Source organism: Vipera ursinii, assembly GCF_947247035.1.
Source record: "Vipera ursinii genome assembly, chromosome: 1".
In the NCBI taxonomy this organism is placed as follows: domain Eukaryota; kingdom Metazoa; phylum Chordata; class Lepidosauria; order Squamata; family Viperidae; genus Vipera; species Vipera ursinii.
In genome coordinates this window covers 9,094,943-9,166,410 of record NC_139512.1, presented here as the reverse complement: position 1 = coordinate 9,166,410, position 71,468 = coordinate 9,094,943, and the positions used below count along the sequence as shown (strand labels likewise).

Below are 71,468 nucleotides of genomic sequence, written 5' to 3'. Positions count from 1 at the left end.
CTCCTTGATGAGTTTCCATCTGTTGCTTCTTCTCCTGCCTTCAGGTACTTTGGAGAATAGCTTGGCTCCCTCTTCTTTGGGGAAGCCCCTGAGATATTGGAAGACTGCTATCATGTCCCCCCTCATCCTTCTCTTCATTAAACTGGACATACCCAATTCCAGCAACCATTCTTCATATGTTTTAGCCTACAATCCCCTAAGCTTGAACAATGTCCGAGAGAGAGAAAAAAACAATGTGTATATTTTCTGCATATATGTCCTTCTACCTTAATGATCCCAAATAATTTTTATTTAAGAGAAATTTAAGAGAGCTGTTTCATAATATGCCTCCAGCCATCATAACTGCGATTTGCAAGGGGTTTTGCTGGTTTTCAGCAAAAAAAAAATGGCCATTGAAATGAATGGATTTGCTTAACAACTGCTGTTTTTGCTTAATGACTGCCGCGAAAATGACCAGAAAATTACTTCCAGTCATGTGGGTGCCTTGATGTATGACCATCATGACTTACGACTGGATTTCTCATACTCACAACTCAAGGACGACTTGTACCTATTTGTCCAAGATTAGTTAAAAGCAACCCATTACAGGTAGTCCTCGACTTACAACAGTTCATTTAATGACCGTTCTAAGTTACAACGGCACTGAAAAAAGTGTGACCATTTTTCATACTTATGACCGTTGCAGCGTCCCCACCCATGGTCATGGGATTTACATTCGGATATTTGACAACTGATTCATATTTATGACAGTCACAGTGTCCTGAGGTCATGTGATCCTCTTCTGCGACCTTCTGACAAGCAAAAGTCAATGGGGAAGCCAGATTCACTTAACAACGATGTTACTAATGTAACAACCGCAGTGATTCACTTAACAAGTGTGGCAAGAAAATTCGTAAAATGGTGCAAAACCCATTTGACAAATCTGTCATTTCACAACATAAACTTTGGGCTCAATTGTGGTCGTAAGTCGAGGACTACCTGTCCTTTCTGAAAAGACCCTCAGTCATCAGTCAAAGGCCACGTTTGCACAATCTACTAAACCACAGATAATAGTTCAGTGCATTTATCCAACTGCCTAGGTTCCCACAACACAGGGAACCACCCTGGCTAGGCGGATACAACACAACTGAACCACAGATTAGTCAACCATGTTTGGGACTACAAAATTGCGTAAATTAAGCTGAGCTGTGCCCCTGATAGTGTTTTGTTGGGCTGCCATGACGCACGCTGAACTTGGTGACTAAAGCCACCGACTTTGGTAAGTTTCATAAGACGTGAATCATGAACAGATTAAACAGGGTGGTTCCACATGATCCGTTAAGGCAGAGGTCCCCAACCTTTGGGGCACCAGGGACCGGTTCCGTGGAGAGAGGTTTTTTTCACGGACTGGAGAGTGTGTGGTTTTGTGTGCTGCCTGCATCTTGCGCATGGGCCTTTGCTTGTTTGTGCAGACCGGTTGCTGGCATGCACTGGTCCACAGCCCTGGGGGTTTGGGGACCCCTGTGTTAAGGCACCCAGAGCATTATGCGGATGTTAATAGAGGTAGTCCTCAAATTGCAACAGTTCATTTAGCGACCGTTCGAAGTTACAACGGCACTGAAAAAAGCAAGATGACCATTTTTCACACCACCTTCGCAGCATCCCCGCGTTCACATGATCAAAATTCAGATGCTTGGCAACTGACTCATATTTATGACGGTTGCTGTGCCCCAGGGATCATGCGATCCCCTTTAGCCACCTTCTGAAAAGCAAAATCAAGGAGGAAGCCAGCTTCTTGTAACAACCGGGTTACTAACTTAACAACTGTGGCGAGAAAAGTTGAAAAACGGGGCCAAATTCACTTAACAGCTGTCTCGCTTAACAACAGAAATGTTGGGCTCAATTGGGGTCGTAAGTCGAGGACCTCCAGCTGCATGGATATCCCTGCAGCAAATCTGAAAGACCGGCTGCTGAGATGCAATAACAGACGGGGCCTTTCTCCGTGAGGTAGACATCACGGGCTAATTCATTTGGGGTTGACTAAGCTGGAGCTGGATTCCTGGACTTAATTAGGGATATCAGATTTCCCGAAAAGACACCAATGGGGACAATCCCTCAAAAAAAAAAACCAGTCAGAGAGATTGCAGGGGCATCTGGAAAGTGTCTTCTCTCTACATGGAACAATAAAAGGGGGAGGGAATCTGTTTCACCAAGCAGAGAATGGAGAGTTTGATAGGTGTCCTCAAATATTTATTTGCTCATCAAATTTCTAGGCCTAACCTTGACTATTTTAAGATGGGTGGACATGCTGGCTGGGGTATTCTGGGATTTGAAGTCCACCCATCTTAGAAATGGCTAAGATTGGGAAACATTGTTCTGGGCCCATAGGAAGGTGGACTTCATGCAAACCTCTGGAGAACCTGTTCCAGGGGTAGAGAACAAGACTTCCCCTTTGGATGCTCCTAGATAAGGTAAAGGTAAAGGTTCCCCCGCACATGCGTGCTAGTCGTTTCCGACTCTAGGGGCCGGTGCTCATCTCCGTTTCAAAGCCGAAGAGCCAGCGCTTGTCCGAGGACGTCTCCGTGGTCATGTGGCCGACATGACTAGACACCAAAGGCGCACGGAACGCTGTTACCTTCCCACCGGAGTGGTCCCTATTTTTCTACTTGCATTTTTACATGCTTTCGAACTGCTAGGTTGGCAGAAGCTGGGATGCGTAACAGGCGCTCACTCTGTTACGCGGCACTCGGGATTCGACCCGCCAACCTGCCGACCTTCTGATCGACAAGCTCAGCGTCCTAACACACTGAGCCACCGCGTCCCGTGCTCCTAGATAAGATGACTTAATTTACAGGACCAGAAGAGAGACAAGTTAGGTCAGAAGGTCTACTTACACAGAAACCCTATCGATCCATTTAACAACGGTGGCAAGAAAAGTCGCAAAAGAGGGCAAAACTCACTTAACCACTGTCTCACTTAGCAACAAAAATTCGGGGCTCGGTTGTCGCTTTAAGTACTGGAAAAAGTCTGTCCGTGTGGTTGCTAGGGATGGAAAACAACTCCAGGGCACGGAATCCATCAATCAAAAATTTGGAGATTGGAGAGCAGGTGACGGACAGCTCTTCCGTGAAAGCTTGCCAGCCAGTGAAAATAAAAATTATCCAGGTTTACGTGTTGGGCTCATCGATGGCTTGCTAACCCCGATTGGTTTATTGACCTACCAGGATCTGCATTAACCACAGAATGCTAAGTTTTATTTGCATTTTTTTAAAAAAAAAACAAACCAGTGGTCAGGTCCAGCCCAGTTCCCCTGCCTTGACAGATCTCCCAAAGAAGTTTCCAGAGTTGCAAGATTTTATTTTTATTTATTTTAATTCCATTTATATCCCACCCTTCTCCGAAGACTCAGGGCGGGCTTACAAGCTTAGCAGTAGCCTTCATTCTATGTATATGCCTGCTTATTAGGGCTTTCACACACACACCCCCAAGCGGCATTATTACAAAGTCAGCTTAATGGCCCCCAACAATCTGGGTCCTCATTTTACCTACCTGGAAGGATGGAAGGCTGAGTCAACCTTGAGCCTGGTGGGACTCGAACCTGCACTAATTGCAGGCAGCTGGTGTTACTTAAGGAGGCATTAGCCCACTGCTCCACCAAGGCTTGAATCTGAACTTTCCTCCCCAAAAGCACGTCCACCTTCTCTATTCGTGGGATCAGAGGACGACGGGTGGACGTGCTTTTGGGGGGGAAAGTTCAGATCCATCCCCTGATGTGCTTGTTTTTTGTTTTTCTTTTTTTCAGCAGACCCGGAAAAAGTAATTATGAGACTGTTCTGCTTGCTTCCTGGGCGTACAAGTAACGCCATTTCCCCCGTTTGGTAGGAATCCGCAGAGGGGCCTCCCTCATCCTCCTGTTTTCGCCTTCCTGGCAGCCTGGCTTAATTAGATTTTAAAAAAAAAAACAAGAGCAAAACTGCTGTCGTGCAAACAAACCTCAGAATGTTGGAAGGCGGTGGAGTTTTCTCTCCTGGCAAAGGGTTTTTTTTTCTTAGTTTTTTTTGTTTGTTTGTGCGTGCATGTGTATGTGTGTGTGTGTAGAGGAGACTGCAGAGGTGAGGGATCCTTGGTGCTCTCTGAGCTTCCTTGTTTTCTTGCAGATGTTGCATGACCCAAACTAGGTAACCTCATCAGTGTTAGACATGAAAATGTCTGCAAACAACCAAGCTCAGAGAACACCAAGGGCCCCTCGTTTCAACACTGAACGGCAAATATTCTCCTTTATTGGGACTGCAAAGGTTTTCAACCCGACAGGTGGAACCAGGCAGGCCAGGGGGGTCCGGCCTCTGATGCTCTGCCAGTGACTGGCTATGTTAACATGTAAACAGGCCTTTCCGGGCAGCCTGGAACCATCCCAGGGTTGCTTAAAGAAAAACAGAGAAAATCCAAGCTGCTTGACTGGAAGAGAGCTCTGTTCCTGGGCTTCTGTTTCTACAGGGGCAGCTGAGATCTTATCTAAAATTAGAATAATAATAATAATAATAAAGTTGGAAGGGACCTTGGAGGTCATCTAGTCCAACCCCCTGCTCAGGCAGGAAACCCTATACCATTTCGGACAAATGGCTCTCCAGTCTCTTCTTAAAAACCTCCAGTGTTGGAGCATTCACCACTTCTGGAGGCAGGTTGTTCCACTGGTTAATTGTTCTCACTGTCAGGAAGTTTCTCCTTAGTTCTAGGTTGCTTCTCTCCTTGGTTAGTTTCCATCCGTTGCTTCTTGTCCTGCCTTCGGGCGCTTTGGAGAATAGCTTGACTCCGTCTTCTTTGGGGCAGCCCCTGAGATCCTGGAAGACTGCTATCATGTCACCCCTCACTCTTCTCTTCGTTAAACTACACATACCCAATTCCAGCAACTGTTTCCTTATATGTTTTAGCCTCCAGTCTTCTGATCCTCTTTGTTGCTCTTCTCTGTACTCTTTCCAGAGTCTCAACATCTTTTGTACATCGTGGTGACCAAAACTGGATGCAGGATTCCAAGTGTGGCCTTACCAAGGCATTGTCAAGTGGTATTAATACTTCACGTGATTATTCCAGCTTGGAGTAATTGGAGAAACATTATGGGCTGGAAACTTGTGTTTGAGAAAGAGCCCAAAGCTGAACTTTGCCCTGAAGGAGAATGGCCCTATATCACGTACTGCAACTTTATTTTACCCTGCCACAGATCTAAAGCCTAGCAATAGCTCTGCCCCATAATTTCCTGAGTATTCTCCCTTCTATTTTTAATTTTAAACTGGGGCTGCTATCACACCAATCTTTGAGGAGAGGGGAACATCCAGAAGGTTTCATTCCAGGAACCACTAATGGCTAATGTCTTTAGGAAACCACCGCAAGAGAAATCTCCTTTCGCCTGATTTTTAATTGCCCTTGCCTCGTTACCATTCTCCCTCGGGAAGGGTAGAGAAACAGTCCCAGAGCATGACGTCCAACAGGGAAGCCAAAGCTTAACAGGGCTTGCAATGCAAAGGTTAGCAGGGGAAAAGTCTGCATGCGGCAGCCGAGTCATAAAAGGAAAAATGCAGGAAGAGGAGAAGAGGAGGGGGAGGAGGAGGAGGAGGAGGAAAGGGGGGAGGAGAAGGAGGTGAGGGAGAAAGAGGAGGAGAAAAAGGAAGACAAAAAGAAGGGGAAGAGAAGGAAGAGGAGGGGGAGGGGAAGGGGAGGAAAAAGAAGAGAGGAAGAGCTAGTGGTCCAGGGGAACTTCCCAGGAGTGCACAAGTCCCTGGATTCACACCGGTCACCATCAGTTCTAACGGGAGAAAGAGAAGGAAGTCACAGCAGGAGGAAGATATTTCTCCAGCCGAGTGGTCAGTTGAGCAGAAAACATTGGTATTTCAAAAAGGACAAGAGGGAAACCTGTTTTTTTTCTGGAATCACCACCTTTGTCTCCTGCAAGAAGCCCGCTAGACCCCTGGCATATCTGTGGCTAGCAGGTTCCACCATGTTTTTCTGAAACACCTTTGCTTTGTTTGATGCTTGGGATGTGTCTCGCTAGGCCTCATCGCTCTCCTGGAGGACCGACAGTCCTGTTCTGGAGGAGGATGTGGCCAATAAGAAAAACTAAGGCCAAATCAACCAATGGACAATTAAGGGCTGCTGGTCAGTGACATGGACCAGGAGGGAGGGGAAGGCCAGGCAGGAATCCATCGGTCGCCGCCCTGAATTTACCCCAGATAAAAACAGGGCAAGAGCAGCAAGTTTGCTCACCAAAATAGGATCTTTTAGTATCGACAACACAATGTTAAACCCAATGTGAGGACCGGAGGGAAGTATATTCACTTGGCTTCAAGGAAGATCTCCATAGGGATCTATAATTTCAGCCGATCAAAGGTGAGAGTCACAGACTTCCATTTTGATTGAGTCCAGGCCAAAGTCTGAAAGGCCAGTGCTCCCATTTCAAACATTAGTTGGACATTACAAATATATTGGAAATTAGAGCTAGTTTGGTCTGGTGACTAAGGCACCAGGCTAGAAAATGGCAGACAGTTCTAGTCCTTCCTTAGACATGGAGGTCAGCTGGATAACTTTGGCCCAATCACTAGACGGTGAGTTCTACACCTTCCTTAGGCATGAAAATTGGCTGGGTGACTTTGGGTGAATCACCAGATGGTGGTGAGTTCTAGTCCCTCCTCAGGCATGAAAGTTGGCTGGATGACTTTGGGCCAATCACCAGGAGACTGTGAGTTCTAGTCCTGCCTTAGGCACGGAAAGCCAGTTGGGTGACTTTGGGCCAATCACCAAGAGGTGGTGAGTTCTAGTCCTGTCTTAGGCACGAAAGCCAGCTGGGTGACTTTTGAGCCAATCGCTAGGAGACGATGAATTCTAGTCCTGCCTTAGGCGTGAAAGCCAGCTGAATGACTGTACCATCATTCTCTCTCAACCTATCTCATCTCAAAGGGCTGTTATAGGGAAAATCGGTTATTTTTACTACCTTATTTATAAAAATAATAAAAGATGGGATGTAAATAATAAAACAAACATTAAATCATTGCTATCTGAATCATCAGGGAGCAATTTGTAGGAAAGGAAATGTTTCCAGGTCAGATATGCCTTCCTTATGCAGACCCTTGGGGAGAAAATTGGAAATGAGGCACATTGTCTCAAGCACACTTACCCCTGTGTGTTTGTGAACAGACCATACCAAGGCAAAACAGCTGGAGTTTAAACGGGTCTTTCCCTCTCTTGCCACGAGAGTTTAATTTCATACCAAAATGAAAGAGAATTATTTAGGCTACAACCCAAATGTGGCTCAAGCAATCTTTATTTTGTGTTTATTATTTTTTAAATCATTTTAAGATTTTCTTTTTTTTTAATACAGGTAACTTAAATGAGGTGATAAAACAAGTTATGTGTTTTCCCCTCGCACCCCCTCCCCCACATTCTTTCAAATCACACATACAGGAGGATCTTTATTATTATTATTTAAATAATGCTTCTGGGATTCATTTTTGCCGCTAGCTAAATGTTCAGCAGTGGGGCAAAAAAAAAAAAAGCTGACACCCCCCCCCCAGGTGACAAGTGGGGAAAAAATGGATGAATTGGGGAGGGGCAAGAAGTATATATATATATTCACACACCATACAAAAAAGTAGTACATTTAAATACACACTTAAAAAAAACATTTTAAAAACTTTTTTTTAAAAAAAATCCCGCTACAGCATCACATACAAAGGAAATTTCACATCTAGGGGAAAGAAAAGAGGAAGTGTAACGACACAATTTGACCAGAGGGGGGGGGGCGGTTGCCCACTTCCCTTAGTTGGCAAGAAAATTCCAAGAAGGGATGCAAATTTTGCGTGACCTCGGAGGGTGGGGAAGGTGAAATGCTGTGCAATTGTCTTAAAATACAAGCAAAAGATGAGATGAAGGGGCTACCCTGGATCTGTGCTAAACACAAGGTTGGGGCGACTAGCGTAGAGAAATATAAATGAGAGTTATTTGGAAGCAACAACCTGACACCATCTTGCAGGCACCCCAAAATTTGTTCTCACAATCTTATTTGGATGAACTGTCCCCAACACTTTAATCACCCAAATGTCTTGGATCTATCCAGATGTGTTGCTGCACCTCTCATTGGAGCAGCTGGCCAGCACATTTGGAGAATAACATGTGACTTTCCATTGTCTACAGCAGCGTTTCCCAACCTTAGGAACTTGAAGATGCATGGACTTCAACTCCCAGAATTCCCCAGCCAGCATAGCTGGCTGGGGAATTCTGGGAGTTGAAGTCCATGCATTTTCAAGGTTAGGAAACGCTGGTCTACAGGACCTTAGTTTTCCTTTTGAGAAGTTTCTGGAATTATCATTAATCTACAAAGGAGAGAAGGCCCTGTCGGTCCTGTCTTCAACCTGACTTCTAACCATAAAATGCTGCAAAAATCGTAGCCAAATTCCAATGCAAAGTTTGACTCCTTCTACCTTCTACCTATTTCCCCCCACCCCCACAAATCTGAAAACCAAATTTAATTAAACTTTTGATAAACTTCTTAAGATAGCCAGAAGAGTTGACTAGTCTCTAATCACAAATCTCCATATTTCATAGATGGTGGAAAGCAAAAAGTAACGGACACAGAACAGCCCATAGTTGGAAGAGGCAAGAGTGTTTCCCAGCTAAAAAAATGTTGTGTACATTTTTCCTCCAAAAGGGGAAAACGGAGAATATCCCAGCTTCAACTTCCCAAGAGGACCCCTTTTTTTGAGAATGCCTCTCTTGCTTTCAGTGGCGCCTTAAGGCACCAACCGCTGGAAAATTTATCATTTCAAGACCAGGCGCAAATTTGGCACAAACTAAAGAGACGAGAGGGAAGATAGTGGATTACGGTAATTAATAAGAAAGCGTCTCTCTCTCTCAAAAAAAAATAATAATAATTTGCTTCACAGATTTGTTCTGGCTTTGATTAGCCTTTTTTTAAAAGTGGTGGTGGTGGAATTAACATTGGGTACTTAGTAGTGTTACAAACTTCTAGGCCAAGGATGCAAGTAGCTATGGATGGAGAAGTGGATTTCTCTCCTGTACTCCAACATTGCTCCAGTCACCTGAACTATGGAAAAGGTTTGCATAAAGAGATGAGAAATGGTGGATCAGCAAGAGTAAAATGATAAAAGGAGAGGGATCCCTGCCTGGTTTATTTTATTTTTTCCCCCAGTGTGGTGTTTCCCATGTTTTAATGCCTGCAAAATCCACTTGGACAACTTAATGAAAACTCAAAATGAAACAGAAGGCTGAAAAAAAGGGGGGGGGGAAGGACACTTTCCAGCTCTTGACAAAAATGTTCGTTGGAAAACGAGTCCTTATCTTTCTCTTCAGTTTGGATCGATGGGTGGGTAAAAAGGTAAAGGTTCCCCCGCACATGCGTGCTAGTCGTTTCTGACTCTAGGGGCCGGTGCTCATCTCCGTTTCAAAGCTGAAGAGCCAGCGCTTGTCCGAGGACGTCTCCGTGGTCATGTGGCGGGCATGACTAGATGCCAGAGGCGCACGGAACGCTGTTACCTTCCCACCGTAGTGGTCCCTATTTTTCTACTTGCATTTTTACGTGCTTTCGAACTGCTAGGTTGGCAGAAGCTGGGACGAGTAACAGGCGCTCACTCTGTTACGCGGCACTCGGGATTTGACCCGCCAAACTGCCGACTTTCTGATCGACAAGCTCAGCGTCCTAACCCACTGAGCCACCACGTCCCTTTCGATGGGTGGGAGGGTGGACCAAAAAGGGCCTTGAATAGATGCTTAAAGGAAGAGATGGAAAACTTGTATTTGTTTCATCCCTGATCAATTGTGAAAAATGCAATCCAGCATCTTGAGAGGGGCACGTCACCCATCCATGCCGGTCACAAAGCAAGTCAGGAATTGCCTATTTACTCTTAGAGAGACCTACACCAAAGTTATTGTGACTTTCTCTTCTCATAAGCCTAGTTTATTGTAGGTTGGGGAACCTCATTGGTTGGGGACCTCAAAAGAAATTCATGCGAAATGTGGTTGTCAAAAATGACTTGCCAAAGATCCAGCTATGAGTCATCATTCTATTCTATTTTCAGGCAGAACTGTGAATTCTTTTATAAACATGTGTTTATATTCACATCATGACCCAGAGATGCTTAGGCAAGAACCCTCCATGATAGGTTTTCATAGAAATGGACTTGTCAGATTAAATCCTTATTTCAAAAGTTGGATCTATGGACGATCCCAAGTTATTCTCCACACAGTCTTTTCTTTGAAACTCAAACATCACACATATACACACACATATACACAAACGTACTTGTGGTTGCTAGGTCTGCGAAGGAAGGATGGGAACTAATTTCTACTGCCTATGAAAAATTATTGGCTCAGATCATCAATGTCAATCAGCAACAACAACAAAAACCCTAGCATTTAAGTTTCCAGAGATTACTTTTGTGTCCATTAATTAAAAATAAAAAAAAACACACACAAATTAAAACAAAAATTGGATGAGAACAAGGACTTGGTCTCTGTAACCAGAGAGTGTAGTTTGGACTCCTGTGCATGTATATGCCTTGGCAAAATGGCCTCTGAGAATGGACAGAAAGCCTGGGTCTTTTCATGGAGGATCAAGGATGCAGGCCATTTTGAGGAGCTAAAAAAAAAAAGCATTGAAAACTCAGCAGCTACTCAACATGGATGAGGTAAACACGAAAGGGGAACGGGTGAGAATTCTGCCACAGGCAGAACCAAGGGGCCAAAATATTAGGGTTGATTTTTGTGTGCAGTTGGCAAAAACAACAACAACAACCAGAAATATGACAAAACGGCTTTCTAGCTGTCCAAAGGGGATCTAGAATGGTAGGTTTTAAATCTTAATTCTCCCCAGCCTAGCTCGTAACATACTTTGTTGGCTCTTTAATAAAAAAAAAATAACAGGCAAGATCAGATCCCCTTACGTTTAATGCACAGAATTTTTTTTGAAAACCCCCCCTGCATATCTCACATTCATGTTGTACAATGTGAAGAGGAAGCCCTCAAACTGAGAGCATGCAATATTTCTTTACCCTGCGTCCCCCACTCCATATCCCCTTACTCCTCCATTGTTTGAAAATCACCTCCAAAAGTCTCCTGCCCCCCCCCCCACCTGCACGAGTCACACCTCTTTAAGGTGCCCGTGACAGAAAACATCCTTGGAAGTGAATAGGGGAGAGATCAGTAGGGTCTTAAAAAGAGGAGATCGGACAGATCAAGAATAATTCAGAAATGCTACATATCCAGGAAGGGAAAGAAACACACACAAGATAGACATGTGCACACACACAAGCATACACCCTTTCTTTCTTTTTTTTTTGACCCACCCACCCTCCACCGGGGCCCTCCCTTAGTCTGAAGAATGCACAGCGCTTCCCGTTACACAAAAATCACCCAAATAAAAAATAATAATAATAATTATTATTTTTTTTTTTTTAAAAAAAGGAGGAAGCGTTCGGAGACAACCCTGCCCCCAGTTTCAAACACACACCCTTTTGTCAATGCTCGGGTGGGGAGGAAGCAGCTTTTCAGCCCACGCAAACCTTGGGGTTGGTTTGCCCCTTCCTCTTTGGCCCTCCGATCCCCAACGATAAAATAAAATTAGGAAGTCAGAAGGTTAAACTTTTCGTCTCTTTCTCTCTCTCTCTCTCTCCATTCAATCCAGGAGTGGTCCGGCTTTTCCTGAACACGTTTTTTTTTTGCTAAGGCAGCCATTGAAGATTCTTCTTTCCGAAATCAAAGGAAGCCCTCCCTAAGAAATGTGTTTGCCATTTTGCTTTCCAAATTGTCTCTCGCTCGCCTGCTTTTGCCCCCCCAAGCTGTTTCAGTTCTTAAAATAAAAGCAGAACAGTTTTTTTTTTTTGAAAATAGAAAATACTGTTCCAAGGCTGGACTGATCCACTTCGGTGCAGCTGAAGACGAGGTCCACGCAACGCAATCCACAGCCATCCAGTCTTGTGTTAGAATCAAGCACCCAAAATCTTTGCTCTCATGGACCAAAAAAAAATTTGTATTATTATTATTATTATTACTAAATGGTCTTTCAATTCTTTTTTTTTCCTCAACACTCCCTTGCCCCACACCCTGCCCACCCCAAAAGATGCCATTTTCCCCTACCCAAGGTTTGTTATTTTTTTATGCTACGACAAATTCGGATTTCATGTCCGCTTTGACTTCGGGTTTCCAAACCGAATCTTCGAAGTCTAGATCAAGGCTGCCTTCGCTTGAAACGCTGCTGTTGCTGCTGGTGCGGCCGGATTTTCGATTGGGCAGCCAGTGGTAAGGAGCCCGGGCGTCTCTCCGTGCCTTCCGGCGCAGCCGTTTTTGCTGCATCAAAAGCTGCAGGCGTTCCACTTTGCAACGGGTGGCGCGATTCTCCGTCTGACGCAAGCGGTCGCCTAAAAACGGAGGAACACAAAGAAATGAAGGTTTTTAATGGAAGAGTCAAGATGGAATCAGATCACTCATTCAGCGGTGAAAAAGTGGGTTTTATATTGGGCTCCTGGATACAGATCCACTCCCAAGGATGTTTTTTCACAAAGCAACGGGACTTTCTTGTTTTTTTCTTTGAAGACGTTTCGCTTCTCGTCCAAGAAGCTTTTTCAGCTCTGACTGTATAAATCAGGGGTCTTCAAACTTGGCCCTTTTATGACTTGTGGACTTCAACTCCCAGAATTCCTCAGCCAGGCACACTGGCTGAGGAATTCTGGGAGTTGAAGTCCACAAGTCATAAAAGAGCCACGTTTGAAGACCCCTGGTATAAATCCTCCCATTCCCCACCATCCGGTCAAGACCTAAAGAAGCTTCTTGGGTGAGAACCAAAATGTCTTCAAAGAAACACAATAAGGTCCGGTTGCCTCATGAAAAAGCGTCTTTGGGATAACTATAACCTGGATGACTGACAATCTCCATAGACCAGGGGTCTTCAAACCTGGCCCTTTTATGACTTGTGGACTTCAGGTCCCAGAATTCCCCAGTCAGCATGCCTGGCTTAGGAATTCTGGGAGTTGAAGTCCACAAGTCATAAAAGGGCCAAGTTTGAAGACCCCTGCCATAGACATACAGATCCACTGTTCCTTTTATCTTGTACCAAGCGCACTGACAAGCAATTAATTGACTAGTCCTTCTCCAAGTCCAGTTAGTCTTTGACTTATAACCATTTGTTTAGTGACTGTTCAAAATTACAATGGCTCTTTGGTTTACGACTTGATCCTCATACGTACGACTATTTAAACTCCCCCCCCCCACGGTCACAATTCGGGTGTTTGGCAACCAGCATGTATTTTTATGAGAGTTGCAGCATCCTGTAGTGTGAGTGTGTGAAAGAGAGAGAGAGAGAGAGGGAGAGAGAGAGAGAGAGAGAGAGAGAATGAATCGCTATTTGGGACCTTCTCAGCTGACTTCTGACAAAGTTAATGGGGGAAGCCAGATTTGATTAACGACCGTGTGATTCATTTAACAGCTGTGGCGAAAAAAAAGGTTGTTAACAAAAATGGATGTGACTCACTTAAAGAGTTGCTTTGCTTAGCCATGGAAATTCTGGTTCCAACTATGGTCTTAAGCCGAGGACTAACTGTATGTGTCATCAAGGCAGCGTCAACTCCTAGCTAGATCTGATCCAGGGTGACTTGTTCCCAGTCTTGTCTTTCTGATGCATTCACCCACACTGAACCAAGTTCACTGACCATTATGCAACAAAGAAATGCAACACAACACTCTTTAATTTCTGCCATCCCCCCACATTGCCCAAGGAACAGAAACCACACACAGAAAACTAAAAAAAAAAAAAACTTTTTATTTTGCAAGCCTTCAGGCCTTCTTTTTTCCTATACACCAGGTGTGTGTCCTTTGGAGGGGAGGGGACACAAAATACTTCCCATCAGTGCTGAATTGTTGTTCTTGCAACAACTCAGCGATGTAGGTTAGCTGTGGGCTTTATCTTCAGCTAAGCCTCCCTTTGACGCACTGACGATGTTAGCTAATTTGGCTGAGGTATCGGTGTAAGCCTTGCCATGTGCAAGTAGGCGGCTGTATAAATTTTCTAAATAAATAAATTTCACCTTCTCCTTCCGACAAGCAAGTTGGGGAAGTTAGATCAGCTTAGCCACTGTGTGATTCACTTAACAACTGCAGTGATCTGCTTAACAACCTTTACAAAAAGCGACACGGTGTGACTCCCTTAACTGCCTTGCTTAGTCACAGCCAATTGTGGTTGCAAGTTGAGGAGCACATGCGTCAGCTGCTGAAGGAGAGCTACAAAAGTGAATTTTTGCTTTCGGCTCCCCTTTCCAGGTTCATAGGCCTATCTTGGCTGACCACTTCCCTCCTGGATATATTGGACAAACTAAGTTAAAATCAGGCCACTTTCTTTCCCAAGGGCCCGGGTCTGCCATATGAGATCCCCTTCCATGCCCTTAAAGACCTCTCAGCCCCAGGAGGGGCTTTATCTAGGTCGCTGTCTCCATGGCAACAGAGTCAAGATAACAATGGCGCTGGGCATCTTCCTGGCCTTTTCCCAGGTTTAGATGGCTTCCCCCTTTTAAACATAACCAAAGTCGCTCTGCTCCCAGCTTCCAAGACAGAGAATGCTTTCTGGAAAGAAAATTCATCTTCTTCGTCTTCGCTACTCGCTTTAGCAGCCGGTGGGTGGGTGAACAATTGAACGTTTACACAAATGAGACAAAAGAAAGTGGAAACCACTCAAACAATACTTGGCCTGAAATTCTGCCATTACAGGTAGTCTTCGACTTACAACAGTTTAGTGCCAATTACAATGCCACTAAAAAAAAAGTGACTCCTGGCTGGTTTTTTACACTTAAGACCGCTGCAGCAACACCATGGTCACGTGATCAAAAAAACAAGACGCTTGGCAACTGACTCATAGTTATGACGGTTGCAGTGCCCCGGGGTCATGTGATCCCCTTTTACGACCTTCTGACAAGCAAAGCCAATGGGGAAGCCAGATTCACTTAACAGCCGTGTTGCACACTGAACAACTGTAATGACTCGCGTTAACGATTGTGGTAAGAAAGGGTTGTAAGACGGGGCAAAACCCAACAGAGAAACATTGGGCCCAGTTATGGTCGTAAGTCAAGGACTACCTGCATTTAAACCTCAGTTTTTGCTTAAGAGCTGAAACCTGAAATCACAATTCCTTTTATTCTACCATTATTTAAACTTTTCATTTCCTACCCCAGAGCGACAATGAGAAAGTCATGTCAAAATAGGCGTCTCTAATGGGGCCCTGGAATCAAGGAAAAGGAGAAAACACGCATGTGAGAGAAAGGCCACGCTAGGCCAGCTTTGCCAGGCCCCAAAGTAGTCAAGCATGTGAAGAATTTAGCTGATCTCATGCCCTGAAGTGCAGAAGGTGACAGGCAAGATAGAAGCTGGAGGCGGCATTTATTTTGGAGGAATTCGCCCGAAGAGACCACAAGTGTGCAAACGCCCCTGGAGAGAAATACTTGAGTAGGTGGACAGGCTGATCAATCTGGTGGGGTGTGTGGGGGTGATGGTGGAAGAGAAGAGGGGATTCATTTTCTTCACCGGACATTTTAATTGGAGCGTTCCCCCAGTCAGTTTTACGGCGCACAGGAGGATTTGAACTGGGATCTCCTCAATCTTAACCTGGCCCTGTCATGCAGTGTTCCCAAACTGGGCCACTGTGAGGGGAGGGGAGACTTCAACTCCCAGAATTCTCAGCCACGGCCCATCTGACCAAGGAATTCTGGGAGTTGAAGTCCAAGCATCTGGGAGTTATAATAGTCAGGTTGGGAAAAGCTGTTGCAACCCCAGGCATTGGGAAACCGAGACAACGCTACCGGTCCTTTTTGCTTTGCACAATGAGTAGAGTAACGGCGATATTCAAATAACCAGACTACAAGTGCCCCTGAACTACGATTCCCATCATGCTTTTGAACACTAAAGTAAGGGCCTCCACGCGCAGGTAAGCCGAACGGCACTCAGATCGAAATCAATCGGTTGAACTGAATTGAATTCAATTCAAATCTTTATTATAGTCAGAGGTCAGCGTAAAGCTGAGCCAATGGATAGAAACCATCCCAAAACAAAGGGGCGGGGGGGGCATCCTATTCTATCTATCTATCTATCTATCTATCTATCTATCTATCTATCTATCTATCTATCTATCTATCTATCTATTTATTTGGTTTATATACCGCCCTATTCCCAAAGGACTCAGGGCGGTTTACAAGGCAAAATTGAAAAACAATCCAATATAAAATTAAAATAAATTAAATTAAGTCTAGCCACGAAAATTAAATCACAATTTAAAAACATTAAACCCCTCAGTCCAGACCAGACAGCTCAAAGAGCCAGGGTTTTTAGGTCCCGGCGAAATGAACGAAGGTCGGGGGGGGGGCAGTCCGGAGTTCCGTTGGCAGTTGATTCCATAGGGAATCAACTATGAGAGAAGCCGATTCTCCTCTCAGCTAGAAGTAATTCTGACCAGCTAAGATTCTCAGAACCGCTAGGAAACCTTCCCACCAGTCTTCCTGCAGATACATCTCCCCCCACCCCGCAAACAACCTCCCACCACGGGGCCAGACCCATCTCTTTGCCAAATCACTTTGCACAGCCATTCCAAGCATTTTCTTTACCCTCTGCTCTCTCAAGGGTGCCGGAAAGCGTTCCAGGCCTTCTCACACCACTGAGTGCAATCTTTTCCTCTTTTCTTCCGAAGACCCTTTCCCATCCCTGAGCTTGCAAAGCAAATGGAGTAAGTAACACAGATTCTGGTGTGTTCTGCCTATTCCTCTCTCCTTCCTCCCCTGCAATCTTGCAGGATTTGGGGCGCCCATCCAAAGAGCCTGCATTCTTGTAAATGCTCTCGCCAGAGGCCTAATTTAACAACCTCATCACTTAGCGGCAGAAGTTCTGCTGCCAATCGTGGCCGTAAGTCAAGGACTACCTATAGTTGGTTGAAGCAGAACGGGGGAATATTCCTCTCATTTTGCACACACAGTACCTCCCCCCCCCCAAAAAAAAAACTCTCTGGATTTGGGATTCCCCAAAGCCTCCATATTGCTGCAGTGCTTAGCCTGATGAAAATAACCACAACTTTGAGCATCTCACATGAAAGTGAATCCTCAGGAAGGGAGGTAGGTGGAGGGCATTTGCCCTCTAGTTATTCCCTAATTATATTCAATACAACAGGGAGGAGGGGGAAATAAATGCAGGACTGGGATGAAAGTTGACTATATTGGAGGGAGGGAGGGAGGGAGGGAGGGAGGGAGGAAGGTCCGGATATCAACAACTCAGGGGGTCACAATTTCCTCTCTTACCAAGTAAATATCTAATTGGGAAATGATAACTTTCCCCTGTTTGAAAGCAACCCGGGCTGATGACCGGCAGTGAACCCCTTCTTTTTGGCAATCAAAATGATTTCAGATCGACTGAAGGGCACCGCACTCTGCTTATGCTCAGAGATGGCCTCTTTCCTCACGCTTAACTTCCCCTCTGCAGGCCAGAAGCCATGCTCCCATCTATACCAATAAACAGGCCAAAAGAAGGTTTTAAAAAACAAAGAATAAGAAAGGGGTCTTTTGTCTCAATTCAGGGGTGTCAAACTCAATTTCATTGACCATTGGGGTTGCCCTCGGGGGGGCCGGGTGGGTATGGCCAGGGTGGGCGTGGCCTACTGGGTGGGCGTGGCTAGAGTGCGTATGGCCTACTGGGTGGGCATGGCCAGCTCTACATCGTTGGCATTAAGGGTGCCTATGGGGGCCTGGGCAGGAGTGGGACAGATCTGAGGGTCTCTGGCAGAAGGAGGGTCTCTGGGCCAGGGCCAAGGCAGTGGGGGCCGTTCCCTCACTGTTTCCAGGATGGCTTCGCGGGCCACGTGAAACCACTTCGCGGGCCGGATCTGGCCCCCGGGCCTTGTGTTTGACATGTCTGCCTTAATTTGTGTCTATGAAAAATGCAGATTCGCCCCAAGGGCTGTCACCCACACCCACCCCCACACCCCCACGGCACAATATAATGGAGCAGGTACAGAGCCCCCCCACCGCTTCCCCAGAACTGGTTTGTCCATTTTTCCCACTTGGCTGTAGACAACTGCCCAAACAGTTTGTGTGTGTGTGTGTGTGTGTGTGTGTGTGACTGTGTGTGTATTAACAAAGTGCTCAATGCAGCATTTGTGATTTCAAAATCTCCTTTCTCCAGTTCCTCCCTTGCTTCCTTCCGTTCCTTCCCCATTCATTCTGGGGCCTTTTGTTGGGGAAAAGAAAAGAAAAATACGCAGGTGTGTGTGTGTGTGTGTGTGTGTGTGTGTGTGTGTGTATGTATGTGCACCAGTGTTGCTTTGGGAGGGCGTGGGACAGATAGGAACAGCAAAGGAAGCACAACCGCACTTCCTTTGCAGCACCCTTTTAAAATGTGGTTCCCCCCCCTTCTAGTTGCAACCGTTTGCTTTTGGGTTTCAGGCAGGTGGCATCTGGGAGCTAGGCCACCTCGCTTGTTGATTTTTGCTTTTATTTTTTTAAAAAAACTGCCATGTCAAGGAGCGCCTCAGTGGTTGCCAACCTCCCAGGTGTTGGGGTGACGTCGTAGCTCATCCGGCGTGCGTGTGCAGAGTCGTCTTTGGTGCATGAGAAGGGAAAGGGGGAGGTGGGGAAAGGAAGGCTGTGAATTCCCAGAAAATGGGGGGAGGGAGGGAGGAAGAGAGGAGGAAGTGGAGGCTGCCGGTTCCTTGGGGCGGCCTTGAAAGGCAGACAGACAGCCTCCTCTGTGACAGAGTTCGTAGGCTGGAGTGACCCTGCCAGGGGAACAGCAGAGCAGAGAAACGGACGACACTAAGCCAGGCTCTGACGCAAGCAGTCAGAGGCTCCGGCCTTCGCTGGTTCCCGCTGGTTGCTCAAGCAGGCAGGCAGTTGGGAGGGGATCTCTCCCTTCCCTTGACAAAGGGTGAGCCAGGGCAGATAGCCTTAGATGCCAGCAGAGTTTTGCAATGTCCAGCCCACAGCCAGACTCATGGGGGGCAAAGGAAGGCCCACTGCGGGTTTCTCACCCAACCCCTTCTTGCTTTGGGTGAAGGAGCCGGAGACACATTCCTTTTCTGAACAAAGATTTAAGAGCTCAGCGTCCATTTCTCACCTCTTGAATTCAGCCATAATACAGATAGTCCTCGACTTACAATTGGGACCAGAATTTCCATGGCTAAGCAAGTCTGACGTTAAGTGAACCCTGCTTGATTTTTATGATCTTTGTTGCCCTGTTTGTTAAGCAAATCACTGCAAGTGCTGAGTGAACCGCATGGTTATTACGCAATTCCGGCTTCCCCGATTGACTCGTGCTTATTGGAAGCTGGTTGGGAAAGTCACAAATGGCGACCACATGACACCCCCCCCCCCCAGTGCTGCAACTGCCACAAATACATGTCGGTTGCCAAGCAGACAAATTTTGATAATCTGACGGCGGGGATTTTGCAACTGTTGTAAGTCTGAGGACTGGTCATATCACTTTTTTCAGTTGTAATTTTGAACGTTTGTTAAATGAATGGTTGCAAGTCAAGGACTATCTGTAGTGTTAAGCACTTTAAGATGGGTGGACCAACACCCAGAATTCTTCAGCCAGACTCGTTTGCTGACTGGGGAATTCTGGGAATTGAAGTCTTAAAGTGGCCCAGAGGTTGAGACGTTAAGTCAAGTTCACTGGTCTCTCTGTTATGGTTCATCCTTGCTGGGTCGCTTTTCTAATGTCAGAAAATATTTTTCTTGCTTTGGATAACTACCCAACACCATGCAGCCAAAATGGCTGCAAAACGGTAATGGAGAAGGCCCTTACAAAGCCAAAGAAGAGAGGAATTAACCTATCCTCCAAAGCGCCTGAAGGCAGGAGAAGAAGCAACAGATGGAAACTAATCAAGGAGAGAAGCAACCTAGAACTAAGGAGAAACTTCCTGATAGTGAGAAAAATCAACCAGTGGGTGCTCCATCACTGGAAGAGACCGGACAGCCATTTGTCTGAAATGGTGTCCAGCTTGAGCAGGGGGGGTTAGACTAGAAGACCTCCAAGGTCCCTTCCAAATCTGTTATTCTGAGACCCCTGTGCTTTCTGTCATTTTTAGTCTGAGAAAAAATAAGAATCTACAACCCAAAGCCAAGAACAGGAAGCAAGGAAAGGTCTGCAACTCACTCCCCTTCTCTTTCCTCAAAGTCCTTTCTGGCCCCAGGAGAAAATTTATTTTATTTATTTATTAAATTTTTATACCACCCTTCTCCCGAAGGGCTCAGGGCAGTGTACAGGGCAATAAAGAGCTCTTATTGCTCTTTCCCATTCTGCTACATAATTTTTGGCTTCTGCCCCAGAAAAGAGGCTGGTTGTCTTTATCTAAAATGTTCTTATTTCAGCTTTGCTACTATGGAGCAGAGAAACTTGCCCATCGGGGCCTCCTCCTCCCAATTACAGAATAAAAAGTTCTCCTCAACCTAGTTTCTCTCTCCTGCAAACATTTACAAATGTAGACTCCAGCGATTAGCATAGTTGAAAAGATATTCGGAATCATGCAACGCTATATTTGTTCTTCTTCTGACACGCCACAGATGCTAAAGTTGGATTCTGGAAAAGCCAGGGAGGTTTTGAAACCTGATGCTGGAGAAAGACTCCGGAGAATACAGCCAGGAATCAGATCATCAAACAAATCCATTCAGAATTCACACTCGGAGGCACAAATGACCATGCTCAAATTAGTCTACTATACACGATGCAAAGACCAACGGACCAATAAAGGCCAATAAGAGTCAAAACCAACTTGATGGCACATAATGAATCCATAGCGTGGTGGGCTAAGGAATTTCAAGCTGCCAAGGTTGAGAAATTCTGTGTTCAGAGCACTCAAACTTATGAATTGTCCACTTTGGGTTTTTCAAACCAAGTAGACCCCAAACCTGAATTCTAGGGCTGACAGTAGCTATTGAGATGGATTTAGAAGTGGAAATATTTTGAAGTCACTAATTTCTCCAACTTAAAGTCCTCTAGGTCAGGGGTCCTCAACCTTGGCCACTTTAGGACTTGTGGACTTCAATTCCCAGAATTCCTCAGCCAGCTTTGCTGTGGCAAAAGGTTGAAGACCCCTGCTCTAGATAGCCTGGGATTACAATTCCCATACTTTCTTTCAAACTCAGCCTCTAACATCAAGGAACCTTAAAGGAGATTTGAATTGCAGAAGCATTAACGACCCTGCCTGTTTCAAACAAATCTGTCTTTATTGTCACTTACTTGCCTCTCTATTCCCAAACTCACGCCATGTCAAGCAAAATAAAAAATGAAAGCCATATTCCACTTTCCAGTGGAAAAGATGCCCACAAACACACAGGAGGAGGAGGAGGAGGAGAGGTACAAATGGGGAAAGGACTGTTTTCACACATACAAACACAGCGCTCATTGAACAGTGGTGAAGAAAGAGTGGGAATCAAATTGCAGACTTTAATCCAGCTATCATTTCTCCACTAAGCAACAGGCAGTCTATTTACATATGCAAATTCAAAGTTGATAAAATAGTAATTAAAAAGTCTTGAGGGAAGACAAATTTAAGGTCTCCTGGGCAGGCAATGAGTTAATGCCTTCTATTAGCAAAAGCAAATAGATAATCTATTGTTCCATTATGCTTCAGGGTGCCAGTGACCTAGACCTTATTAATCCTGATAAACAGTTAGTAAAGGAGGTTAATGGATGGAATTACCTTAGATAGTTGCAAAAAATTCAGAGGCAGAGCTCAAGGGTGGCTCTAAACCAGCATACTGGCTGGGGAATTCTGGGATTTGAAGTTCACTTATCTTGAAAGGTTGCTGAGGTTGAGAAACACTGCTCTAAACCAGCGTTTATTTACTGTCCGAGTTCACGTCACACGTAAGTCACATTTAATTCCTGACTACAAGAACATATCCTAGCAGATATTTTTTAGCAGTGATCTAGAAGAAGAATTTTTTTTTTCCATTCCTCCACAGGAAATCTAGTTTTGAATTTCCTGGTGGCCTCCTTTCCCAAGAAATAATCAACCCAGGCTGTGATTTTGGACTTCAGCCAAGGCCAATGAGATAAACAGGAGGAAGTGTGGGGCTGTTCTTGAAGGAAAGGAAATGTAGGTCTGATTTCACAGGTCCTTTGTTGCACTTTGGGCTGGAGTGGATTATGGGCTGGAGGTTTTGCACACACCTGCAGGAAAGAGCTGACATTTGGGGCAGGGACCAAAGCAAGACACTCTGACACGTATGCCTGACACGTATGCCAGAACACCCACCAAGCAAACAAACATAAAAACACCTATACTTAAAAGCGACAAACCAATAAAATTTCATCAGTCAAGATGACACTCAAACAGTGTTTCTCAATCTCAGAACGTGGGAGATGTCTGGACTTCAACTCCCAGAATTCCTCAGTCAACATGCTGGAATTTGGGGAGTTGACATCCAGACACCTTCAAGTTGCCAAGGTTGAGAAACATTACACAAAAGGCTAGACGAGGCAATCCAGAAAACCAAGACCACGAGGCCAAGACCACAAACTATCCTACCTCACAGGGTTGTATACTGCCACACATACTCGTGAGAGGAAGAAAGTTAATTGCACGTTTGAGAAAAAGACTCGGTTGTGAGAACCATAACATGCAGAGGCGGTTGTTATTTTCCAGGAAGGGAACTGATGTCACACATGTCCAGGAATTCTGAGAATAAGGTCATATCTCTGGAAAAATTAATCATTAAGTCCACATAGCTCTCATTTTTTGAGCTACAGCTGAAAAAGGGCCTGAAATACAATACCCCCATATTATTTACAATATTCCACTATTGGATAGACAGGCATCCTGTTTGCTCATTTCAGGTAGAGCAGGCGGTCTTCAAACTTGGTTCTTTTATGACATGTGGACTTCAACTCCCAGAATTCCTCAGCCAGCGTGCCTGGCTGAAGAATTCTGGGAGTTGAAGTCCACAAGTCATAAAAGGGCCACGTTTGAAGACCCCTGAGATAAGAGCGTGCCTACTGCTTGCTATCATTCTCACAAATGTTCATCATGGCTAAGGCATTCAGCCACTTCCTCATGAATGTATCATGGTGACAGCAAGCTATGGTTTATTGAGTCCCTTCTTTCTTCCTTCAGGGCATCCTGCAACTCTGGTAATGACTGGCACTTCCTGGCCTTTTTTAGATTTCCCAAAAACAAACCAACCAACAAGAACAAATACCCACCCATCCATAAACTTCTTTGGCATTCAGTAAAACAGCAGAAATCAGCAAAAAAAAAAAAAATTACATCAGGAGTAAGACTGGTCTGTACAGGGAAAGCCCTCTTTTTCTGCCTTTCAGGCAATTTTTCTGGATGAGTAACAACAAATCATACCAATTCTACCCTGCCTGAGGAATTTAACATACGAATCCAATTAAATCATTCAGGAAAGTTCACTGCAACTTGAAGTTTCTTTGGCAGCCTATTCATCTCAATTGCCCCATGTCACAATGCTGGAAATCCGAACACAAGGGCAAATAGCAAACACAAATAGCCAAAAATTTCCAACTTAAATCATCATTTCTCCAAACCAGTTTTCCCCAGACTCTTTTTTTCAACCTTACAGGGACCAAGTTCACCCACCCCCTTTGAGAAAGTTCCAGATTGTTCATCCAGCCCCATTTATTACACGTAAATAAGTTAACAGCAACTACTTTAATGGTGCTGCAAATAACAATGCTGCTAATCCTCAATTTATGACCACAATTGGGATACCAGAACTCTGGTCAATGTGAGGCAGACGTTAAGTGGGTCACGCCCCATTTTACAATCTTTTCTTAACCACAGTTGTTAAGATAATCTGGCTTCTCCCACTGATTTGGCTGGGAAGGTTTAATCTTAATTCTAAGCCACCCAGGGTCGCTTTTAAGGGTGAGATGAGTGACATATAAATTTAAAAAAATAAATGGGGATCACATGACCTGGGGCTGCTGCAACCGTTCTAAATAGATGCTGGTGGCTAAAATGCCTGAATCTTGATCACAGGATGTCGTGACAGTTGTTAAGTAGGTCACTTTTTTGAGTGCCATCGTAACTCGGAACGGTCGCTAAATGGTCGTAAGTTGAGGAGTACTTTAATACTGTAACAAAAACAATCCTGGATATTCCACAGACGCTGCTCTAAACTCTTGCAAAATTAGGACAGTCCCACCCCCAAAACAATAACTGATGCTGCCCAGTGGTGGGATTCGGCTGGTTCGCACCACTTCGCCAGAGCCGGTAGCTAAGTTTTTGTTTGCCACAGGCCCAGAACGGACTTCCGGAAGTGGCATCCCTCACAAAGAACCGGCTGTTCAGGTATTTGAATCCCACCACCGATCCTGCCCCATTTTTGCACATGCCCCTCCCAAGAATAAGCCCCGCCTCCAAGCTCCACCCACCCTAAACACTTTCTGTTCTGCTTAATGACCAGTCTTTACCTCCCTGGATGACTGAGAAAGAGAGGGAAGGGAGAAACAAAGGGGAGGGGGGAAGGGGGAGACCCCAAAATCAAGGTTTGTGGACTCACCAGGGGGCTTGCAAGTGGCTGCTTGGCTCGGGCACTGGACCCCCAAGTGCAAGGGCTGGTTAGCAGCAGCTGCCGTTCTTTCTGAGGTAGTGTGGTTGTTGAGATCCAGGGAAGGGGTGGACAAGGAGCACTGAGTCTGGCACCGCAGCTGGGTCAGCGACTGAGGCATGCCCTGGTAGTGCCGCGTGGCACTCAGGAGGTCGTTGAGGATCTGCAGGATGGTGCCGATGTCTCGGCGCGGCCTCCCGCTGCTGTCTTGGCAGTTGGGGTGCAAAGTGCCTGCAGGATGGAAGGAGAAGCAGCAAAGGTTGTAGCAGCGCATCAAATCTATGGCGGCAGGGGGCGGGGAGGGAACCAGCAGTATTGGTTTATTATAGCAGGGGTCTTCAAACTTGGCCCTTTTTGTGACTTGTGGACTTCAACTCCCAGAATTCCTCAGCCAGCATGCCTGGCTGAGGAATTCTGGGAGTTGGTCCACAAGTCATAAAAGGGCCAAGTTTGAAGACCCCTGGTTTACAGCAGTGTTTTTCAACCTTAGGCACTTTAAGATGTGTGGACCTCAACTCCCAGAATTCCCCAGCCTGAAGTCCACACATCTTAAAGTGGCTAAGGTTGAAAAACACTGCTATATATTGCAGTGAAGACTTTTTCAAAATGTTTCATCTCTGGTGGCTTTTCTAACAAGCCAAGTTGCTAGTCCTGCTGGGGAAGGATCAGCAAACTTTCTTCTCTCTTAAGGGGCCAGATCCTGCCCCTCCTTCATGTCTGTAGGCACAGCTGCCAGGTCTATGGGCCAAGGAACATGGCAGGCCTTGGGCAGGGTCAACCCTCCAGCAAGGAATCTGCTGATAGGCTGCTTGCATTCAAGAGGCCCCTTGCCCTGGTTGCTCAACTGAGTCTCGGGCTTGATGTCACTCTCCGCCCTCTCCCCCCCCCCCCCCCCGATTTGGCCGACCAGCTTTAATTTACTCACCTCCCGGTCGAAGTTATTATTCAACTTTTTTGTAATAGAAAGCAACACATGCCATTTTTTTTCCTTCTTTAAGCCAAATACTACTTTCACTTACAGCAGAGTTTTTTTTCTATAGAAGGTTTCTTTTAAAAAAAAACGGGGGGGGGGGGAGAACAATTTTGAAGTCTCCATTTATCATGGATGGACTGCTGAGCGTTTGGGGCTAATGATAACAGCGGCATCTTTTGCAAGCTGAACAGGTCTCCAGCCATCAAGAGACAATGAGTCCCACAGGCTGGGGGTGAAAAGCAAAAACTCATTTAGCTTAAATAAGGACAAACCTGTCAGATGCAGCCGCCGTATTTCCTGGGAGAATATAAACCTAGGCAAGCATTGGAAATTTCATTGGTTTCTTTTAACTGATCCAGTGTTTCTCACCCTTGGCGACTTTAAGATGGGTGGACTTCAACTCCCAGAATTCCACAGCCAGAGCCCCTGTGGGACTCTGAAGCTTGCATGTATTAACCATATTTCCTCTTATGGGGGAAGACAAGACAAATGGAACACAGACATACCAGAAAACGTTCCCGAAAATACCCCAGGGGCGTGGTTGACAAAGCTTTCGATCACAGCGCCATGTTTGCGGGTCCGAGAGGCCTGTGTGGGGCTGGTGCTGGGCGAACTTTTACTTCTTGAGGCGCAGTCTACCTGCAAAAGCCAAAGAACAGATGCTAAGCAGGGACAAGGATGGGCTGGAGACTCGTGAGAACCTTTTTCAGACATGAGGTCATGATCACAAAAAATCTGAAGCCAGCTTTCCTGCTCTCTCAAATGAAAACAGGGATAGAAGATTGGATGCCTTACTTTGAGGCAGCTAGAAAAACAGAACAGAAAACCTGAAGCTCTAAGCCAGGGGCGGGGGTGTCTTCAAACTTGGCCCTTTTATGACTTGTGGACTTCAACTCCCAGAATTCCTCAGCCAGCGTGCCTGGCTGAGGAATTCTGGGAGTTGAAGTCCACAAGTCATAAAAAGGCCAAGTTTGAAGATTCCTGCTCTGAGCCTCTTCTTTGGACAAAGGTTTACGGCGGGCTTGTGATGTTCATCCTTAAAGACAAGTCCGCCCTGAGTCACCTGGAGAGTAGCCTAATTTTGCCGTTCCTTGCCAGAAAGACATTTCTATACGCAAAGGTTTGTTTTTCCTTCTCCCTCCGGACTGATTTTCCTCTGTACATGGAAGGTCTCAAAAGTTCAATTCCCAAACTCTCATTGAAAAAGCAGTGTCATTGGATACGAGATAGGCGGCAAATAAATTTTGTAAAAAAATAATAATAATGGGGAAGTGTCTTTTCTGCCTATAGCAGGGGTAGGCAACCTCGGCTCTCTTATGACTCATGGACTTCAACTCCCAGAATTCCTGAGTCAGCATGGCTCAGCTTGGAAACCTCTCCCTTTCCCCTCAGCATAGCTGACTCAGGAATTCTGGGAGTTGAAGTCCATGAGTCATAAAAGAGCCGAGGTTGCCTACCCCTGGCCTATAGGCTTGGAGAGTTACAACCATCAAATCACTGGAAATTTTTAAGAAGAGACTGGACAATTACCTGTCTTGGGACAGTATAGGCTCTCTTGCTGGAGCAGGGGGCTGGACTAGAAGACCTCCAAGGTCCCTTCCAGCTCTATTCTATTCTAAATTGGCCAACCCAACCCAACCCAATTTGGTGGTGCCTTCCCGATACCTTGGGACAGCATTTCCCAGAATTCTCAGGCAGCCCTCTAAAATGGCTGACTGACTGAGGAATTCTGGGAACCGCAGTTCTAACACACCAGGTTCGAGTTTTGAGACTTAGCTAAGCATACAGTTAATAGACCAAGCTGAATAATACACACGATATACACAACTGACAAAGAGCAATGCCCAGCTATGAATCTGCCTGGATCTATAGGAGGGAGATTATGTCATTAAAAAAATTGTGTGTCAAAAAATCTGGATTACAAGGTGAACCAGAAAACGTTTGTAAGAATAGCCCAAATAAAAAGCTGAAGCTTACGGTGAGCTGAAATACAGGGAGTGAAGGAAGCTTGCTGCCCAGAATCACTTGGTAGTGAGGTGGGCAGCATATAAATTTTTAAAATAATAATAATAAAGCTGCTCCAACTTTCTCCTTGAGATAAAAAATCTGACAAATACAGGAAGACTCTCCCTAATTCCTTCCTAGTTCCTTCTCTCAGGCATCCCCTGCTCTGCCCTGCAGCCACTAAGGATAAAAAAATAATAACGCTGAGCCTTTTTAAAAAATCCAAAAATCTCAAATGTCCATAGCAGAAATCTCCCCAGTGCATGTAGGTATGATTTTTTTTTTATTTGCGGGAGAGTGGAAGGAGACCTAATGACCAATTCCACCCGTTGCAAGGATCTGTTTTATTATTTTTACAAATAATTCAAGGTGACAAACATATCCAACGCACACCTTCCTCTCCCTATTTTCCCAACAACAACCCTTGAGGTGGGCTGGGCCGAGAGTGAGTGACTGGCCCAAAGTCACCCAGCTATCTTTCATGGCTAAAGCGGGACTAGAACTCACCATCTCCTGGTGATTGGCCCAGTCACCCAGAGAATTTTGAGGCCTAAGGCTGAACTAGAACTCTCAGTCTCCTGGTGAATGGCCCAAAGTCATCTATTTGACTTTCATGCCTAAGGATGAACTAGAACTCTCAGTCTCCTGGTTTCTAGACTGGTGCCTTCAAAAGCTGCCATGGGTCAGGGCTCCACACTCAGAGGTCCAGCTTCAGCGTTTTCTGCTCATGCTCAACCCTCATTGGTTTCAACACCCACCCCACAAAGCACCCCAAAACTGACCTCTGAACACGAAGACATGACGCTGCCGCTCCCCCCTCCGTTGACCGTCTGTGCGCTGGCACCATGTGAATGGAACATCCCTGCCGTGACGGGGGTCGGGTTAGCGGTGGTACAGTAGAGAGGCATAGTCTGCATTGGTGACGGAGAAGCAGCAGGACTGGGCACAGGGCTTGGCGGGCAAGCGGACGCCGTGGGGAGCCGGGCAAAAGTGGGGGAGGTGGGGTTGCTCCCAGGGAGGGTGCGGCAACTGGAAGCAGCCGGTCCGGCTGCCGGCACCGGCGTGGCGGGTGTGGCGCCTCCAGCTTGTTCTCCGCGGCTGGCGATCACGTGGCGATGCTGGAGCTGCCCGCTGTTTTGCTGAGCTGCCAGCTGCAGCTGGACAAACATCATGTGATCGCCCACCCGAAGGGCGAGGGTCAGGGGGGACCTCCCGGACAGGAAGTCGTTTACCTGGAAAAGAGTACAGCAGGTGGAGTGGTTAGATCAGAGGGCTGATTTTTAAGCCAGGAGTTTCAACTGGGCACAAAGCTATTCCTGGACCACCCCCAAAACGAGTGGTAGATGGAAATTAGTGCTACCTGGTGCAGGATTAAATTAAAATAAACTAATAAGCAAACCTTAAGTTACTGCAGTTACAACACTACACCTGCAAATGCTATAGAAGTAGTCCTTGACTTATGACGGGTCGCTTAGTGATATTTCGAAGTCACCACTGATCTAAAAAAATGGGATTTACTACACAAAAGTTTCAAAATTTCTGACGGTCAGGCCCCCTCCAGTCACACGACCAGACTTTGGGCACTTAGCAACACATTTACACCCGTTTGCACTGTCCAGCGGTAACGTGATTGTGTTTTACAACATTTTCCCCAAAATCGACACTTACTTCCAATGTTCAGCAAAACCGCAACCATAGTGAACCACTTAAGGATTGTGGCATTTGCTTTATGACTGCAGCATTCACTTAACAACTTCCAGAAAAAAAGTTGGAAAATTAAAATATGTCACAGGACCATCCTGTTTTACGACTGTTATTACCTACAACTGTAATGAGAAGACTCCATTGTGGTCGGATGTCAAGGACCACCTGCACCTGAAAACATGCCTTAAGTTTTCTTTCGCCCTTTCTTAGGAGACAAGGGGCTTCAGCCCTCTAATGCTTAGCGCAGGGGTCTTCAAACTTGGCCCTTTTATGACTTGCGGACTTCAACTCCCAGAATTCCTCAGCCAGCATGCCTGGCTGAGGAATTCTGGGAGTTGAAGTCCGCAAGTCACAAAAGGGCCAAGTTTGAAGACCCCTGGCTTGGTGGACCTGTGGGAACACTGCCATTATTTGCTATGAAATGCAAATGTATTAATGTATTAATTAGTATTATTTTATTATTTCCGGTTGCACTGCTACGGTTAACATAATCATGAAACTAAGAGACTCATCACCCAGTTAAGTTGCTGTTTTGCATCAAGACTTTCCTGCACGCAGCAAGATAGGTGGCAAACAAATTTAATAATTAAAATAAAATATTCAAGAAAACACAAGAAACCTGTTCAAAGTTGTCTTCCTAGACCAGACATGCTGGCTCAAGAATTCTGGGAGTTGAAGTCCACAGGCCATAAAAGGCCCATCGCTCCCCACCCCTGTACCTAGAGCTTCTTCTCCCAGTCAGCTATTGAGTGCAGAACAAGAGCCAACGTTCAGCTGAGGTAGACTAATTTAAAGACAGACCATAATATATGGGCCTTCAGAACAGGAGAGAGGACAATGTGGCCTAGCAGATGGAGACTGGGTAGGAAACCTCAGAGCAGTCAATATTTGCTGTACCAGGTGCGGCCTGTAGCTGAAGTGTGTTTTTTTTAAAAAAAGAAAAGAAAAAGAAAGAAGAAAAAAAACTAGGCAGGGGATGGATGGACTGGCAGTTTGCCTTTGATGTCAGAACTGAGGTATTTACAGAAGAGGAGAAGCAAGAAGAAGCCACCTTTAAACCAGGATGGAAGTGTTCATAGTGTGGCTTCCCCAAATCTGGGAAGGGGGAAAGGGCTGACTTGTGCACCGAGGGCTCGTGCTGCTGGTGTGTGTGTGTGTGTGTGTGTGTGTGTGTGTGTGTGTGTGTGTATCCATTTATCTCTTAGGCACTGCCACCTCTGTGTAAAGGGACTGGGAAAGGTATGCCAAACAGAGCTTTGGCACCACCCAGCAGGTCTTGGGGTGCTCCTGATCCCATCTGCAAGCAAGCTTAGAGCAGCTGAGCCACTTAAACCCCCGACATGCACTAAGCAAGCGGCTAGATCTCATGGAGGGCGCCATAGCCCTCAGCAGCACCATGCACACAAGGGATGGAGGACAACAAGGACTGCAGCAAATGATTCACCAGCCCTCGGAAAGTGCCAGATGGCAACCTCCGGCTTCCGAAAACAAAGCACACACCAAGAAAAGGACCTCTGCCGTTGCGTACTCGCTGACGGAGAATCGCCCTTCTGCACAACTCCCGGCTTCCTGTCAATGCACGATCAGCGACAAACACTCCCTCCCCCCCCCTCCATCTTCCTTCGCCTCTGCAAAAACGTCAGCAAAACGAGAGGCGGCCGGATTATGCGTTATCCATGCCTCCAGCTCAAAACGCCCAAGTTTATTGCAAAAACCTTCTACCACTTCTGCCTTTCTGGCCTTCCTCCTCCCACCCACCCACCCCCGCCCCCCCCAGCCTCACTGCAAAGACGGAAGCGCGGATGGGAGATTTCTGAGAAACCCGTGGGAACGGCAGCTCGAGGAAAGGTGGGTGCCGTGCATAGCAGAGCAACTACAGGAGGAAGAGGTGGGTGGGGAGGTGAGTTTCGGACACCAGGTAGGAAAAAAATTGGGGTGGGGAGGCAGCCCAAGCAACCGAGTAGGACTTTTGGAGAAAAGAAACTCATTTTTTTTCATGTAAAACAGGGTGGGAGGAAGCTAGTGAAAAAAAAACCACTAAGTCCTATTCTAGCAAGAGGGCGCCCGAGCATGTGCAGAGGGCGCCCCACCTTGCCAAAAGAGAAGGTGTTGCATACTTTACATGTCTGCTCCTTCCTTTTGTACTATTATCATCATCATCGCAAGCTGAAAGGTGCGTGCCTTTGGAGAACAGAGGTCTCGAAAGCATTTATTTTTCCGGGTTCCAAAACTACTTTACTTGCCCAGCTTTAAAATCCAGCAAGGTTAATCACAAAGGATCACAGAATTCAGGAAAGGTTTTTTTTCTTCCTTTTGTGATAATTAACCAGGAGTGGAGCCTTCAGTTACGGGGGCACTCTATCCCCAAACACTAACCAGATGCTTAAGAAAAGATGAGGCTTTCCAAAACACATCAAAATGGGTGGAGGGCTTGGGGGATGTCAAGTGAAGCCTGGATCACAAGCAGCACAAAGAGTTTCAGTCTCCTTGTGGGTCTAAAAGCCACTAATGAACGCTAAAGGACATCCTGGTAGGGTGCAGAATTGCGATGGAAGAAAAAAAACCCACACAACTCTCCCCTAACTTGGTGCCCTGCAGGAATGCCATATTTTTTTCCTTCTGTGCCACTGATGCTTATCTAAGTTTACCACCCTGCGCTCAGAAGGGGGAAGATGGGTTCTAAGCAGCCTTTGCCACCAGTAAATGGGACCGAGGGATTAAAGTGTCAGGGAACAAAGGAAACCCCCCCCCCAAAAAAAAACAAAGCACCCCCATGGGCTGAAGACAGAATGCAGCCCTCAGAGAAAGGCAGGAAACTGGGGATACCACTCTTGGTCTGGGCCAGCCAGGAGATTCCTGGGCCTTAAACCGCAGGTCCCCAATCCTGGTTACCCTGAAACTGGGAGCATCGCTTAAAACCTGTTTGGGGTTTTTTTTTTAAAATAAATAAATAAATAAATAAATCTCTGCAGCCTGTTCTTCCATCGCTGATCGCCCAGCCTTTTTTTATGCTACCAGTCACGAAATTCCAGATTGGCCGAGTCACAAAAGGCTCCCTTACCAGCAGGCTATCTCTCCCTGCAGTCACGACATCCGCACACACCTCCCCGTGCGCAAAGCACCCGCCCGCCCCCTCCCCACTGGCGGCACCTCAAGACCGCTGGGCACCCACCCAAGGACAGCGCCTGCCGCCGCAAGTCGATTGAAAAGCAAAGGGGAAAAAGAGAAGGGGGGTGGGTGGGCTCCTCTAAGGAGAACAAGAGCACCAGCTGCAGAAGAAACCCCCCCCTCCCTCTCCCCATCTTCATACATGCATGCGTGTCGTTTTGATGTGCTTCAGCCTTCTCTTCTCTCCCTCCCACCCTCCGTCCCCGGAATTCCCTCTTCTTGGTGTCTGAATGCAAATCATCCCTTTGTTCTCCCCAGAACATCCAGCACAGATGGTAATTACCATATGCAAAAAAAAAAAGCCAGCCAGATAGGTTTGATTGACTGGGGGTCCTTGGCTGGGGAGCAGCCCCTTCCCCATCCCCCACCCAGGATCTGCTCTCAGCAGCTTCTTTGTCTTGGTTGCCAAATAGCACAGATCTTTTAATTTTCATTTTATTTTTTTTTCCAGAAGGGGAAGCAGGTCACGACACCGGTTTCCAGGCTGCCTCCTAGCAGCCAGCCTTGCAGGGCGGGCTTGCCAAGGGAAAGGGCCCCTCCCCCACACTACACAAAGGGGGAGAAGGCAGGAAGGGAGGCACAAAGCAGGGTGGAGAGGAGAAGACGGCAACCTTTTCAGAGGTTCCGGACTTCCAAGCTGGCTGGGGAATTCTGGAAGTCCAGACCTCTGAAAAGTTGCCAAGGTTGAAAAACACTTCTCAAGATCCACCCAAATCTGCTTTCTTCTAAGCCAAAGGAGCTTAAGCTCTGCATCCAATCCAGACGGGATCAAGGAAATCTGTCTGAACCAACCAAGACCGGATTCTCACAATCCCCCCACCACCAGGCAGCAGAGGAACGAAATCCTGGGAGATCTTGCCTCCTGCTTCTGGTTTGAGAGAGCTGGCTGGCCATCTTAAGACCTCCATCTGTTTATTCCCTCCCGGACAGCTCATGTTTTCCTCCTTCCCATCCCCCCCCTTCTGCTGTCCTCCAGATCCCTTTGACGTCAGAGACCAATCTTCGGTTAGCGGAGATCTCCCCGGACACCTCCCTCTCTCTCTCTCTCTCTCTCTCTCTGTCCCCCCACCTCCTTTGTGGGATGACTCACTCAGCCTCAGCCCCCCCCAAAAAAAGTGGAACACTCCGTGACCAGGCCCTGGCAGTGCCACAGGATTCTTGGCAGTGCCAACATGTCCTTTCTTAAGCTGCTTGCCTCCCCCTCTAGTATATGTGGGGTGGGTGAGCAGGGAGGGGAGACGTAAAAGCTTGGAGGCTCTAAAGCAGGGGTCTTCAAACTCAGACCTTTTATGACTCACGGACTTCAACTCCCAGAATTCCTCAGCCAATGTGTCTGGCTGAGGAATTCTGGGAGTTGAAGTCCGTGAGTCATAAAAGGGCCGAGTTTGAACACCCCCTGCTCTAAAAGATCACAAAATGGGGAGCCTCTCTGTCCAGGCCAAACAGTAAGTAGCATGGTTTGATTTAGGCAGCCCTTTAAGAGACGGGGGGGGGGGGGGGAAATCTCCAAAGGTATCTATAGACCACCCCCTTGCTCAGTACAGGATCTATTGTGTTTCCCTGAAAATAAGACCGGGGCTTATATTAAATTTTGCTCCAAAAGAAGCATTAGGGCCGATTTTCCGGTTAGGTCTTATTTTTGGAGACATACAGTACTAAATGCGTCGGTCTGGGTTGAGGATCTTAACCGGGGCTTATTTTTGGGGGGTGGGATGCATATTACCAGCATCCTGAAAAATCAGGCTAGGGCTTATTTTCCAGCTGGGTCTTATTTTGGGGGAAACGCAGTACTAAAACACTATGGACCCTAGGCTATCCAGCCTGGGTTTTGAACACCTCAGTCAAAAGGGGTGTGCCACGTCAAGAGACCACCTCTCCCAGCGATTGGCAGCACTTAGCTTCAATAAATCAATCCTAACCTCAAACCTGAACTTTCATTCTCTGTAGATGTAATTCCTCGTTTTCATGCAGAACAGGTGGGGTGCTAAGAGATTTTTAAAAGGTCCACCTGAGAAGGCTTTAGGCCGCAAGAGCCGAGTTCCAGAAGAGAAAGACAAACAAAAAACAAAGTACAAATGATAATCACTGAAGTGGAAAATACCCTTGAGGTCATCTAGTCTGACCCCCTGCCCAAAGGTCACTGTCGAAGAACAACTCAAGCCTCTTCAGCAAAGGAAAGACAATTCCCTTCAGAGTCAGGCCATACCACATCAAAAACACTGGGAAGTTTTTACTAATGTAAAAAAAAAATCTACTTCCCTACTGATCAGACTTCTGCCCTATAACCAAAACAGAACAGCTCTTGTTCCTCTCAGGCGTGACAAACTCTTTAAATGTTTGATTACCACTAGCACCGCACTTTCCCATCTTACTTTGGATACATCCACATACATAACCCTTTCATGCTTTCCTCTCCCACTTTGCCAACATATAGGCAGTCCTCAACTCAGGACAACCATTCAAAGTTATGACAGAACTGACAAAAAGGTGATCGGCCATCACACCACTGCAATGTCCCAACAGTCACATAATCAAAATCTAGACGGTTAGCAACTGACATGTATTTACAATGGTTGCAGTGTCCCAGAGGCCGTGTAATCACCATTTGCGACCTTCGCAGATGGCTTCCGACAAGCAAAACCAATGGGGAAGCTGGATTGTCTTAATAGCTGGCTGGGGAATTCTGGGAGTTGAAGTCCAGACATCTTAAAAATGGCTGAGGTTGAGAAACTCTGCTCCAAAGGGACTGAAGGGGTGGGATCTAGCCAAAGAGGAAGAAAATCCAGAGCAAAGCTTCACAGAGTCAGAAAGCAAAGTCCGGCTTCCAAAACCAAGAGATAATTCAGATTAGATTCAATTCCCCCCCACCCACCCATCCCCCCAGTGGCATTCAACCACGCCTGGCCTAAATTAACCCTGGCTTCTTTCCCGGCTGTGGGTGGTGGCATTGTAAACACAGGGTGAGCTGGGCTTGATAATCTCCTTGGCAGCAACGCACACGGCCTCATTTCATAACCAGGAATGCCCTCCGGTGTCAGATGATACAACCCATCCCCCCCACACACCCCGGTTCCAGCATCCACAGCCAGAAGAAACAATGGAATTTGTAACACAACCAGGATTATCAGCAGGTTACTGGTTGTTTCTTAGCTGAATAGATGAGGTAAAAAAGGGAGAGAGACCCTCTTAATAAGCTCTTCCTCCTTTCCTTCTTATCCACCCTGAGGAATTCTGGGAGTTGAAGTCCACAAAGTCGCCAAGTTTGGAGACGCCTGCTTTAAAGGATCAGCCGTGGATGGAAAAGGGGGGGGCACATTTTTTTTTATAAAGCTGGGCATTTTACCAGAGGCCCTGCTCAGCCTTCCTCAATCTGAAGCCCACCAGATGGCCGAGGGGATCCCTCATCCAGCAAACATCAAACACCCCAGGCCCTTGAAAGGAAGGACATCACACTCATCAAGCAGGACATTCGGCCCTCAAAATTAACAATTCAGAGCAAAACTTTCCAAATTTACAGCTTCCTACGCTGGGTCCTCTAAATACCTGGGGTGGGGGGTGGGGTGGCATTCCAAGTGTCTATTTCCCTTAGAAATGTTGACCCACAAACATCTGTGTACAGGTAGTCCTCAACTTACAACAGTTCATTTAGGGACTGTTTAAAGTTGCAATGGCATTGAAAAATGTGACTGATGACCGTTTTTCAGTTACGACCTTTGCAGCATTCCCCATGATCAGGTGATCAAAATTCGGGCCCTTGGCAACTGACTCCTATTTATGACCAAGTCACGTGATCCCCTTTGCGACCTTCTAACAAGCAGAGTCAATGGGGAATCCAGGTTCACTTAACAACGGGGTTACTTAACAGTGGCAAGAAAGGTCGTAAAATGGGGCAAAACTCACTCACTTAACAAATGCCTCACTTAACAACAGAAATTTTGAGTTCAGTTGTGGTCGTAAGGACTACCTGTCTTTGTTGGGCAGTGAGGGCCACTGGCTAGGAATAAGAAAGGCACCAACGACTTTTAGCTTTTTTGTGGTGCTTTCCCCCCACACTGCCCCTTCCAATTTCTTAATATAAGTCATGCCAAAAATCTTTTCCAAAGCCCGGAACTGTTACAGATTAATCCATGGACCACTGTGTACGCTCATCTCTCCTCTTCCCTCCTCATCGCTTCTTCCTTTCATCTCTTGCCTTTAAGAAGGGTAACTTGTGGGCAGGGAACACTTCCTGCTTTAATATTAGTGAGGATCATAGACTCGTAAGCGCTGGAAGGGACCTTGGAGGTCTTCTAGTTCAACCTCCTGCTCAAGACGACAGCCACATCGAACCCCTAAAACCCCAATGCCTAAATTGCCCTTCCTTCTCCAAGCAAGACTATCTTAGTCTTATGGCACATTCTCGCTCCTGGAAATATCCCAGGGTGTCTGTCTGTGCGAAGAGGAAGGAATGTGCACATAAAAGCAATTTAATCAGAGCCAGAGTTATCACAAACAGAAGGCCAGCTAGCAAGTCACTCTTCACTTCATTACTCTTTGGTATCCTTCCCGCCCCCACCCCATATCTATTTCCTCTCTAGGTCTCCCTATTCCAGGGGTAGGCAACCTTGGCTCTTTTTATGACTCGTGGACTTCAACTCCCAGAATTCCTGAGCCAGCACGGCTCAGCTTGGAAACCTCTCCCTTTCCCCTCAGCACGGCTGGCTCAGGAATTCTGGGAGTTGAAGTCCACCAGTCATCAAAGAGCCAAGGTTGCTTACCCCTGCCCTCTTCCATCCGACCCTTCCTTTTCTGCATTTTAAGTACCATAAACCTGACTGACTCCCAAACCCATCCTTCCACCCTCCCTTTCTTCTCGTCTGTCAACTGGGTGCAATGTGATCCTCTCTCCCCGCCCCGCCCCCCTCACTCTGCAATCCCTTGACTTCCCTTGCAACTCCATGTTTTGTTTTGTTTTTTTTTTATTGCAAAAAAGAACAGGAAAGGATATTATGCCAGGTTACAAAAAATTAGAAGTGACGTGCAACAAGGGAAGGGACAGAATTAAGTGAAGGAAAAGTTGGAAAGGAAGAAGAGCGTTTTGTGTTTGCTAAGGGTGGAGGCCAAAGGGAAGGATACAAAACCCTTCAGACAGGGAGGAGAAAATGAACAAACAGCCAATTAAAATGCAAGGACTATGCAAGAATGTCAAGGGGATCCATTTTGAGCAGAGGGTCAAGGAAGTAAATCTTGACTCCCATAATTCTCCTTCCAAGTTGGAGATAGCTAAGAAATACTATTATCTGACTGGAGAAAACCCTATTGTTTGGAGAAGCAAGCTCTTTGGAGAAGCAACGGTGGTTTTTTTTAAAAAAGACTTCCTTTAAAAAAAAAGGGGGGGGAGGAGGGAACTTAGAGAATAGGTAGGTCCACAAAATCAAAGTCAGTCTTTCTACATATCAGCTCAGCCAGGCTTCACCAATGTATCAGTGACAAAGCAAACTATGATACCTTCTCACAACATTCATTCATTGCTGTAATTGATCAGTGGACACAGATCTAGGAGTTAAAAATCAAGACAGATTTGGGGTGTTTTTTTTTAAAAAAAGAACACTTAATGAGTTAAACAGAAAGTCTAACGAATGAAGATCAGGAAGGATGAGAACAAAAGCAATATAGAAGTTAAAAGCAAGAGGAAATCGCTTAAGTCAGGACTTAAAAGTAAAATACAGCTGGTGAGAATGCCAATAAGAGAATTTGCCTATAGATCTGCAAAGGAGAACCAAACCAGAATTAGAGCACCCTGGGCTACTCAAATAGACTGCACAGGACCCAGCCAAAAACGTAAGCATGGATGAGACAACCAGCTCAATAGGCTGGCTTGCTTAACCGGAGCATCAAAAAAAGGTCTGAAAGGGGTTGACTCTGAAATCAGGTTTTCAGTACATGAAGCCTTAGCTTTTTCTGCCTTACTGAAACTACAACACCCAGAATTCCTCTCTGGCATGCTACCTGGGGAATTCTAGAAAATCTTGGCGTACAACGAGGACATCAAGTAGAGCAGAGGTCCCCAACCTTTTGGGCACCAGGGACCGGTGCCATGGAGAAAGTTTTTTCTGTGGACCACAGAGGGTATGGTTTTGTATACTGCCTGCATCCCAAGGATGGAGCTTTGCTTGTTTGCACGGCCCACTTGCTGGCATGCTGCGGACCGGTGCCAGTCCACAGACCGGGGGGTGGGGACCCCTGAAGTAGAGGATACATTTTTATTACTATTATAATAAATAAAACTATAGCAGAACTAAAACAATAATACAAGAGAAGAGCAATTGCTTAGAAAGAAGGGAAATAGGCTAAACCCACCAACCTTCCCATGGACTAGAACAGGGGTAGGCAACCTGGGCGCTTTGATGACTCGTGGACTTCAGCTCCCAGAATTCCTGAGCCAGCCATGCTGAGGGGAAAGGGAGAGGTTTCCAAGCTGAGCCAGGCTGGCTCAGGAATTCTGGGAGTTGAAGTCCACCAGTCATAAAAGAGCCAAGGTTGCCTACCCCTGGTAAACGCCTAGGCCGCTTTATGACTCATGGACTTCAACTCCCAGAATTCCTGAACCAGCCACGCTGAGGGGAAAGGGAGAGGTTTCCAAGCTGAGCCAGGCTGGCTCAGGAATTCTGGGAGTTGAAGTCCATGAGTCATAAAAGAGCCGAGGTTGCCTATCCCTGGACTAGAATCTCGATAAGAGATTTTGCTTTGTCTCTGACAAATTCACTATTAATTAAATTCACTATTCAATCCTGATGTCCTTCCAATGTTTTGCTTTGTGGCCTAAGGTGCCAAACCACTTGGACTCCTGGGAATTATAGCCCAAACTTCTACAGCAGTGTGTCTCAACTTCAGCCACTGGAATTCTGGGAGTTGAAGTCCACATATCTCAAAGTGGCTGAGGTTGAGAAATCTCAAGCTACAGGATCCCTCTGCAGTGGGCCCATAGTGACTGACAGTGCTGTATCCACTATAATTCCCCATATTTTTTTGTCCGTACATCTCTTTCTCTTAAAGATGGAAGAACTGGACCAAACAAAGTTTTTAAAAGAGCACACATAATTTATTCGTATCTACCTGAGTCGCATCTTACCTGAGTTTCAGTTAAACTTTCTAATGCTTGCATCACCGACTGTTCTGGCCTGGATGCTTGAGACTGTTGAAAAGAGAAGAGGAAGTTAGGTTCTGAATTTCCTGCCCCTAGAATGACCTTGGCCTGAAACCATGGTTAGCAAAAAGCTAAAATTTACCATCAAGCCAGCTTCCACCGTGGGTACCAAAGTCAGCTTGCTCCCTTCTCCGACCCCCAAATCTTGCAGCTTGCCTGAATTCAGACGACTGGAAGAGAAAAGCAAGGAATGGGAATTAAAAGCCGAGACTTGGTTTACAATGTCAGAAAGAGCCACGAATGATTACAAAACACTTCCTCAAACATTTTAACTGTTTGCAACTTTTACAAAGACAGGAAAAGCAACAACAGCAGCATAGGGTTTCTTAAGGAGGTTGTGATTTAAAAAAAATAATCATAAGAGGGCTGCCGTTGCTTTTTATTGTTATTAAAATGGTTCCTGTGACAAAATTAGTTCTAATTTATAATTTATAGTTTTTTTTCTTTCCTCTCCCACTAAACAACCCGTCTCAGCCCAGGCGTTCCACTTTCCGCTCCTTATGTAAACATAATATCCCAAGTCTCTCTCTCTCTTTTCTCTCTGCTGCCCCCAGGAGAGAGAAGGGCTGTGATTCTGCAGGCAACTCTCCAAAGGCAAAACAATCCCTTGCTTTTCCTACCGTTCCAGACAATTGAACTGACAGATCTGGGAAGATAAAGAAGGTTAAAAGGGGGGGGGGGCGGAGAGCAGATAAAGAATCCCATCAGCAGCTGTTGAATATTTTTGGTGGGGTGGGGTGGAGGGTCCGGAAGAAAGAGAAGCTGGGTGAATTTTGTTTTTCCCACTCTGATTCTCAAAAAAAGAAAAGAAAAAAAAAGGATGGGAGAAGGTAGTTTTGGGAACAGATCAATTGATAAAACCAGCTCCCCCCCCCACCTCATCCTTTACCATTATTCCCGTCAGAATATTCTAAGCTGGTACGGAATACCTAGAACTTCTTAATTGCCAGAAGGGCTGGGAGACAAAATGACATTTTGTTTTGTTTTAAAGCTAGGGTTGGTAGATTTTAAATCCTCTTTCAGTGTACCTTAAGCTCAGAGGCTGGGAAGATGCATAAGGGAGCAAAAGAGGGGATAGACTTTGGGGTTAATTTGGGGGGCCCTGTGCAGCATGAGGGTTGGCTGTACAATGGCAGAGAGAGCTGTTTTGCATCTTAAGGACTGATCCGTTCTGCATTCTCTAACAAAGCTAAGGGGGGATTTAGTTAAACAAAGAGAGTGGCTCAGGCACTCCAGATAGCCCCGTTTCCCCCCCCCATCCCTCAAAAAAAACCCAAACCTTTCCTCTCTTGCCCCTCACAAAGGACATTCAAGGCAGCCCCAGCTAGCCTTCCCTTGCACCTTCAAGGTTTCTCCAAAGCTCTTTTGGGGGGAATTTTTTTTTGAAGCAGTTAAAAGGTCTGTGTAAGTGGTGGCCTGCATCTGTGTGCATGCAAGCGTGAATGTGTGTGTGTGTGTATGTGTGCCTGCGCGTGCATGTGTGTGTAGGCGTACATTTCTCTCTATGCACTTGCACGCTACCCAAATTCAACCTTCAGAACAGAGGACACCTCCAAGGGAAGGCAGGCAGGGACAGAAAGGGAATCTGAAGCCAATAAAGCTTTGGGGGGGGGGCGGGCAGGCTGTGTGTGTGTGTCTGTGTGTGGGAAACGCTTGAAGAGGCTTGTCTTTATCTTCCTAGTCTTCTTCTCTCTTCATCTTAAGCAAAGCTGCCAGGACCAATTCTGACCCTGAGATCAGATCAATAGATATTTACATTTCTTCCACCAGCAGGGAAAAAGAGTGGGGTAAGGGGGGAGGGATTGCATCAGCATGTTATTTATGGGGAGGGGCTACACTCTGCTCTTTACAAAAGCTTTCAGAGTTTTACAAGGGAATAAATGAGGAATAAGGTATTTTGCAGAAAGAAATCTGCAAGAGGTTCAAGCTATATTTTTCTCTTCTAAGTACTCCATATAGGCTCCCTCTGGCTATTTTATGGTATGCCTGAATGTCAAAAATGAATCCCACTGTGCTCTCTCTCTCACTCTCTCTCTATATATGTATGTATGTATGTATGTATATGTGTGCAGTGTATGATGTATATGTGTATGTGTGTATATATATATACACACACACACATACATACATACATATATACACACACACATACACACACACACACATATATATATATATATATATATATATATATATATGTATGTATGTATGTATGTATGTATGTATGTATACACACATACACAGTCTCCCTTCTGTAGAGATGCATGGATTCTTATCTAAACAGTATTCCACAATCAGCACATTTGCAACATTTCTTTCAAAAAAGACGGTATATAATTACAGGCATGCACAAAGATTTCTGCAGGCATTCCCACACAATACCCAAGAAAGTTCAAGACAGTTGCCCAGTAGCCTAGAGACTCTACACTTTCTTCTTTCTCCATACACTTCGGGAAGTTTTTCCTCACTCCTTTAGGAAGAAGGCTGCAGCCCAAAGAAATCTTAAGACCCAGAAAAATTCCAAGCAGTTCCCGAATTTGCCTTATCTGAACTCCAGGAGACTTCCCACCCCCCCAGAGGTTCAAAACAGCTATAGAACTGCTTTTAATTAAAGGTCTCCCCCAATTCAAAAAAAAAGAAAGAAAGAAATGGGTTAAATTCTAACTTCCCACTATCTTCTCCCCCCCCACCCCAGGTCTTTATTTCGAAACGGGGTGTAGAACTGCTTTTAATTAAAGGTCTGCCCCAATTCAAAAAAAGAAACAAATGGGTTATATTCTAACTTCCTACTATCTTCTGACCCCCCCCACCCCCACCCCAGGTCTTTATTTCGAAACGGGGTGGGGGTAGGAAATGGATGATAGACACACACACACACACACACACACACACACACACACAGAGACATCCACAATCCCACCAGAGTAAATACCTTTCTTTATGTAAGAGAGCCAGGCGTTCCTTGGGGACTTTAAGCCTCTGAGACAGCCTCCTCTTCAGACCTTCCACCGTCTCTTCCACGGGGACAGAGAGCTCATACCGGGCCCCGGTGGTCGTGTGAATGAAAACATTCATAGGAGGGTCACTCTGCACAGTGTCGCAGGCTGGGGGCCCCCGGCTGCAGCTCCTGGGGGTGGGTTGGTGGTCCATTCGATTCACCTGGGGGGTGGGGTGGAAAGGGGGGGGCGGAGGCAGAGAGATGAGGCCTCGAAGAAGCTGGTAAGACAGGCTGCCCCGCAAACAAAGGAGTGCCTTTTCGCCCAGCCCCCCCCCCCGCCGCCGCCGCGTTTGCACGACCCTGGAGCGACTCCGTCTCCTCTCTTCCTCCCCCCCCTTCCCCCTCCATCCCTCGCCCGGGCGCAAATTCAAGTCCAACCAAACGTCTTCGGATCTTTTCCAGAAAAAAAAGTTCTGCTCCGCCAGCCACCCGGGCGCAGAGATCGCGGAGAAGAGGGAAAGGGGCGTCTTTTTGTCCTTTCACGACCCCCACCCCTTTCCGTCAGAAAGATACCCGCAACTCGCTTATTTTCCCCCCCTCTCCCCTCTCCCCGAGGATTACACGCATCCTTAAAGGAGGGGGGGGAAAGGAGAGCGTTTGGGAACAGATCAATTGATCCTCAGATCCCCGCCACACACACACACAGAGACACGCTCATTCCATCCCAAACCCCCCCACCCCGACCCCCCCCCCACCCCAAATAATACTATCTCTCTGCCTTCTTACGGAAACGCAGCAGGGAAGGTTAAAAAAACCAAAAAAAACCCACAAAAAATCTGAAAAACCCAAGAAAGGGAGGAAGAAGAAGAAAGAAGAAAAAAGGAAAAAAATGTCGGGTTGGGTTGCTACAGCTGGCTTCCCCCCCTACACACACACACACACACACACACACACACACCTGGGGGCTCGAACCCGTGGCCAAACGCGCGCACACCCGAGCAGCGAAGCAGCCCGGCTCCCGCCGCCGCCGCCGCTGCCGCCGCTCTCGGAGTCTGGCGTGAAAGTAACCAGTGCCGGGAAGAGACAGCGGAGGAGGAGAGATGAAAGAGGGAGGGGTGGGGGAGGGGGAGGGAAAAAAAAAGTTAGAATGTATCAACGTTCTAAATGGGCGGGGTTACTCTCCCCCCTCCCCATTCATTCTTTTCTCTCTCTCTCTCTCGCTCGCTCGCTCGCTCGCTCGGCCAGCCCCGCCGCGAGCCAATCGGAGCTCTCCTCCCGCTGAAGACGCCAGCGCGGCCGACCAATGGCTGTCGCTTCGCGCCTCTCCCCCCCCCCACGTGTGGAAGGAGACCGGATGCTTCGCCTCGCCTCGCCCCGCCCACCCCCCGCCTTCGCCCGCCCCGCCAGGGATCGAGCAATAGTGGGCGGGGCTTCGGGCGCCAGAATGGAGTTTTTGTTTCCTCCGCCCACGCGCTTCTGCCAAGCCAGCCCCCGTATTTCCTCGCCCTTTCCCCCCTCCCCACTCCTCTCTCTCTCTCTCTCTTTTTTTTTTTAAAGGGCCATTCATGATGTATGAGTTCTACAACAAAGAGCTTTTATTAAAACAAAAAAAGAAGAAGAAGTGATACGGCGTGCGGGAGTTTTATTCGAGACGGAGAGACGCACCGACGGCGAGAAACGGGAGGGGTCGCAATTGTAAAAGGGAGGGTGGGGGTGGGGTGGTGGGGGGCTGAGGATGCAATTAAAAGAGGCAGGAGGGTTTATTCTTGGGGGTCTTCTTCAAACTTGGCCCTTTTATGACTTGTGGACTTCAACTCCCAGAATTCCTCAGCCAGCATGGCTGGCTGAGGAATTCTGGGAGTTGAAGTCCACAAGTCATAAAAGGGCCAAGTTGGAAGACCCCTGTTCTAGCAGTTCTAGCGGGCCTGGCTAAGGAATTCTGGGAGTTGAAGTCCACAAGTCATAAAAGGGCCAAGTTTGAAGAAGACCCCTGTTCTAGCAGTTCTAGCGGGCCTGGCTGAGGAATTCTGGGAGTTGAAGTCCACAAGTCATAAAAGGGCCAAGTTTGAAGACCCCTGGTTTATTCAAACGTCACGATTCGGCTTTTTAAAAAAAATTATTATTATTATTATTGTGTTTCAGGGGGGAAAAAAACGGTGTTTTTTTATTTTAGAAGAAACGCTGCGATAGCTTTACGTTTAATTATCGAGGAAGGGTTTTCATTCGGGATTGAATCTTCTTGCAACTGAAACCAACGCTGGGCTACATGGGCTTCTTCCTCGGGAAGTAGCTTCTACTGTTCCCAGGGGCTTACTCAGAAGTAAAAAAAAAATGACCGGTCCTATTTTACGTTTCCTATCTCCACTAGAAGCCGATGGGACAAGCTTTTAAACTGGAACAGAACCAGCCAAATAACTGAGTGTGCAATTGTTGTCTCACTGGGGGGGGGGGGGTTAGGAACAAGAGGGGCAGACACTTTAGTTAGCGTGTTGTTATTAACGATACAATTAATAAAGCCCCGGAGGATTTCAATTGATCAGAGTCTCATGAAATGCAATTTTAGAAGAAGGATGAGAAACACGATCTCTGGCATTCCTGTTCCATTGAGATGTATTTCTTTTGATAACTAGAAATTCTTCACATCTGAGAGGCATAATTTATAGAGTAGATAGAATACTTTGTATAGTATAGGTCAGGGGTCTTCAAACTTGGCCTTTTGATGACTTGTGGACTTCCACGCTGGCTGAGGAATTCTGGGAGTTGAAGTCCACAAGTCATAAAAGGGCCACGTTTGAAGACCCCCTGTCCATATATATATATATATATATATATATATATATATATATATATATATATATATATATATAAAAGGTAAAGGTTCCCCCGCACATGCGTGCTAGTCGTTTCCGACTCTAGGGGCCGGTGCTCATCTCCGTTTCAAAGCCGAAGAGCCAGCGCTTGTCCAAGGACGTCTCCGTGGTCATGTGGCTGGCATGACTAGACGCCAAAGGCGCACGGAGCGCTGTTACCTTCCCACCGTAGTGGTCCCTATTTTTCTACTTGCATTTTTACGTGCTTTCGAACTGCTAGGTTGGCAGAAGCTGGGACGAGTAACAGGCGCTCACTCTGTTACGCGGCACTCGGGATTCGACCCGCCAAACTGCCGACCTTCTGATCGACAAGCTCAGCGTCCTAACCCACTGAGCCACCGCGTCCCTTAGATATATATATATATATAGGTATATATATATATATAGGTATATATATATATATGCAAGGAGTATAAATCCTTCCATTCCCCACCATCCAGTCAGAGCTGAAGAAGCTTCTTGGATGAGAAGCGAAACGTCTTCAAAGAGAAAAAAGAAGATCCAGTTGCCTGGAAAAAGCATCTTTGGGACAACCATGTCCACAGACACCTCCCCCATCTTACTGGAAAAAAAGGAAAAAATGAATAGGCCTTACCACTGTCCAGATTGGCCACCATAAAACCTATAAACCTGAGTTTCAATAGAGGTTTCTCAGCGTGTCACGAATCACAAGATAACCCTTCTCTTAATCCCCTAATACACATACCCCCCCTCCTTTCCTGCACCCCCAAACTGTTTGCTCAGGTGGTGAACAAGAGCCGGAAATCTAAAAAATCTAAATTCCCTTTGGAGAAGGCAGGAAACAGGCAAAAAGGGCTAATGTATGTTCGGCTTCTTTAGCACCAGCAAAAGTTAAAAATCCCAATTGTTTGGAGAAAAGAGTTCAATTCTGATATTGCTCTTCGGTGTCACAAACAGCAGGAGGAGGAGGAGGAGGAGGAGGAGGAGGAGGAGGAGGAGAAGAAGAAGAAGAAGAAGAAGAAGAAGAAGAAGAAGAAGAAGAAGAAGAAGAAGAAGAAGAAGAAGAAGAAGAAGAAGAAGAAGAAGAAGAAGAAGAAGCAGCACCGGTGCCTTAATCAGTCTCCAGATGTGTCAGGATTAAAACTCTCCAAATTCTTTCCAGGAATTCTTGGAATTGTATTCCCTCTGCATCTATAAGAGGCCAGGTTGAAAAAAAGCCTCTTGAAGACGTCTGGCCCATTTACTAGTCCTGCATCTCAGACTTCAGATAGTCCCCGAGAACTGAAGAAGCTTCTTGGATAAGAAGGGAAATGTTTTCAAGGGAAAAAACAACTCCAAGAAAGTCCGGTCACCTTTTGGAAAAGCACTTTTGAGAAAACCCTGACCTGGATGACTGAGAATCTCCACAGACAGATAGTCCTCAACTTATGACCACAGTTGGGAGCAGAATTGCAGGTGTTAAAAGCGGTTGTTCAAAGCGAATCACGATTGGCTTGACTACCGTTTTTGCACAGTTCTTAAGCCAATCGCCGCAGTTGTTAAGTGAATCATTTGGTCATTGAGCAAATCCAGCTTCCCCCGTTGACTTTGCTTGTCGGAAGCCAGCTGGGAAGGTTGCAAATGGGGATCACGTGACCCTGGGACCCTACAACCGTCATACAGACATGCCAGTTGCCAAGCACCCAAATTTTGCTCACGTGGCCCTGAGGATGCTGAAACAGTTCTAAGTGCAAGGGCTGGCCGTTCATCCTTTTTTTCCAGTGCTGTTGTGACTTGGTCACAAAATGAATGGTTGCAAATCGAGGACTAGCTGTAATTAGAACACTTAACCCTAAAAGGCTGGCAATGAAAAATGGAAAACAGCTCGACTTACAACCCTTTGTTTAAGTGAGCGTTCAAAGTTACGGCACTGAAAAAAGTGAGTTATGACCGGTCCTCACACTTACAACCAACTCAGCATTCTCCTCTCCCCCCCCCAAGGCATGTGATTAAAATTGGGTGCTTGGCAATCAGGATGTATTTACAACAGTTGTAGTGTCCTCTGTGTGTGTGTGTGTGTTGTGTTGTGTTGTGTTGTGTGTGTGACGTGACCACCATTTGCCACCTTCCCAGCTGGCTTCAATGGGGGGAAGCTGGATTGACTTAATGACTGGTTGATTCGCTTAACAACTGCAGTGATTTGCTTAACCACCATGATAAAAATTGGTTGGAAAACTGTAAAATTGGGCATGACTCGTTTAACAACTGCCTTGCTTAACAAAAGAAATTCTGGCCTCAATTGTGGTCATAAGCTGAGGACTACCTGTAAAAGTTGAAGAGGACAGTGAGCAGCAAGGGAGATGGACTCAGCTGCAGTAATGATACGGGCACTATTGGAAGACCTGGAAGACCATGGCTGGCTGGGGGAATTCTGGGAGTTGAAGTCCACACATCTTAAAAGTGGCCACGGTTGAGAAACACTGACAGAATATAATGCTTTGGCAGGCTGAGAAAGAGATGGGCCACAATCATCCAAAGTTCAGCTTGTTTCAGATACTACAGGCTAGGCTTCCTTTGATTCTGAATCAGCACGTTGGGCAGACGGCCGCCTGTGCTTTCAACAAACCATAGTCAAACAAACTATCATATGCTCTCCACCTTTCCAGATCTTCATGTCCTTGCAAGGAAGCCATCAAGAGCCATGGTTTACCTAAAAAAGGAAAGGGATCTCCTGCTTGAGCAGGGGGTTGGACTAGAGGACCTTCAAGGTCCCTTCCATGCTCTAATTGCTCGTGCCGTTCCTTAGCTTGCAAGGCTTGAGCCTTGGCTCCTCATCTTGGGGAGCAAAAGGGGGGGAGGGGAAGCAGGAGCCAGCCAGAAAACTCCCTGCCAAGCCTGGTAGCCAGCAGGGCAACATCCCAGCTTCCTTCTGACCAGTCCAGTCTCCTCATTTGGGCCTTGTGCCAATCATATTCACAGGACATACCTAAGTGGGTTGGTCACTCCATATAGGGGAAGTGATTTACCATCCTGGTTCTCACTTCCCTTTAGAACAAAGATGCAAATGTAAACACCAGGTTAAAAAAAAATTATTATCAAACTTATTTGCCGCCCATCTCGCACTTCGAAACAACTTTGAGTGACTCTCAGCAACGGGCTCTGACTTTAAAAAGTGCCCAGGGCCCCCACCGAATCGAAATTCCTTCTCTTTCTCTCTTCTGTATACAAAAAAAGAGAGTGCAATGGACAAACCCCAGACAAAAAAAACGACATCTTGCTCATAGCATGTATCCCCTCGCTCTGGCGAGATACAGGTAGTTCTCCACTTACGACCATTCCTTTAGGGAATTCAAAATTATGTCACTGAAAAAAAAATTACTTATAACGAGTCCTCACACTTATGTCCATGAATCAAAATTCACATCCACTCTTTGCCCATAGGGTTTAAAAAAAGTGCAGAAAAAAATGGCCTGGCTTTATTGTTATTCCAGCTTCCATTTTTTGGGGTGTCATGGAGGGTAAATAAGGCATGGATATAGAGAACCCAGGATACTGGCTGGATACTCACATCCACAAAAAGTTAGCCACGATGAATTCTAACCAAACTTAAAATGGGGTGAAAATGCAGCTGCCTGGTCCTTAGTTAACCAGTTAAGCCTCTTAGCATATTCTGGTTTGCTGTGTTCCGACTTAGGACAACCTATGAGCAGAAAATGAATTACAATCATTTGTAAAACATGACGGATAGCTTACTACAGTGTTTCTCAACCTTGGCAGTTTGTTGTGTAGATTTCAGCTCCCAGAAGTCTGGCAGTCCAAGTCCACCCATCTTCAAGCTGCCATGGTTAAGAAAGACTGGCTTTGTATGAGGCATGAATCTAGGCTGCTATTCAGCAGGCCATGATTTAACAGATCATGCCTTAACCCATTGCTCTGGCATGTTGTATTATTAAATGTGATAGCAATTTATATCAGTGAGCAAAAGGCTATCAGAAAAACATGAAGCGGCCAGGAGTTCTTGGTCATTGGCCATACAGCTGATTTATGATTTGGAAAGTTTTTATTATCTGCCATGTGACAGGTCTGAAGACTAACCCACAACCCCAGACTGAACTGAATCACTGGGTAATTGTGTGGAAGTTATCAGGCAAGCTTCTTTGAGCCTATTGCTAAACGTATATTTAGATTAAAATAGGAACATGCAGACTTTGGGCCTTCTCTGGACTGAATCGAGAATTAGAGTAGACCACTTTCAGGTAGAGTTGGTGACTTACTCTCGAGAAAAAAGGGGGAAAAAGATGCTCACAAAGTTAAAACAAGAAACCAGGGAAGCCATAGCCTTGATTCCTATTTTAAAGCGAGTCATATTGTGGTTTGTTCAGTTCCTGCTTAAGAGTGATGTGCGAACTAGATCACCTCAGAGATTTTATCAGGCAAAGACTTTCTAATCTAGACGAGTCATCACGTGGTTAAAAACAACGTTCTTGTGGAGGTTAAAAGCTAAAGGAGAAAAAAAAAGTAACAACGGAATAAGCTTTTATGGATTATAGACCACTTCAAATTATCTTGAAAGACTTGGACGGTGTGTGGAGAATAAGAGCAGAAGAGGTCAGAAAGAAAGAATGCAGGGATACAGAGAGAAATGTTTATGTATAGATGGCAGGATCCTTGGTGCTCTCTGAGCTTGGTTGCTTTCTTGCAGACAGTTCATTACCCAACTAGGTAACATCATCAATGCTGGTAACTAATATTTTTATTTAACATCATCAGCACTGATGATGTTACCTACTTGGGTAATGAAACGTTTGCAAGAAAACAAGCAAGCTCAGACAGCACCAAGAATGCCACAGTTCAGCCCTGAAATACAAATATTTTCTCCTATCAGTATGTACTGTATAGACAATTACCATCCCCCCAAGAATTTATCAGTCATTTCTTCCAGTTTATCTTTAGGCCAACACAATTCTGGTTTCCCTGACTATTCTTACTACTTTGGGGATGCAATGAAAGCTTAAGCTGGGTCTTTTGTCTTTTAAGGGGACTAGGAACTGAGGCCTAGAATGAGCATCTAAGGCACCGATTCTACTTTTATTCTAAAAAGCAAATAGGGGCAGTGTCTGTTCACCTTGGGAACTTTTAAGAAGCGCGGACTTCAACTCCCAGAATCCCCTGGCCACCACATTGGATAGTATGTAAAGACAGGTTGCAAACCTACAGCAGTGTTTCGAAAAAACCTTGGCAACTTTTAAGAGGTGTGGACTTCAACTCCCAGAATTCCCCAGAATGCCCAGCTACCCAGCCAATTCCCCATGGCTAGAGAATTCTGGGAATTGGAAGTCCCCCCATCTCTTAAAAGTTGCCAAGACTGAGAAACATTGTTATAGGGTTCGGGCCTGCTTCCCACCTTAATCTGACTATATAGATCATGTTCTGTATTTATGTGGCCGCTTAAAGTGTGGAAGCCAAAAGGGGGTATTATCAAGAATGAGTCAGCAAAGCAAGAGCGCCCTCTGCTGGGAGAAACTCAAATAGTTGGGGAACAATAGGGCTGAGAAAAAGATCTGAGGAGAATGGTTTGAGAGGTCTCTCTCTCTCTCTCTCTCTCTCTCTCTCTCTCTCTCTCTCTCTCTCCCTCCCTCCCTCCCTCCCCCCCTCCCCTAATTTACAGTTTCTGGAGAGACAGAAATATTCTGTTTCTCTGCTCCTGTGCAAAGAGCATTCAGCTGACCAATCTTAGGTGAAAACAACCAAAGCTCTTGTTCAGGGGTCTTCATACTTGGCCCTTTTATGACTTGTGGACTTCAACTCCCAGAATTCCTCAACCAGTGTGCCTGGCTGAGGAATTCTGGGAGTTGAAGTCCTCAAGTCATAAAAGGGCCAAGTATGAAAACCCCTGCTCTTGTTTATAGCATCCTCTAGCTCTGGAAAGATACAGGTAGTCCTCGACTTACAACTATCACTTTAGCCACCATTCCAAGTTCCAAGCCACTGGGAAAAAAGTGCCTTTGGACGGGTCCTCATGCTTACTACAACCATCACAGCATCCCCACAATTATGTGATCAAAATTTGGGAGTTTGGCAACCGGTATATATTTACAACATGAACTCATGTTATCACTATTGGCAACCTTCCCAGCTGGGTTTCCAACAAGGAAACTCAATAGGTCAGGGGTCTTCAAACTTGGCCCTTTTACGACTTGTGGACTTCAACTCCCAGAATCCGCATGCCTGGCTGAGGAATTCTGGGAGTTGAAGTCCACAAGTCGTAAAAGGGCCAAGTTTGAAGACCTCTGCAATAGGGGAAGCTGGATTTGCTTAATGACTTGCTCAATTCACTTAACAACTGCAAGGATTCACTTAATAACTGTGGGGGGAAGGTTGTAAAGGGGGTGTGACACATTTAAGAACCGCCACGTTTAGCAATCTAAATTCTGGTCCGAATTGGGGTCATAGGTTAAGGATTTCCTGTACCTGTGGCTTAGCCACCACCATCTTTGATTTTGTGAGCCTCCCCCCCCCCCAAAATTAGCCCTGGAAGGAGCAGCAGGCAGAAAGGAAGAGGGTGTGTGTGATTAAAATGACACCCCCAAGGCCCAAAGGGTCAATAACAAGTAAATATTATTCCTCCTTCATTTGCATGGTAGGCAATGTTAGTCCCCCGGAAGAGAGGCACCCCCAAATTTTGCCACAACTTAGGGCAATCAAAGGTTGTGTGTCTTTTTTCACTGTTTGGGATGCCCCAAAGCTTTCTGCCTCCAAACTGACAAAGTTTGAACCGGTCAGGAAAGGAACAGGATTCAGCGTGTCTGGGTGTGTGGAGGGCGTATTAATTGCAGCTGACTTTAATTCAACATAATCTCTAGTGGAGGAGATTCCCATTCCCTCCCCTTCCTTTTGAAGCAGGACCTTCCATGTGTCACCCGAAGGTCCCCAGCGGGAGCACCCACTCCTGTTTTTAAAGGAAAGTGGAAAGATTCCCAGGTCAAAATGTCAAAGGCATGCATGCCGTTCCCCTGGCCTGCAAAACTAGATTGGAAATTTTCCAGCCCCACTGCATTTTTTCCAAGTGAGATGGGGTGGATAGGGCTGCAAGCTCACACCCCTTCCGCACCAATAACTTAAGCCTGCAAGCTGAAGCTACAATTTATTCTCAAACCAAGGGGAAAAAAATGCTCTCTGGACCACAGAACACTAAGCGGGTGGGTGGGTAGGTTTATATTCCCTCCCCATGCCATCCTCCAGAGACGAAATAGAGGCAGAGGTGTCAAAGCAAAGGCATAAAAAGAGAAAAACAAAAGCTTTGCCATTTGCAAATCTGTAGGGCTATTCCTGTTTTCTCTCTCTCTCTCTCTCTCTCTCTCTCTCTCTCTCTCTCTCTCTCTCTCTCTCTCTCTCTCTCTCTCTAATTAAAAGGAGCAACATTAACATTCAGTAGTTTTCAGGGTCCATCCATCAATGTGTTCTGGGGGATGCTGGCAAATTCAGCTCCACAAACCCAGACCTGCAAACTCAAGATGCAGAAACACTGTTTTCAGAGTGAGACTGAAGATGCTGGCACAGGAAATTCCCTCTGCCTTACCGAATCCACAATTCTTTGTGTGTGTGTATGTGTGTGGGGGAAATAGTTTTATTTTGTTTTATTAAACTGGTCTCTGCAACCTCCTCTGAACAAATAGGGTGGTAGGATCTGGAAACTGGAAGATGACTTTGCAAGGCATCTCCTCCCAGTCCTCAATGGAGAGCAGTTTTTTCTTTTTCCCCACCACTGCCCATGGAGGAGTTCTTGGCCCTCCTTACAGTAAGGAAGCACTTTCTGCATGGAAACCTCCCCTTTTCCACCGGGGCATTGCAAATGCTGCTGAAGCAATATTTGAAGTGGGCAGAGAAGGGCTGGGGACTTGCGTGACTCAGGCCGGCAGCTTTGATGGCCTGAAATTCCTTCCTTTCCACCCCCACCCCCCCTCCCCAAGCCTCTGCCAATGCACAGGGCGTTGCGCGTGGCCGAGTTTAATTTTCTGAATGCTTCAGTGACACATCTTTGGATCACCCACCTTCCCACTTCAGCAGCCTCCTCTTCCCAGTGCCAAACAATGCCTTCAATCTCCACCCGGCTTCGGGAACTGGAGAGCTGGGGGTCCCCCCCTCCCTTCCTTCAGGAAGGCAAAATCATCCCAGGTTTCCCAAGGACACCCAAGTGGGTGGCCAGCAAAGCGGTTTTACTCGGAGAAAGGAGAGGAAAGTTTGCTGTAGGTCCAGCGCAGAGGCAGAGAGGAATGGAAGGCCATCCCAAGGGGGGGAGGGTTTAAAGAGGGGGGGGAGGAGGAGGAGGAGGAGGAGGAGGAGGAGGAGAAGAGCAGCCCTTTGCTAAAAGATGGCTTCTCTGCTCACAGGTCTTCTACTGAACCTCACGAATGAAGGCAAATATAAAAGTCCCAGGATAATGTTGCAGGATCCAATCTGGCTGGGTTACCCAGACCGGGAGATGTTAGCTTTCCAGAGCTTCACACATTCAAGAGAGAGAGAGAGGGGGGGGAGGGAGGGAGAGGGAGAGGGAGAGGGAGAGGGAGAGGGAGGGAGAGGGAGAGAGAGAGAGAGAGAGAGAGAGAGAGAGAGAGAGAGAGAGAGAGAGAGAGAGAGAGAGAGAGAGAAGTTTCTTTGAGGAGTGGACTCCAGCATGAGTCCAAAACCTCAGAAGACTCAACCTCTGATCCTGGGGATGGATCCAGATGGGGGATCCTGAATCATCTGAACCTGTTCCAATCCGCAAAGCTATTTCTTTCTGGCTCCTGGATTGGGGAGAATAAAGTAACCGTGCTCTTCCTGAGCATATTCAGAGTACACAGTCTCTCATCATAGAGTAAATAAAGGCGAACTGCTTGCACGCATCCAGGTTTCCAGGTCAGAAGGCATGCGGGAGAATATAGCAGTGTGTGTGTGTGTGTGTGTGTATTAATCTATTTGCCTAGAAGGAGGCCTCGGACTCTGGTCACCCACGCTGTACTCCCACCATATCATGGAGTTTCTGGGAAGCCTGAAAACCGAGTGGGGTGGGGGGAGAGAGAGAGAGAGAGAGAGCTGGGATAGGAAAGCGTGGATCAGTTTTTCCTGCAGGAGGCTGGGGTGGGGAGGGAGAGAAACAAGGATGAATGGAAAAGGTCCTGACAATGCAACAAAGGAAAAGGGGGACAGGGTGGGCGCCAGACACGGGGATTAAGTCAAATCCTGCCGACATGGGCAAAAATCAGTGGGAGGTGGAAGGGCTGCCCCACCTCTCCAAAGGGAGGGTGCTTGGGTTTACTTTGGGCAGAAACAGCGGCTGGATAAAATGAATGGGATTCCCTCAAAAGGAGACACAGATTTCCTCCAGCAGACATCACCTCCTGGTTAATCCATGTCTGTTTTCCCATCTGTGTTATCTTGCCTTTCTCTCTAGGAAAGGGGAAAAAAAACCATAGGACATTTTTTTTCTTCTTCTCTGGACCATCTAAATGTCCTGACTTCCAGCTTCCTCTCCAAAATCAGGACCAGGGAGTCTTGTAAAAAAAAAAAGTATCTAGTTCTTGCGATATTCAGAAATGGATTGGTAAGGGTAGGAAAAGTTAAGGCGCTATCCAAGCCATAAGCCAAAAGACTCCTGGTCCTTAAAAGCAGGCTAAAAGTCTGTGGAGATTCTCAGTCATCCATATCATGGTTGTCCCAAAAGGTGTTTTGTTGTTTTTTGTCCCCCAAAAACTAACTGGACTTTCTTGGTTTCCCCCCCCCCCCCTTGAAAATGTTTCACTTCTCATCCAAGAAGCTTCTTCAATTCTAACTAGAGCAGTTTTTTTCTAGTTTTTCCTTCCTTCTCCCAGGAAATTGATTATTCCAGGAAGGCTCCTAACCCCTCATAGATGTTCCCAGGCAAACACAAGAGAGAATCCAGGCACTAAGAAAGAAATCAATCCAGATGGACTTAAATGCCCAAAATCTCCTCTCCCGGTGTGGCTGATTCTTTTAAATAAAAAGCACAGCACATCTTTTTCCTAATTATTTCTTTGTTGTCAACTAAAACCATAAAAGTTTGGTTCAGAGAGAGCATCTGGCTTGTTGAGAAAAATGCCTTTTCCCATAAAGGCTTGAGAGAACACACAAAGCTTTGTTCACTGTCAAACGCGCCCATCCTCCTTCCTATCGCCCTCCGCAATCCCACATCTGTTTAATGTCCGCAGGGATTCCAGGCCATTGTACTGATTATTATTATTTTTTGTTCCCTGGGAAAGTGGGGGGATCTTTCTTGGATTAAAAAAAAGAGTGAAAAACAGCATAAAAATTATTTCTGTTTCCCCTCACTTACAAAACGCGAAGACCTAATTCTATATTAATTCGGTGGGAATAAGTCCCAGAATGGGGTCACATCCTGATACAGCCCCCCCCCACCTCAGCTTGTGATGCTACGCTTGCTTAATTTGGATTTGATCCTCCCCAGAACAATAAACTGGATCTAACTCTCCAAGCAGTTGCCACCCTAAGATACAAAGGTTAGCAATGACCGATTTTTTCCCCCCTACCTGCTTCTTCCAGCAACCGCCCAATTTATTATTTCGACAAACTAGATCTCTCTCGATCTAAGCAGTGCCAGCACGTCTTCAGCAGGACAGATAGATCTACTCAATAGGAAATGGCAGCACTCCAACGTAAGGTGCCTCCAATACAAGCTGTCGCTTAAAAAAACTCGGGGAATGTAGTTTTAGATGGGTCTACGCACTGCTCAGCTCTTACTGAGTTAAGAAGTGGTGAATGCTCCAACACTGGAAGTTTTTAAGAAGAGACTGGACAGCCATTTGTCTGAAATGGTATAGGGTTTCCTGCCTGAGCAGGGGGTTGGACTAGATGACCTCCAAGGTCCCTTCCAACTTATTATTATTATTATTATTATTATTATTATTATTATTATTATTATTATTATTATTATTATTATTATTATTATTATTCCGAAGTAAGAAAGAAAGAACGCAGCTCGGCCAGAGAGCCAAAAAAAAAAAGATCATCTACCGTACCAAAGAAGGATCGCCCAGGTGATTCCGACCCGATCTCTTTGCTTCCCACAGGGGACCTGGCCCCGCGTCTCCCCAGCGTAACGTGGGAACCCAAGCCCGGTTGACACCCCCCCCCCCAATACACGGGATTCGCCTTCCCAGCACCGAGAGCCTCCATGGGTCTCTTTTGGCAACTCCCGAGACGCTTCAAAGGGACTCACCGAAGCCGACAGACGCCTCTCCGCCGGACCGATCCCGAATCCAAAGAAAACCGGGATTTTTCACAAGCTGAATAATCGACAATCCGAAATGTCCTCTCCGCAGGAAACAAAACAAAACAAAACAAAACGGGGTGGGTGGCTGGGTGGGTGGCTGTATCCTCGCTCCGGACAGACGGGAAGCTCCTGAAGCGCCGGCAAAGATCCGTAAACGGGAGGAGGCGAGAGCAAATCCAACCCGCGTCTGTGATGGTCGTGGGAAAGCGGCGGCAGGAAGGAAGGGAGGGAAGGAGGGCGGGCGAGGATCTCTCGTTTTGCAAGCAGCAGCAGCAGCAGCAGCCGCCGCCTGCGTTGCCCGGCTCGCCAAAAGGTATCCGCCTGCCAGCCCCGGTGGCTTTTTTAATGTTCAGGGAGGCGCTCCAAAAAGTTTTTTTTTTTCTTCTTCCCTTCTCCACGCGCGCGCGCCCGCGCGCCCGCGCGCCCGGAGAGTCACACGGGGCTGGGTGGGGCTTGCGAAGGAGGGGGAGGCGGAGGGGAGGAGGAGGAGAGGGGGGGGGAGGAAAAGGAAAGAAAAAAAAAGAAAAGAGCCAACTCCGAGAAGAAGAAGGAGGAGGAGGAGGCGGGGGAGGAGGAGGCAGCGCGGCTTCCCGAAGGCTGCAAAGTCAGCAGTGGGATTTGCCCGGTGACGTCACGCCGCCAACCTCGCCCGCCGGCTGCGGCCCCGGCGCTCGCCGCCGCCCAACCGAGGCGCGAGGCGGCTCTTGCCCGTGCAGGCTGTCAGTTCACCCGGGCAGGGTTGTGGGACCCCCCCCCCCCTATCGCCTCTTCCTCCCCCGCTCCACCCCTTTGCAGCTCCGACCACGCCGGGGCTTTTGCGGAACGGCCAGCCAGCCCTGGCTTTCCTCGACCCCTTTTAGGGTCGCAAAGCGAGGCTTGGGAGCACGATCGCCCCGGGCACGATTGTGAGACACGATCGCCTCTCCTCTCCTCCCCCCCCCCCACTTTGCAGCTCCGACCCCGCCGGGGCTTTTGCGGGACGGTCAGCCGACCTTGGGCTTTCCCCCCCCCCAGCACTTTTAGGGTCGCAAAGCGAGGCTTGGAGACTTAAGGGCGGGAAGGGATAAAGGGCACGATTGTGGGACCCGATCGCCTCTCTTCTCCTTCCCCCCCCCCACTTTGCAGCTCCGACCGCCGGGGCTTTTGCGGGACGGCCAGTAGACCTGGCTTTCCCCGACCCCTTTTAGGGTCGCAAAGCGAGGCTTGGAGACTTAAGGGCGGGAAGGGATAAAGTGCACGATCGCCCCGGGCACGATTGTGGGACCCGATCGCCTCTCTTCTTCTCCTCCTCCCCCCCCCCCACTTTGTAGCTCCGACCGCCGGGGCTTTTGCGGAACGGCCAGCCAGCCCTGGCTTTCCCCGACCCCTTAAGGTCGTAAAGCGAGGCTTGGAGACCAGGGCCGGGAGGGGCGAGCCGAGCAGCCCGGGACACGATTTCAATCTTGCTGTTCCGTGGGCAAGGCTTTTGAAGACCTCGGGCGGCGTTCACACGACGCGCTGAACCCGGTCGACTGCAGACGCGTTTGCGCAATAGGGCTGTTGCGCGCTTAGTTCGTGGCTTGGCTTGGCTGGGCAAGCCCGCCAAGGATAGTAGACGGCGTGCTTCCCCAAAGGAGTTAATGGAGTAACTAGATGTAGGGAGCGGGTTTAGTGGAGGCAGCCAGGGACGATGAGAGGAGATCAGTGTCTCGGGAAAGGGCGATGAATGAGTAAAATCTATGACTGGAGCTACTGTATTTTTGAGATGACAGTCTTGCCAATTGCTCGAATGAATGGAAGGAGGCCAGTTCAGCACATCTTTTCAAAAATCTTCAGGCTGTATCCTGAAGGGTCCCATCCCTCCACTTGGTTTATTTCCTAAACCTAAACCATGATCAGTTGAGTTCACACACAGTGTTGAGCCCAAACCACATTTTCTTTCAACCACTAGCTGGGGCTCTGAGGGAGATGGGTGGTTTAATAATAATAAACCTTTATTGTCAAAGTACAACATGTGTACATTGAGATTAGCTGAGCCTCCCCCCCCCCGTGCTCTCTCCCCCCAACACACAGTGACAACAAACCCTCCATCCCACCACACTATGTGAACCAACTACACCACACACCGGCCTCCCAAGTCAATTCTGCATAAGATTATGTCCCATTCAAAAGCCTAACAGCCCACGGATAAAAGCTATTTTTCAACCTGTTGGTACGGCTGGCTATATTCCTATATCTCCTACCGGATGATAGGACAGTAAAGAGATACCGTCCAGGGTGTGAGTCATCCCTGAGAATCTTCCTCACTCTTCCAAGGCAACGGGACCTGGCGATGTCATCCAGTGGTGTCAGGGAACAGCCCACAATGTCTTGTGCTGTGCTCACTACCCTCTGTAATACTTTCCTGTCCGCGGCTGTCAGACCAGCATACCAAACCACAATACCATACGAGAGGACGCTCTCTATAGTAGACCGGTAAAAGAGGGTCATTAGCTGTTGTTCTACCCTGTTCTTCCGCAAGACCCTAAGAAAGTGAAGCCTCTGTTGGGCCTTTCTAGCCACCTGAGTTGTGTTAACTTTCCAGGTCAGATCTTCACAGAGGTAGACTCCCAGAAATTTAAAGGAGGAAACTCTCTCTACACAGTTCTCTCCGATGTAAAGTGGGGCAGGTTCCTCCTAACACCATCTCTTTCGTCTTGCTGATGTTTAGGTGCAAGTTGTTGTTACTACACCGTATGGATAGTTTTTGTACCTCCGCCCTATATGCTGTCTCATCCCCACCTGTAATAAGACCCACCACAGTTGCATCATCTGCGAACTTGATTATCGCAGTGGATGGGTCAGATGATACACAATCATAAGTGTATAAAGAGTACAGGTAGGGGCTAAGCACACAGCCCTGTGGCGTGCCGGTGCAAAGCTTCAGGTGGGGGGGGGGGGTGGACAAAGCAGACCCGACCCTCACTGTTTGTACCCGATCCCTAAGAAAGTCTTGAATCCAATCGCAGATGGCGGGGGAGAATTTCAAGTCAGTCAGCTTCTCGATGAGAAATAATAGTGATAGGAAATATAAACAAACAAATTGTGGGAGGACAGTACTCCTCCTCAGAGAAAGAAATATTTTGGGGAATATTATAAAGGCAGGATATTATATTTCCCCAAAGGATCTTAAAGGCAGAAAAAGGTGGCCCGGTTTTTTTTTTCTTAATAGCCCCAGGCAGAAACCAGGTCTGTAGAAATGCAGGTCTGATAATCCTATTCCAGGGGTAGGCAACCTCGGCTCTTTTATGACTCATGGACTTCAACTCCCAGAATTCCTGAGTCAGCATAGCTGACTCAGGAATTCTGGGAGTTGAAGTCCATGAGTCATAAAAGAGCCGAGGTTGCCTACCCCTGTCCTATTCAGAAAGGTTGGAGCCAGGAAGCTAGAAGCTGATGAGATTAGAAAGACAAAGACCCCTAAAATCTACATACCTACCATCAGAATACCAAAAGGATGCACTGAACCTCAGGTCAAAGTTCATGCCACAGGAACAGGAAACAATCTCAAAAGCCCAAGGAGGTACAAAAAGCCACCACTCCCAGCAACATGTGGTCAGCTGCTCCAGAGCTTCCTGTCTTGTGGCTCTGCTCTTCAATAAACTACAACCTTCTTTTTAAAGCAGTCTCCATTTTGTTTATTCCGGGCTTGGACTGAACCCTGAAGATTTTTCTTTCAACAAAATAAAATCAGGACCATATTGATTGGAAACATGTGGAAAAGGCCTTCATCCTGCAATGGATATAGACAATGGCTAAAATGATAAAATAAAATAAAAATCCAGATCATCATTAGAGGAAAATTAAGAGTTTGCAGGGTATCTTTGCTGACCTTAGTGGAGATGAGGGGCATCTATGGGAGGGAGACAAAAAAAAGTTAACATGGCAGTCACGTTCATGGCTGCCATCTTGACCCCATGGACATTTCTAGATAGAAGGCAAAGAATTATTTAAATGTGACTGGGAAGTAACCATTATCAACTCTTATTTCCATTTGTTTTTATTTAACTTCTTGCAAATGCTTTTATGGTTCCCAGAAGGCAACATATACGTATACAACAATACACTAACCAATTAAAAAGTATATCAAACATATCAGACCATAAAAATGCAATAACTGGGATAACATTATAAATAAGACCCCCAAGGAATTTCATTGTGTAGAGTACTGAGGTATCAATTTTCATTCAAATGTATACAGGTAGTCCTTGACATATGATATAATGGAGCCTGCCCATTACAGTCATAAATGGTGTATGGTCATGAATGGTGATTGTAAAATGAGTCGGTCACATGACCAAACCCAATTTTACAACCTTTTTTCCAACAGTTAAGTGAACGCCGCAGTCATTAAGCGAGCCCATAATTCGCTATGGGCATGACTTTGCAGAAAACTGGAAGTAAAGAAAACTGCCATTTTTCAACAAAACCATCATAAAATGTGGTCATGTGACTGCAGGGCGCCACAAACATAAATGCAACCATAATACGAATCACATGTCCACGGAGGGGGCCCAACCGCCAGAACTTCAGATCCAAGTTATAAGTAGACCCAAGATAGGGCTGTCATAACCTCAAACAGACCCTAAATGACCGATTATAAATTGAGGACTATCTATACTTAAAAACACAAAAATTCCGAAATATTAAAAAGTGAGGATGTGAATCTTAACATCTAGGAGAAGGCCACAATTCAAATGCAAATGAAATGATATTAAATTTAATATTCTGTTGGCCTCATTTCTTGAGCCTGTCCCTTATGACAAAGGTCTTGGCCCAGAAATATTGCAAATTGCGGTTTGGTGCGATTTTTTCAAGTAGTTTTCCTTGTTTCCTATTTTAATGTTATTATTCTTCAAATATAACCAAAATAGTAACATATTATTATTTTATTTATTTTATTTTAATTCCATTTATATCCCGCCCTTCTCCGAAGACTCAGGGCGGCTGACAAGCTTAGCAGTAGCCTTCATTCTATGTATATGCCTATGTATTAGGGCTTTCACACACACCCCAGAGGCATTATTACAAAGTCAGCTTATTGCCCCCAACAATCTGGGTCCTCATTTTACCTACCTCGGAAGGATGGAATGACACAACAGTGATCGTACAAACTTTTTTTATATACACAAGAGCGATTAAAAGGAAGAAAAGAGATTCACATAATATTAACATAGAATTAATTCTGTCCTTTACCATGTAACTTAACCTAATTCATAAAGAAATATAGTACAGGCAGTCCTCAATTTATGACTACATGATGCATCCTTATGAGCTGACTTTCCATTGCTATTCAAGACAGTTTTTAAGTCCGACACATGCCGGCAGAGGAGGCATGCTACGGGTCCCGCAGTAGTAACTGTCGTTAAGTGAATCTGGCTTCCCCATTGACTTGGCATGTCAGAAGGTCGCAAAAGGGGTTCATGTGACTCCTGGACACAGCAACCGTCATAAATACATGCTATTTGCCAAGCCTCTAGATTTTGATCATGTGATTGTGGGGATGCTACAATGGTCGTAAGTGTGAAAAATGGTCATAATTCACTTTTTTCAGTGCTGCTGTAACTTCTAAAGGTCACTAAGTGAATAGTGTACTGTACAGGTAATCCTTGACTTACAGCAGTTCAGTCAGTGATTGTTCAAAGTTACAACAGCACTGAAAAATGTGACGTATGACACATTTTTCATACTTACGACCTTTGCAGCATCCCCAGGATCGCGTGGTCAAAATTCAGATGCTTAGCAACTGGTTCATATTTATGACCGTGGCTGTGTCCCAAAGTCACATGATCCCCTTTTGCAACCTTCTCACATGCAAAGTCAATGGGGAAGCCAGATTCACTTAACAACCAATTTAAGAACTGCAGTGATTCACTTAACAATTGTGGTACGAAAGGTTGTAAAATGGGGCAAAACTCACTTAACAGATTTCTCATTTAGCGACATAAATTTTGGGCTCCACTGTAGTTGTACGTTGAGGACGACCTGTACTAGAACAAACTGAAAGCCCGCCATAGCAATGGGCTGCTGGCTTGAACCCAAAACATGGGTTAACTCAACCGGCAAATTAACTATGTTGCCCAAACATAATGACTGTTTAATTGTTACAGGTTACAGTTTTACAGACAGTCCTTGAGTTACGACCACAAGTGAGACTAGAATTTAAATTGCTAAGCAAGGCAGCTGTTAAGGGAGTCACGCCCAATTTTACAACTTTTTTGTCACAGTTGTTAAGCAAATCATTGCAGTTGCTCAGGGAATCCCAGAGTCGTTAAGCGAATCCTGGTTCCCCCATCGCTTTTACTGGCATTAACAAATGTCTCATTTAACGACATAAATTTTGGGCTCCATTGTGGTCACAAGTCGAGGACTACCTGCGTTATGTTCCACCAAGAGAGATCTGATCAAGCTCGAGAAACAGCTTCATGGCAGGATCCATCCTCAACTCCCTCTGCTCCCTTCGGCCTTCTGACATGGCCTTGTGGCCGGTGACTCAGCTGGCAAAGGTCAGCTTTCTCTCCCTTTTTTCTTTGCTTTGGATTCACCCAACAGTTGGGCAGGGCTCCAAAAGAACCAGCGGAATATTCCAAAAACGTTTGGGTGGGGTGGCGCATTGCAAACAGCAGTGTTTGGACAAGGATGTCTTGTGCCTTTTAAACCCAGACGAATTGCCGCCTGCTGCTGCTGCTGCTAACTGAAAAAGAGCAACACACACAGACACACACACACATGCACACACACACACACACACACATACAAAGACACAATCACAAAGGGTTTTACAATGCCGCCTTTGCCTACAGGTAGTCCTCGGCTTACGACCGCCATTGAGCCCAAACTTTATGTTGCTAAGTGAAGCATTTATTCAGTACGTTTTGCCCCATTTTATGACTTTTCTCGCTACAATTGTTAAGGGAACCGCTGCAGTTGTTAATTTAGTAAAATGGCTGTTAAGTGAATACCTGGTTTCTTCTGGTCAGTAGGTCGCAAAAGGGGATCACGTGACCCCAGACTGCTGCAACCGTCATAAATACGAGTCAGTTGCCAAGCATCCGAATTTTGATCACGCAACCATGGGGATGCTGCAACAGTCGTAAGTGAACAAGGGCCTTAGGTTCCTTTTCTCAGCACCGTTGTAACTTTGAATGGTCACTAAATGAATTATTGTAAATCGAGGGTATTTGCACCTCGATACTTGGGCTGTGCCCCAGCCCTCCTGAGGCCCTGTGAATGGAGGGTGGGCAAGTTGAGGAAGGCCATAGGAAAGTTACAAAAATGTGGTTGCGCTTGCTGTGAGATGCAGCTGAGCAAGTCAAACCTTGGACAGGCCAGGCTGGAACACAATGATTGGGGATTACAGTTAGTCCTCGACTTACAACAGTTTGTTTAGTGACCATTTAAAGTGACAACAGCACTGAAAAAAATGAGTCATCCTCGCACTTACGACTGTTGCAGCATCCCTGCAGATCAGAATTCAGGCGCTTGGCAACTGGCAGGTATATAGAACGGTTGCAGTGCCCCAGGGTCACGTGATCCCCGTTTTTGACCATCCCAGCCAACTCTGTCCAAATGTGGTCATCAGACAGGAACTACATGAAGGTACCAAAAAAAAATTACAAAAAGTATAAGCAATTGTTTAAAAAAAAATCAGAAAGCCAGCTTGCCATTGACTTTGTTTGGGTCACAAATTCTGATCATGTGACTGTAGAAGCTGCGAGTGCTTGTTAACTGTGAGCGGGTTGCAAGGCACCCGAATTTTGTTCACATGATGCTGTAATGGTCAGAATTTCGAGTACTGGGCATGTGTCTCTTCATTCGGCACTGTGGTAACTTCAAACGGTCACTGAATGAATGGCCATAACTTGAGGACCACATACATCGAGGCATCAACTGCACATCAAGTATTTAAACCTTTGACATTGGAGAGAAAAATAGCTGAAAAGCTAGGCCTCTAATACCGTTTACAGGTAGTCCTCGACTTACAACAGTTTAGTGACCATCTGAAGTTACAACAGCACTGAAAAAAGTGACTTATGACCGGCTTTCACACCTATGACCATTGCAGCATCCCCATGGTCACGTGATTAAAATTCAGACGCTCGGCAACTGACTCATGTGATCCCCATTTGTGACCATTTGACAAACAAAGTCAACTGGGAAGCCAGATTCACTTAACAACCGCGTGACTGACTTAACAACTGTGGTGATTCTCTTAGTGACTCTGGCAAGAAAAAGTCGTAAAATGGGGCAAAACTCACTTAAAAACTATCTTGCTTAGCAACGGAAATTTGGCGCTCAATTGTGGTCATACGTTGAGGACTACCTGTACTATTAGCTGAACAGACAGTGGTTACACCAGGGGTAGTCAACCTTGGCTCTTTTATGACTCATGGACTTCTACTCCAACCATGCTGGCTCAGGAATTCTGGGAGTTGAAGTCCACGAGCCAAGGTTGCCTACCCCTGGGTTACACAAAGGTGAGGGAACAGCTCTCTGTGTATGCTCAGAGGCCCTGATGCAATCTGTTTGTGCTTTTTAAAAGAAGGCCACATATGGGAAGCAATTGAGACACAAGATAGTATCTCGATTACATTAAATCTCAGGATTGGATGGAGATCTCTCTTCTTACTGGAACTCTGAGGGCTAAACCAGTCTTAGTCACTGGAGAAGCTCCACGGGGAATGCTAATAGCTTTTTCGCACGCTGGGCTATGACTAAGAGCTTCCTGTCCCTTTTTCATGGTGACTTTGACTAGATCAGGGGTAGGCAACCTTGGCTCTTTTATGACTCGTGGACTTCAACTCCCAGGATTCCTGAGCCAGCATGGCTCAGCTTGGAAACCTCTCCCTTTCCCCTCAGCATGGCTGGCTCAGGAATTCTGGGAGTTGAAGTCCACCAGTCATAAAAGAGCCAAGGTTGCCTACCCCTGAACCTTGATCAGATTCACACTGCCTTGGCTGCCTCTTGCTATGAGTCGGCACAGTATCATAAAATACATGTAATTAATTACGGAGACTCTGGTCATAATGGACACAACTCCTGTTGTGGCTGCCATTTTGACCTTTTTGACCATTCCTGACAAGACCCTGAAGCCATCCATCACTAGGACTCCCCGGCTCTTAAATTCACCCAATTGCTCAAGACACCTCACGGCCAATACAGGTAGTCCTCAACTTTTGATCACAATTGGGACCAGAATTTCCCTTGCTAGCCGGTTGTTAAGTGAGTCACACCCAATTTGATTACTTTTTTTTTTACTAAGTGAAGTTGTTAAATGAATCACTTCAGTTGTTCACTGAATCCGGCTTCCCCACTGAAGTCGCTTGTCAGAAGCCAGCTGGGAAGGTCACAAACGGTGATCATAAAACCCTGGGATGTCCGAAAGGTGCTTTTTCAAAGGGCGACTGGACTTTGTTTTTCCTTGAAGATGTTTTGCTCCTCGTCGAAGAAGCTTCTTCAGTTCTGACTGAATGGTGGAGAATGGAAAGATTTACATTCCTTGCAGTCATCTGGTTGTTAAGCACTCCCTCTGAGGATTGTTGAGGCCACTTGGAGGTTTTATCTGTGCCCTCAGGGCCACCTGAATCAGAGTGCAAATGGATGTGGCAGCTTCTTGGAGCTGCTGAAAGGACTGTGTCGTAAAACAGGACATAGGTGATGTCGTATCCCTCCCCCTACCCCCCCACCCCAGTTGAGAGAGGGCTGTTCAGTCTTAAGGTAGATGGCCTCTTTGTCCCTTCTTTCAAACCAGAGGTCCTCTCTATCCAGAATGCGGACTTTGCTGTCCTCAAAAGAGGGACCTGCCTTAGCAGGGGGGTGGACTAGATGACCTCCAAGGTCCCTTCCAACTACTTATTATTATTATTATTATTATTATTATTATTATTATTATTATTATTATTATTAATTATTATTATTATTATTACCACCTTTGTCTTTCAAATGCAGACAGACTGCTGACTCTTGTCCTGATGGGTTAGAAAAAACAGGCAGAAATTCACTAAGACGATGGGGCGGATGCTTCTCCATAAGTATTCCCTAAAGAGAAGGGTTGGCCACCTGAAGCCCACGGGCTCTATTCGGGCCCCCGCCTCTTCTTTTCTACAAGTCTTCCAAGCACCTTTGTTGAAAATCACCCGCTCAGTTTTGTACCGTGGGGAGACCAAGGTTGTACAGGTAGTCCTCGACTTACCACTTTTCTTGCCCCAGCTGTTAAGCGAATTACTGCACTTAAGTTAGTAATAGCAATAGCACTTAGATGTATATACCACTTCATATTGCTTTACAGCCCTCCCTAAGCAGTTTACAGAGTCAGCCTATTGCCCCCACCCCACCCCAACAATCTGGGTCCTCATTTTACCGACCTCGGAAGGAGGAAAGGTTAAGTCAACCTTGAGCCGGTCAGGATCGAACTGTCGAACAGCTGGCAGCCGGCAGTCAGCAGAAGTAGCCTGCAGTACTGCCTTCTAACCACTGCACCACCAGGGCTCTTGATCCAGTCGTTAAATGAAGCTGGCTTCCCCGTTGATTTTGCTTGTCGCAAAAGGTGATCCCATGAGTGCAGATGCTGCAGCCACCAGAAGTCCATGCCAGTTGCCAAGCCTTCCAGTTTTGATCACATGACCACGGGGCTGTCTCAATGGTTGTGTGAAAAACAGTCCCTTTTTTCCCCAGTGCTGTTGTAACTTCAAACTGTCACTAAACGAGCTGTGGGAAGTCAAGGAGCACCTGTAGTATGTAATCTAAAAGGGAGGTGTTTTTTTTTTTAAAAAAAATCTCCCTCTCACCCCCTTTCCCCACTGCGCCGCAAGTAAACAATTTTGGTCTCACCCACGGAGGTGACATGGCCCTGCCCACGTCACCTCTTCGGCAGTCCGCTGTCACCCTTCCTAGAAGAGGAGAATTGTTCCTGCAAAAGTACGTAACATGAAGGCACAGATCCGTGGGCGTGAGTAAGAAATAGACTCGCCTCTCTGCTTTGGTTCCAAAGTAGTAGGTGGCAACACAATTTTGGCTCTGAGTAATCTCCCAGAATTAAGCAGAGTCAGACCTGGTTGGATATGGATGAGACACCACTAAGAAATCCCAGGGGATAATTTTAGAAGGAGGCAAAGAGAAGCCACACGTGCATCATTAGCAAAAAAACAAAAAAACAAAAACAAAACGACAACAAACCCGGTATAGAGATTACCATGACAATTGTCATTATTGTCGTTGTCATGAGTTGAATTTGACCTAAGGCCATCGCTAAGCATCCCCAATTTGTATTTTTAAAGACTGGAGCTCAGATCCCTTTCTGCTACAGTGGTTTTGATTGATTATGTGACATGAAAATCGTTGTTGACTCCTAGTGACCACATACAGGTAGTCCTCACTTAACGACCAGTCCCTTAGTGAACGTTCGCAGTCACACAGACTCCTAAAAAGGGAACTTGCGACCCAGCTATGGAGTTCCAAAGGCCACACACACACACACACACACAGAGACACACACACACACACACACATTTTCCCTATGGTCACATGATCACATTTTGGGCACTTGGCAACCAGCTCGCATTTATGGCTGTTTGTATTGTCCCACAGCCACCTGGCTGAATTTTGGCATTTTGGGCCAGTTTCCAGCATTTACTTCCGGTTTCCAGCAACAACAGCCTATTGGATAAAATGGATTCATTTAAGGACCACTGCATTCGCTTAACGACTGCCACAAAAAGGGTTGTAAAATCAGGAGTGGTCACGTAGTAATCTACTTAACAACTGCCTTGAGTTACCACCGTAAATCCAGGCCGGATTAGAGTTGTAAATTGAGGACTACTTGTGAATAGGTTTCTCCAGGATGATCCCACCCCTTCAATAGAAGAGCCAATGAGGTGTAGCGGGAAAGATGACTGGACTAGGAGGGGGAAATCTAGTTCTACCTACCCCCTCCTCCCCAGCCATGGAAGCTGATTGGCTGAAATTGGGTCAATCCCTCCCTCTTAGCTAAGAAGTGTAGTGGGGGAAGGGATGGACTAGGAGTGGGGAGATCTGCGTTCTAATCTTACTTCATTTCCAGAAGCTGATTGGCTGGGACCCGCCCACTCCTTCTAAGAGCCAATGAGGTGTAGCGGGGAAGGGATTGGATTAAGGGTGGGGAGATCTAGTTCTACCTCAGCCATTTAGAAACTCCCTGGATAACTTTGGGCTGTACCCCATCTTTTCACCGAGTCTACCCAACAGGGTTGTTTTTATGGAGAAAATAGGAGCAAGCAGCATGTTCACTGAGCTCCTGAACAAAAGGTGGGGCAGAAATCTAAGCAGCCCACAGAGTAACAGACTTCAGCAAAACAGCCGCTTCCCTTGCTTGTACCAATGATCTTTAACATGTCTGTGCAACAACAATGCATCCTATCTCAGCCCTGCCCAGCCCTGCCCTGCTTTTACCTCTGCAGCAGGGATCAGACCACAGTACCCATCTGTCCAAACCAGGGTGGCTGGCTGATGGGAGCTGGACCTCAGCATCATCTTAGAACTGTGTTTCTCAACCTTGGCAGTTTGAAGATGGGAAGACTTCAGCTCCCAGAATTCCCCAGTCAGCTAAACTGACTGGAGAATTCTGGGAGTTGAAGTCCATACATCTTCAAACTGCCAAGGTTGAGAAACACTGATCTAGATTCTAGAAGAAGGCTTCTCATTTGCCAAGTCGGTTCCAAAGACATGCAGATGAGAGAGAAGGCGATGTCAGCCACAGCCCCAAACCTTGCATCTGAAGGCAGAAGAAGAAGCCACAGATGGAAACTAATCAAGGAGAGAAGCAACCTAGAACTTAAGGAGGAATTGCCTGACAGTGAGAACAATTAACCAGTGGAACGACTTGCCTCCAGAAGTTGTGGGTGCTCCAACACTGGAAGTTTTTAAGAAGAGATTGGACAACCATTTGTCTGAAATGGTATAGGGCAGGGGTCAGCAACCTGAAACAGTGAAAGAGCCACTCGGAACCGGTTCCCTCACAAAAGGAAAAACTGGGAGCCGCAAAAAATGTGTGCACATGCACGTACATGTGCGCATGCGCAGAACAGGGTTTGACTGAAGAGTGGAGCCAAGGCGAGATATGCACCTACCCTGCATATTTGAATTGATTGGTTGAACTTTTTTAGTCCCACTTTTTTTTGGTTTTTTGGACTGCACATGGTAGAGGACTGGGAGCCGCAGGAGACGGCTGAAAGAGCCGCATGCAGCTCTGGAGCCACGGGTTGCAGACCTGTGGCATAGGGCAAGGGTAGGCAACCTTGGCTCTTTTATGACTTGTGGACTTCAACTCCCAGAATTCCTCAGCCAGCCATGCTGAGCGGAAAGGGAGAGGTTTCCAAGCTGAGCCATGCTGGCTCAGGAATTCTGGGAGTTGAAGTCCACGAGTCATAAAAGAGCCAAGGTTGCCTACCCCTGGCCTAGGCCACTTTATGACTGGTGGACTTCAACTCCCAGAATTCCTGAGCCAGCCATGCTGAGGGAAAAGGGAGAGGTTTCCATGCTGAGCCATGCTGGCTCAGGAATTCTGGGAGTTGAAGTCCACCAGTCATAAAAGAGCCAAGGTTGCCTACCCCTGGCCTAGGCCACTTTATGACTGGTGGACTTCAACTCCCAGAATTCCTGAGCCAGCCATGCTGAGGGAAAAGGGAGAGGTTTCCATGCTGAGCCATGCTGGCTCAGGAATTCTGGGAGTTGAAGTCCACGAGTCACAAAAGAGCCGAGGTTGCCTACCCCTGGTATAGCCTTCCAACTCTGTTATACTGTATTTCTGCAACCCAATCACCCAAGAGTTGTGAGTTCCGATGGTCTTCACAACAAGAAAACGTTGCGGTTCCACTCCTCCAAGGAGGAAAATGAGGGAGGCAGAGGAGATTTACATGCAAAGCAATCCACCTGCTCGTCCAAATTTGGCATTTTGGGACAAAGCTTATCTTGGCTTTTATCTCACAGGTGCTTTCCCCCCCCCCCAAAAGGCAACTGAACTTCCTTGGTGTTTTTTTTTCTTTGAAAACATCTCCCTTCTCCTCCAAGAAGCTTCTTCAGTTCTAGAATCCATTATTTCGCATGTTCTAGAACTGAAGACCCAAACAAGCTTCTTGGATGGGAAGTGAAATGTTTTCAAAGAAAAATAATAATAAGGAAACATCCAGTTGCCTTTTGAAAATTAAAAAAAGAAAAGAAAAGCACATTTGGGACAACCGTGGACCTGGGCGATTGAGAATTTCCTTATCCTTTTGCAGTGGCAGGTTGGGGACCTTCCGATTCGTGCAAAAAACCCCAAATAAATAAACCCGGTTTGGTTTTATAAGCCAGGTGTCCCTTGCTCTTGAGAGTGGTTGTCTTGGGAGCCCAAGACAAGCTGCCATCCTCACTCACCTGGAGGAGAGAAAGTTGGCAAAGGGTTTGCAAGGTGCAAAGCATTCCTGCCTGCTTACTTTATCACCAAAGGAGCCAGGCGTGGGTGAACGTCATTGCTCAGGCATCCTTCCTCTCCGTGGGGCCTGCTGATACCCCACCCTGAGTCCTGACCTCTGCTCCCCCAACAGCTATTGCTAGCTTGATGCCTCCCACGATCCTTTCCCTCTTTGGACTGCCGCTTAGAGGCCTTTCCAGCGTTTCCAAGTCTCCCACTCGCTGGTTTGCGAAAGCCAACAGCAGCGCACCCTGATTTGCAGCACACCTCCAGCAATTCCTGGGCTGGGCTGAGTTTCACCTACGCCTGCCAGCTCAGCGCGACCACGCTGGCCTCGGGATGACAGAGGCCCCAGGCAACAGGCAGCTGGAGAACCA

General features: G+C 46.5%; 1 protein-coding gene across 2 annotated transcripts; it reads right to left on the bottom strand.

Annotated features, from left to right (window-relative positions):
* Positions 1-11,299: 11,299 nt before the first annotated feature.
* Positions 11,300-57,046, bottom strand: MIDN (midnolin). 2 transcript variants are annotated; one of them, XM_083363900.1, is made up of 8 exons: positions 56,595-57,046; positions 42,543-42,769; positions 39,693-39,780; positions 39,536-39,598; positions 28,335-28,784; positions 26,055-26,187; positions 24,528-24,806; positions 11,300-12,395 (listed from the first exon to the last, which is right to left on the bottom strand). In XM_083363900.1, exons 2-8 carry the CDS (start codon positions 42,758-42,760, stop codon positions 12,133-12,135), a joined length of 1,494 nt encoding a protein of 497 aa, XP_083220026.1. In that variant the 5' UTR covers positions 42,761-42,769; positions 56,595-57,046; the 3' UTR covers positions 11,300-12,132. The 2 variants fall into 2 exon arrangements, with proteins under 2 accessions (XP_083220026.1, XP_083220027.1); XM_083363901.1 differs by lacking the exon at positions 56,595-57,046 and adding an exon at positions 43,507-43,553.
* Between the last annotated feature and the right edge of the window lie 14,422 nt (positions 57,047-71,468).

Excerpts from the sequence above, each read along its gene's own strand:
- MIDN (XM_083363900.1), bottom strand. The coding sequence starts at position 42,760 with ATGGACCACCAACCCACCCCCAGGAGCTGCAGCCGGGGGCCCCCAGCC. Across the intron at positions 24,807-26,054 it reads ATTTTCGGGAACGTTTTCTG|GCACTTTGCACCCCAACTGC; the intron begins GTATGTCTGTGT and ends TCCATCCTGCAG. Across the intron at positions 12,396-24,527 it reads AGCCACTTGCAAGCCCCCTG|GCGACCGCTTGCGTCAGACG; the intron begins GTGAGTCCACAA and ends CTCCGTTTTTAG.